Source organism: Pongo pygmaeus, chromosome 1 (genome assembly GCF_028885625.2).
Source record: "Pongo pygmaeus isolate AG05252 chromosome 1, NHGRI_mPonPyg2-v2.0_pri, whole genome shotgun sequence".
NCBI classification, from domain to species: Eukaryota; Metazoa; Chordata; class Mammalia; order Primates; family Hominidae; genus Pongo; species Pongo pygmaeus.
In genome coordinates, this window is record NC_072373.2 from 130,797,015 (window position 1) to 130,869,103 (window position 72,089).

Sequence of the window (72,089 nt, forward strand, 5' to 3'; positions counted from 1 at the left end):
TTGTCTTTTACCTGCCGGGAGAGGATTTGCTGAAATTAAGTACATATCTTGAGTTAGGACCAGGTGAGCTGGGAAACCAAAACCATAAGTCAGAGAAGGAAATCTAAACTGTTCAACAAAAGTAATGTTAGAATGAGGAAATCAGAAGGCCAGCAATAAATAAGTGAGATACCTAAAGTTTGGATCTAGGCAAATATCAGTGGTGGCCAAGGTTGGCTTTTGAGTATTTTCTATCGATTGATATGTGGGAGGGACAACCCATGCAAAAGCTGGTAGCAAGAAAGAGGACTTTAACCGTGAAAAATAAGCTACATTTTTAAATAAGAAAATCACTTTTTATAGAAGAATACAAAATTAAAGTTCATAGGGCAGGAACACCTCTAGTAATAAGAAACATGTTACTTTTTGAAGAAATCTATTCATTGTTGAACATGTCGAATTTTAAAAACTATCTGCCTTGTATTGCACCGAACTTACCATCACCAAATGGACTGCTAAAAGTGCCTTCCACATGACAGATCTTTAATATTTGATGACAGCTAGAGTGGTTCAATTTTAAATCTCTCCTAAATGCTAAATCTCTTCGTCTCGTCAAGTGTTTCTTGTGTAATGTCAACTCTTTTTCTGGAATCGTTCAGAATGTCAGTATTTTTTCAAATGGTCAATTTACGCTACAGCATACAACAAGCCTTTTCCACCTTGGTCTGAATATCACATAACACACAAAAGTCAGCATAGCAAGCCAGTAGATACTAGATTCAGAATCTGAAAGACAGCTCAGGCACATATTAGATGCGTGTCCTTAAAAAAGGAAATTAACCTTTCTTAGCCACTCTTTCCTAATCTGCAAACTGTTGATATCTCTGTGTAGTTATAAGAATTGAATAAACAGTAGTGCTACAAACTAAAAAAAAAAAAAAAAAAGAATTGAATGACCTAATATTTACATCTAAGTAAGTGCTATTATTAATAATAATCCAAAGTATTTTTATCAATTTAATACTATTATCTTGTATTGGCTTTATGTCTACCCGAAGCCCAACATTTTTCATGTGAATTGCTCTTAAGCTAGATTGCTCACATGTTGCACTTTTGCAATTAATGGCTAAAAACAGGAATTTACAAGTTTCCCAATTCTATTTTGTTTTTGACAGTTAAGCCCACATTTACAATGTATTGAAAAGTTTATGAATACTGATCTGCCATCTTCTGAATTGGCTACCTCTAAAACCATTATGAAATATTCAGATTTCTTTCTTTCAATGGACATTTATGGAGTTCCTTCCATGTGTCAAAATGGGCATAAGAGACAGCAGAATCAAAACACATGCAATTTGATGAATATTATAAGTCAGCTGTGGATTCAACATATATTAATTAATATCTTTATTCTGAGCCTATACTTGTGTTAAAGGTATAAAAGTATTATCTCATTTAATCTTCACCTTACCCTATGAGGTAGATACTATTATTATCCGTTTTAAAGATGAAAAAGCTGAGCCTGTATGCCTAACTCTAAAACTTTCTTACTCATGAAATCCTAAAAGGAGAAGTTAATTGCCACTGTTCTGTGAAAGATGGATGGTATATGTAGCATGTGCTTGGAGTACTAACCTCATTTCTGGCTTAAACTTTTCTTACTTTTCTTTAATTGTTTTCTTTTTCTAAATGCTGTTTTCATGTTTTAGTATAAATATCATTAAAAGCTATGCTAAATTTCTTTTTGGAACAGGAGTGAAAATAAATAGAGTGTTTGATAACAATCATTTCTATATTTTCAAGCCAAGGCCAAGAAGAAAAACTAATAGACATGACTGATTTCTTTAGGTGACATAAATCAGTTTTCTTGCATATCATTATTTAATGAACTACTTACTCACATAATACTTGTTCTTATTCTCCATCATGATATCACAAAAGACCATCCAGTGCTTTTTTGAAATCTAGAAACATATTAATTTCTCCAGCATTCTCCTCGTCTACTACTGAGATCATCTCTTAGAGAAGAAAAGAAAGATTAGTAGTGCTGGATTGCTTTTTAGTAATTCCACAACGAAAACAAGCTACCATTCTTTGCATTTCTAAGACACACAAACCATCTGTTTATGTCTTAGGGTTTCTTTCTGAAGCATCCACTTGTAAAGTGATATTCTTATTTTCAGAATATATGGTATTTTGTGCTGCTTTGAATACAATAAACTAGATTATTTTTCCTGGTGAACTTCTCTTGAGGACCTCTCCAGCCAAAAACAAAAACAAAAAACAAAACACTTTGGGCAGCTCCACTTACTCTCAAGACCTATTAGGGCACCACTTTTGAAACTGTTTCTAAGATGCTTAGGAATAAAGAGCTTTAATGACTTACAATAATAGTTTACAAAATGGTACCTCAGTGATTCGGGAGAGTTTAATGTGCAGGCAGGGCAGAATTTACCTACCAGCTCACTATCAAGGAGTCAAGCTTCATGATTTCTAGGCTAGGCTTTGTCATTAACTGATTGTGTGACTGTGGCAAATCATTAACCTTTCTAGTTCTCAGTTTCTGCATCTGAAAAGTAGGAGAGTTGGGTCACATTATCCCCAAGAGTTGCTGCCTGCTCCCCAAAGTCATGATTTACAAGAAGAGATTCAACCTTAATATCCAGCAAAACCAAAGGATTATATGGCGATGCTGTGAGTATATATGTTTACATAATGCATAGATCACAATAAATTAAGTACCATAATTAGTGGCATAATAAAGCTTAATTTATTATTTGAGACAGACCCTCTGAAAGATATTCTTCTTTCACCATGTATTACACAATGTTCCTCTACAGGTCTGTTTTCTCCTTCTTGTTTATTTAAAATTGTTTTTATTAAAATCTCACCTTTTGACTGCAACAGTGAAACAACTACCCCTAGAAAGCACTTGCATAGACTCTCTAAAAGAAGAAAAGTTGCTTTTTTAAAATTACAGATTAATTTACTACATGACTTATTGATCAAAGATTTGGGAGTGACAAGGTCAGAAGAGATTTGAGACTCATAAGATCGATGTAATGTATGTTAAAAAGTCTAACGGTTAATAAGTAATAGTTAAATTTTAATCTAGGAAGTAACTTGAGCTTCTTAGGTTCTGAGGACCTCAGGTTAAAGTCTCAAAAAGATGGTCCACCCTAAATTTTACTGGCATAATAGTTTTTCTGAGACTACAACAAGGAAGTTGCTTGTGATAGAGCTTAAATCAATCCTTAAATCTCTATTCACAAGCTCCATCATTGGCCTTCCATGACTATATGTGTAATGCATTGGTTTCTAGAGCTGCTGTAATACAACTGTCTTTCCCTAGATGAGTGCCCAGTAATACCAGCTCCGCCAGCAAATTGGAAATTGTGGAAGCACTCTTAGCACTATTTTGTGTCCTGCAGGTTGCCAGAGGTATTTTGCAGAAAAACTAGATTTTTATATTTTTCTAACATTTCATCACTGGGTTAGGGCTTCTGAGAATGCACCAACCAGAGGCTGCTACAAAACCCCTCTTCCTCGAGGGAATACCTCAAGGGTTGAGTCAATTAGGGCTTTGCAGAGATTGGCTTACATTTTGTGAAAACTTTTAGACAATAATTCCAGTACACAAAAGTGTTTATACCATGCACCATGAAAAGCATCAGCAATCACTCCGGCAGTATTTACCATAGGAACACAATAATGGTTCCACTCTTTAAATTGTTACTTGCGTTTTCAGATTACTGTTATCATCATTGTTGTTATTTTTAATATTGAAGGGGAAGGTGCTAAAAGTATTTTGTATCAACCATAGATGAGAATTTAACATTGAAGTTAAAATTATATACTTTCCTGGGAAAAGAAGGTAAATACTGGATTCTTTTCAAACCTTGCTTCACAGAACAATGCATCCCTTGCAAATGCATTAAATATAAAGTAATTTCTTACCCTTTCATTTACAATTTTGTATTTAAAATGTGAGAGAAGGTGCTATACAAGGAGAGAAGAATTTTAACAGGAGGGCTGCAGAAAAATACAACTTTGGATGAAATCTATGGTGCAGTGTGAGCCTTTATACCAATAGCATTCACCGGTAAATTTCAACAAGTGCACCTGCAGCAGAATTCTACTAACTTGCCCAATTGTCATGTGAAGCTGAAGTTTTGCAAAGTAATGATAATATTGTTTTGTTCTTAGTAGTAGAAAATACAAGAAGGTACAAGTTAATCAAAACTAGCATCCTGAGAATCCTGATTCAATGTCAGTAGCTTAGCTTTCATTGTAATAAAAGTTACCAACCATTGTATTTGCTGGCAGTGAGTTAATTGCGTAATGGCATTGGCTATGATACAGTTTAAGGGAAATTGTGGAGTAGAATCTGTCAGCACAAATCTTGAGTAGGACTAAATATTTTGTAGCACACTGTGTGCTTCCATGTCCATCTGGTGTTCTGAAATAAGAAAAGCCAGGGAGGTCTACAAAATGTGCTTGATGGTACATTTGAGAAAGAGAAATTCAGAGAGTGATACATATTCATATTTTTGTTTTATTACAATACCTATTAGCAAAGGACACTGGACTGGACTGGCTATAGCTTTATTTGCCTAAAATAAATTTTAGAGAGACTCCACCTCACAATGAAGACAAGCATGTTTTTTACCTGCCTTTTAATTTGTTAACAATAAAAATTTATAAAGAAAATTTTGACTCTAAAAGTGTCAGAGGTCCAGTTTCCAGACCAAAATGGAGACATATGCTTCTCCAGTGCACAATGCCAACTTTGCATTGTTTAATTTTATCAAATTATATATGTATGTAACATTTTGATATAAAATCCTCAAAGCAACAACAAAAACAACTTGAAAACACAGAAAATGATAGAGGAAAAACTCCTTTACTCCTATTGCCAAAAGATGATCGCTTTAAACATTTTGATAAGAGCCCTTCCAGTATCACACATATTTACACATTCAAATTATATATGCATTTCCCTCCAAAATGTTGCTTACATATTACTTTGTTGCCTATTCTATTCATTTATAATAGTAATATAGCATAGACATTTCCACAGAACTGTAAATCTTTACCTATAGTTTTTATACCACTTATGTTTAGAAATTAGCTTTCTAACTAGATTCTAACTTGATGTTCATCTAGTTGTTTTTGAAAAATAATCTGCTTCTTTGCTGGTTGCAACACCACTGCTTGCTCATTGTGGTTGGAATAAAGAGATAAAACTTCAGGGACACCTGCCACATGGCACCTGATGCACTCAGAGAGCCTTCTTCCTCATTGTGTACCCACTGGTTAACCGATGGGCAGCATGGGGCAAAACTTTCATCAGGTGCTATTTCCTGGGACAGGATCCAGAATGGTTGGGATGCACCCAGCATTAGAGAAGGACATTTCATATTTCAACTGAAATAGTGTGTTGGAGCTCTGTTCATGTGAGGGTTATTAGTGATCAAGCGACAGCAGCCAGAAGTGGATGGTAAAAGGCCAGCTCATCTGATAGAGTGGGATTTTGCTTGGAAAAAGATGATGTTTTAATCTCCTAAACACCTCTTCTATATTCTGAATGTCTCTCATAAATTCATATGTTGAAGTCCTAACCCCACAGGTTAAAATTAGAAAATAGGAAGTGATTACGTCATGAAATCAGAGCCCTTGTGGATGGGATAGTGCTCTTATAAAAGAGGCCCTGGAGAGACCCTTGCCCTTCCCATCACGTGAGGACATGGTGAGAAGGCACTGTTTATAAACCAGGAAACAGGCCATCACCAGAGAACGAATATGCCAGCATGTTGATCTGGGACTTCTGAGCTTCAGAACTGTGAAAAATAAATTTCTATTGTTTATAAGCTACCAAGTATATAATATTTTGTTATAACAGCCCAAACAGACTAAGATAATCTGACTACTAGAAATGGCTATCATTAAAAAATGCTGTTGCCAAACAACTTAGCAGCACCCACATTTTCTGTTTCAAAGCTTTTGCCCCTATTTTGGTGTCTATTCCCTTCATCCTCCAGGCCCAAATTCCAAATGTGGTCCAGTTGCCCTAGACTCTCCAGCCACTAGACACAACCATTTCCTATCTTGACTCCTACTAAAGTATTGTCAGAATACATATGTTGTCTTTCTCAAGCACATTTTAAGTCTCAGCTTAATAATTATCTCTATCAAATATTTTCAATTCTCCACTTCACTCTGTCCCCTGAGATTTTTTATTCCTAGTGTCACATACAGTGCCTGGCTCACAATAGCATGTCAAGAAATATTGTGGAACTAATGACTAAATGAATGAAAGAGTGATGTTTAAAAAAAAACCATAAACATGTATTTCTAGTGATGCGATGGAAGGCTTCTTGGTTCAAGCCTCTCTCAAATCTCTCAAATCTAAGGCAGAGTCTTGTGCTTTTTTATAAAATCAGACCTGAGTAGGCAGCACAGGGTTTTGCAATATCCTAACGTTGACACAAGACCTCCATTTAGTAGCTGGAGCTACTTTATTGCTGCTGAAGGCTTAAGAAAATCAACTTTATTCTGATGTTTTCTAAACTCAGGAATTAAATAAAGCCTAAGGCCATTGTATTGGTGTTGTCTGTCTCATTTTCTTCTAGGTAAGATAAAGCTCCTGTTTGTCTACCAGATAGGCTTTCTCAGAGGCTGAAGAACATAGAAACAGCTCCAGGTTTTCGATTTCCACGAAGCAATGCAAGGGAATGCTAGAGACAATAGTAATACCCTCTGCCTTCTCTGATTAACCCTTCCCCCAAATTCTGGCTCCAGTGGCGTTAGAAGTATATATTCTATTTGATGGGTATGATGTGCCCAAAGCAGTCCACTCTCTTTCATTTACTACCCATTGATTGTATTATGCCTAGTATCTTGCTTATATTTGCACAGTGTCTCACCTTTTCTACTGATACAAACAAACTAAGCAGCTAGGACTATGTCTTATTCCGTATTATTTCACCTGCTCCTAGAAAAGTACCTAGTATATAAAGTGACTTAAATCATTTCCTTTCCTAAATGCTTTGCAGTCTATCTGCTACTTCCTACATAGATGATAGCAACTCTAGGACACATTTATTTTAAAAAAATAGTTGTTTTTCCTTTGTTAGGTTATTTCTCATTGGAAAAAGAAATTATTCCTGATGTTACAATAATTGGTTTTCTTTTTAAATAGTTATTAATCTGTTTTAAGGAAATAATAATTGTGACCTTTTATTTTTTTATTTTTTTTTTTTATTTTTTTATTATTATTATTATTATTATACTTTAGGTTTTATGGTACATGTGCGCAATGTGCAGGTAAGTTACATATGTATACATGTGCCATGCTGGTGCGCTGCACCCACCAACCCGTCATCTAGCATTAGGTATATCTCCCAATGCTATCCCTCCCCCCTCCCCCCACCCCACAACAGTCCTTTTAATAAAAAATATCCAGTCTGTGGTTTTTGTAAGAGTGACAGCACTATGGGTATAGATTAACCTAACCTCTTTACCAGGAAAATTTAGTCATCCTTTATCTCTTCTTCTTTTCCAACTCATCCATCCATCTGTGAAAGTTTTTTTAAGATCCCTGCCTATTGATCAATCCCAGCAAGGCCTCAGCTGAAGACAAGAGAAGCCAGAAAGGTCAGTGGCTGGAAGGGTCGCAGAGTAAGTAGATAAAGGCCAGAAAGCTCAAACAGCAGAAAGTATTTTGTAAGATTCGGAGAAAGCATCCTAGGTAGAAAATTGAAAGAGAGAGAAATTTCTTGTTCAACTCAACTCTATTCTCAGAGAAAAGAATGCATGAGAAGAAGAAAAAGTTACCAGAATATCCATGTTAATATGGATTAATCTAGTCCCTATAGTGATCATTATCCATTTCTTAAATAAGTCCTTCAAATTTTAGGTATCAGAGATAAAAATGTATAAAGAAGCCAAACGGATTGAATCCCTGGGTGGGGAAATATGACTTTTACTTACTCTCAGATCTTGTCATTGAAAACAATAGTTTTGAGTTAACTAGATGTTCTTTAACTTGAAATTTTTCAGCAAATAATATGGGTAAGATCTTAGCAAACGTCTCAAAAATGATAAGAGCATATGAACAATTCTTTATCTGATGACAATATTCATTTGCCATTAGCATTCATTTGAGTTAATTATACCTTTTAATAAAAAAGCTCATTATTTTTTATCTTGGTTTGGTGAAAAAATGTTTTTGCCCTCCTAGATTTCAAGTCTGTTCTTACATTGGAGAAGAAAATGGTATTTTTTTAATTCTCAAAATGCTGCTATTTTACCTGAAGAGTTATACAATTAAAAACTCATAATGAAAACATTTTAAGTGTAAAAGACCACAGGGGATATTTTCTAATTTAAAGGCAACATCCAAATGATACAATAACAAGAAGCTTTCTGTGCAAATTTTTTTGTCAAGGAATCTATTCAAGCTAATTAGAGAGGATTTTATATAAAACTTGGAGGGTTTTCATAACAAAGCATTTATTTTAAATAACATAATTTTGAGAAAATTCTTTTCTTCTTGACAGTACTGGTTCCTCAAATGTTTCCTTAGAGGAAAGGTTTCTGATGAATAGATAGAAAAACTGAACTTTAAAAAAATCCTTCAAGTGGATATAATCTCTTTAATGTAGCCATTGACTTTACAGTTTTTTTAACCTAATGTATCTTATGTGAAGAGGTTTCCTCCACGGTTAACACTATGTACTTATGGCTTCCTATTTTGCTTAGAGAATAAATTAAAAATTAATGTTGATTCTATAAAGTTATATTTGCTATAAGGAGATACAAATGAGCAGAGTATTTTGAAATGATTTGAAAATTCAGAAACTGTGGCTAGGAACAAGTCAGTGGTAGATAAAATCTCTCCTTTTAGTTGATTTCAGATGCTAGCAATACATAAATATGAACCAAGCCAAAACCATTATAATTTTGAACCCCAGATGGAAGTTGTTTATGAACAACTAGAGAACATCCAGTTTATTTATAGTACAGAAATCATTAACACTTGAAAAACAAAAAAAAAAAGCAATTACTGTATCTCCAACCGTATAATGACCATGTTAGACAGAAGAATCACAAATTTAACTGCATCATTTTTAAATCAAAAGCCGGACTCTGGAGATTATGACTACATTTGGAAAATGAGAGAAAAATAACACTTTCAATATTATAACACACAAAAAAGACAATTAAGTTGCTGCCATTATTCCTCAAGACAATAAAGTTCCACTTTGGGAAAGACATAGAAGAATAAAAGTCATTAGAGAAATATTAAAATAAAATTAATTAGATGACAATAATTAGATGACGAACATTCTTCCATGTTTCACTCTCTCTTCTATGTTATGTATCTTCTTATATCCTTTCTTATTCAATTTCCCTTTTTTTGAGAGTCACAACTTTTACATCCCTTTTAAATATTTATTTTTTTCTTTTACATTCTTTCCAGTTATCGTGTGATGTTCCACCATAATATCCCTCTTTCCCTTCCTTTCTATTTGTTTCTTTTCTATTCTCCCCTTTGTCCCTGCAGAAGAGAGAAGAGTTCCAGTGGAAGGAAGCTCTAAGGAAACAGTTTTCTACTCAGAAGAATGAAGAACTTTTGGAAATCTGAGCATTATCTGAAATCGACACAAACAACTTTTCTGGGAGTGACCCCCTTGCTTTAAGAGATGTCCAAGAAGAAGATGGAGAGTTAATTATCAGAAAAGTTGTGGAGAAAGCTTACATTAAGTAAGAGATTGAATTAAATGACCTCTAAATTTCATTTCAGTGCTACATAATATGCTTCTATAACTGTCTCTTGAGCAAAGCAGACAGAGAAACTTCCCATGATGCTGTATCATTCAGCACTATTTACAGAGGTAAATGATCATTCATATCTGTTTTCCCCTCTGACTAGGAAAGTGAAAAAATCTTCCAGCAAGACTATACTAAACAAGTATTTGGTTATGCTCAGGTTAGATAAATCTTTTTTTCTGTTCTGCTTTTCTATTTTCATTTTATCATCCATTTTTTTCTTCTTTCTCTTGCTTCTCTTTTTCTTGCCATATACCCATCTCCGCAGTTTCCCTCTTTCTTCATCTCATTCTCTTCTCTTTTCCATCTTTTTCCTTTAATCCTCATCCTATTCTTTCCCCCTTCCTTTTTGTACTCCTGTTCTTAGCTGAGGGCTTGCTTTAGGCATTACCATTCAGTCCCAGAGCTCAGAGCAATTAGTTATTAGAGAAGGAAAGGAGATACTCTCCGGCCTGTTTCTGAAAAGATTACTTCTCATCCCTCCCCTCCCTTGACACCCCCTCCTACCACGCCCACTTTCCCTTTTAAATATTGATAGTATCACGCTAGCTTCTTCCTAATGTAACGTGGCTGGCACTCTGCAGAGGCAAGGGGAGCTGCAGGTTCTGTAGCAGGTAAGTGACTTGTACATGTTTTCCTTCCATTACTTGCTCTTCTGTAGTCTCTGGGCTTCAAGCTTGCCAAGGGCAGAAAAACCCATGTGTGTGTCAATAGATTTACTACCCAGGGAGAAGCTCCACTTCTCGTGCAAGCTATAAATTTTTCTGATACTTATCAGAAAGTGCAGAGGCTACTCTCCCAGCAGGAGGAAAGGTCGGCTTCTGTTCATCAGAGGAACAACTGCTCAGTCAAGATTCTAGGCATTGATGTCTTGGTGCTTCTGAGTTGAAGAAAGAAAACCCATTAGATATGGGGCTCTCTGCTTCCAAATATTGCTTATTCACAATGCATCCTGCTGAACTATATCTGTGCCTACCTCTCTCGTTGATTTGAGTGTGCCCAGAATAAGGGCAGTGTATTTTCTGAATTTCAGTGCAGCAGCAGCAGGTCCTGGAGAATTACGAAACAGCTGAGTGCTTAAATGTGTATCACTTAATTATGTGCCACATGTAATTTCAGAGCAGTTCTATTTATAGTGAAACTTTATTTTTAAAAAGCTTGTATTTCAAAGTGGGAGGCAATACAAATCATTTTAGACTCTGTAATGAGCTTTAAAATGTGACTCACCGAAGTTATAAAATTGGGCAGCCCATCTAATGGGTCACATTTAGATCAAGATGGCAAAGAATACATTAGTGGCATAAAACCAAGCCCGAGGGCTGAAAATTTGAGACTTTTCTTGATGAGTGTATGTGTGTGTGTCTATGCCTGTTTGCATTTTGCTGTGTGTGTTTCGGTATGTGTGTGTGCTTGTGTTTTGCAAAGAGGTGATTATTGCTCAGTAGTAAAGATAGAGATGAAGTCAAAGGAAATTCAGGACATCTAACAGAAACTGGGAATTCATATAAATATCAAACAAGGTCAGATTGAGTCTGATGCATATTCAAGATGAATTACTAATGAGGAAGACATAGGTGAGAGGTAAGTATGTGACAGTGGGCAGGAGGAGCAGAGCTCAGAGAGCTGAAGTAAAGGAGAGCCCTGTCTGGGTTTTTGGTCATGAACCAGTAGCCAGGAGAGAGGGGAGATCCTGTGCCTTCTCCTCCACTAAGGCAAAAATGTGTGTGTATGTATGTCAGTGTGTGTGTGTGTGTGTGTGTGTGTGTGTGTCCATGTGTTGAGGAGAGGGGAAATAGCTAGCTTATTAGAGGGCCCTCCATCTCTTGTAGGCAGATAGATTTCTATCTTTTCCTGCTTTGGCTATGGTATAAAGTATGACTAAAAAAAGAGATCCATTTTTTCTTCACTAAGTGAAGGCAGGAATGACTGAGGACTGTAAATCATTTGGGTGGACCTAGAGGGATACTCAAAAATACATTGATCTGTTCTACAAGTGACTGTAGCCCTTCATCACCTAATAAGGAATAGCTGTTTGTCTTTTCTCCTCCTCTGTCCCCATCCATCCCACATTCTACCCATGGAGATTGGTCTCAATCTCTTAACAATTCAGCTAGAAAGGCAGACAGTGTGCTTAGCTTTAGAGGTGGCACAACATCCAGGTCTGTGGGGGAAGTCGTGATAAAGAAAATCAGTGAAAACAATTTCAGAAGCATTATCATCAGTTGATTGAATGTTTCTATTTTCTGGGACTGACTGGCATAGGGGAGATAGAGCTGCATATTTCTCACTGGTCTTAGCAGCTCTCTCTTATACTTCCTACTCACTTGCGCATCTACATTCAGCCTGAAATTTTACACCTACTTTTAGGCACAATCTCTAACCAAATTTGAATTATAATTCCAACATCCCATCCGCAATGCTTCTCCTTTCACCATGAATCTTAGCTCAGTGCCCACACACTTAGGTTTGCCAAAGCAAACTCATGCCAGTATCGGTTTTAAAAAGCAATCAAACAATAGCCAAGAGATTAAATGCATCTTCAAGATCTAGCACAATACACATTATGGAAGTAAGAATGAGAAGACTGGATTTAATCCAAGGATCCGCAGCAAAATATCACTTCTTCAATTTTTTTTTTAAAAAGCCAGTCTCTTTTTTTTTTTCTTTTTATTATTATTATTATTATTCTTATTATTATTATACTTTAGGCTCTATGGTACATGTGCACAACGTGCAGGTAAGTTACATATGTATACATGTGCCATGCTGGTGCGCTGCAAAAGCCAGTCTCTTTAGATATGGCTTCAAGGCCTAGAGTAGTACTCTGAAAAGATCAAATTATATCTTGTGGAATGTTACTAATTAGTTTTCTGTGGTTTGATTTTTTTAATATTAATAAGAAGAAGTATGAATCTGAATATTAGCTCATAAATTAGAGTATTGTCATAAATATCACTATTAACAACTGATAATATTATGGCAGTAATAAAAATTACTAGTAATAAAAATATAGCATTATACTTATTTAGAGATTATAAATTCTGTGTTATGTTCAATGAGTGCTTAGTATTTATAGAATGCTAATATTTTTCGCATATATGCTTTTCTCGTTCTTTTAACAATTCGGGAGTCTTTTCTCATTCACATCTAAGTCTTTCACATGCCTAGTACTGCAACTGGTGATACGGACTGCAGGCAGGGAAATACTAGGTAGAAGAAGGCAGGGTCCTTGGCGAGGACTCCATCCTCAAGCCTGGACCCGTGGCCCAAAGTGCAAACTCTCCCTGTTTTCTTGCCCGAATGTTGCCTTTTGGCTCACCTCGCCCCCTATCCTGTGCCTGTAAGAACCCCAAACCCCAGACTCAGCACACACACACACACACACAAGAAAAGAAGCAGCTGGACATCAGAGATTATGGTCAGAGAGGAGCTCAGCCAGGGAGGACTGAACTCCAGGGGAAGTTTATCTTCCCACTTCGCCCCCTTTCCAGCTCCCCTTCCCACTGAGAGCCACTTCCATTGCTCAGTAAAGTCTTTCACATTCGCCACCTTTCAATGTATTTGTGTGACCTAATTCTTCCTGGACGCTGGACAAGAACTTGGATACCAAAGGGAAGGATATAAAAGGCTGTCACCCTGACCCTCCACTGAGCTGGTTAACACTTAGCTGTCCATGGACAGCAAATGCTAAAAGAGCACTGATTGTAACACACACCCTCTTGCAATCTGGGGCGGGGGGTGGGTGTCACAGACACTCCCTACTGGACAGCAGAGCTAAAAGAGCATCATAACCCACCTGGATGCTGCCACAAGGCCCACACGGAGTCTTCTCCCCACTAGAGAGGAGTAACTGGCCAGTTACAGCTTTTGTTCACTCTGGTTCCCACACCCGTCCACTCATGGGCTCCCTCTCATAAAGGACTGAGCATGGCAGCTGAGTAAATGAGCCACCCCATTTGTGTGTCCTACAAAGAGGTCAAGGGAATTCTCCCCTCTCACTGGTACATAGTTGACAAGTAGCAAATATTTGTTGGCTGAGGATGAGCAGTGCAGGCTTAATGTTTGCTTTGTGAATTCAGGACATATATCTATGACTTGGCCATCATCTGACTTACCACAACCTTCTACAAGAGCAGACATTATCAATTCCTACTGTTCACAGATATCAGGTCATATATTTTATAATAAATGTATGCAAACTGTGATTCCATGCCAATTTTAGAAGTTGCCATTACTGAATCTTCATCTGGAGATTGCCGGAAAGGTAAAGTTTTCTCGTATTCATATATTTATGGATCATTGAGATTGGAGCAGCAACTGTTGGCTACCAAGAGGAATGCTTCCCAAAAATGACATTTTACAAATTTGGCTTTCACACTTGGAATGGCTATGCAATCTTGCCACTGATTACTGGGACACTGCTCCAGGTTTCTGAGGATATTTGCTTAAATAAAGAGCTCCAAATAGATTTGAAGTTATCTAAAATATTGTTGATAAACATTCTGTTATTCTTAAAAAAATTACCAGGGGAGATGATGGTGCCCTTGTAGGAGCAGTGACAAAGACAGACACCTGGGGGGTTGCTATGTGAGTAAGCACTTTGAGCCCTAGTGTCTTCATCCCACCTCAGATGTAATTGTGAAGACACTGAAACCACATCAGAAACTAGAAACCACTATATAAATGTTAGTTGCTATCATATCTGTGAAATAGAGGTCACAATAGTACATGTGTCTTAAAAAGTTGGTTGGAGAATCAAATGAGATAATGTGGAAAGAGATTTTGAGGACAAGAGGCTTTTCTATTCCCTAATAAAACTAATACTAAAACATCCTCTTGAAGGACATCAATATCTTTTTCTGATGACTAAAATTAGCACAGATCTTCCTACAGAGTTCCATGGCAGCGGCACAGATTGAGTAACTGTTGCCATTACATGCTTATTGATTGAGTGCTACACTATCAGCTGCTTCTTCAACACCAATTCTCTGTGATTCAATGGGCACAGTATTAAAAAATGCCATCAAAATTATAAAACCCATATGCCAAATAAGTTACCCGTTTCTTCAGCATCCACTTGTGCTCTTTAAAGAGCTGATAACTTCAAAAGGTGCCTCCTTGGTCAAGCGTGGTGGCTCACACCTGTAATCCCAGCACTTTGGGAGGCTGAGGCGGGAGGATCACCTGAGGTCAGGAGATCGAGACCAGCATGGCCAATGCAGTAAAACCCTGTTTCTACTAAAAATATGAACCTGGGAGGCGGAGGTTGCAGCGAGCTGAGATCACGCCATTGCACTCCAGCCTGGGCAACAAGAGCAAAACTCCATCTCAAAAAAAAAAAAAAATTGCCTCCTTAGAACATAAATCATTGTAATTGGAACTTTGGAAGTAATAAAGTAACTAGAATGATGAATAAAGCACAGTTGGGGAGTTTCAAGTATGAGAGTTTATATTTCCTTTAACGCCTGTCGTATGAGAAATTGGGAAGTCAAACAATATCTGTAGCAAACACATGTCATATGAAATCCAATTGACTATTAATTATTCTTTTTAGCAGCTACAAAGTCCTTTCATGAATAGATTTCAATTTGCCCCAAACAGAAAGAACAGACATTGGTTGGATTGTATAGCATTTACCTTCGTAACTTCCTAAGTCAGAGTAATCCTCCAATTTTCAGAGGCAGATATGCTACACTATTTAAGTAAAGCATCCATCATGCTCATTGGTTCTTTTGCTCCTCAAGGTCTTTGGAAGGGGCAATTAAAAAGTTAGAACCAGTTTTGTTTGCCACATTTAGGGGACAGGAAGGAGTAAGAGAAAAGAAGAAATGATGTTTCTGACTGCATTTGTGGTTCCCATGTTGCCTTCTCTCTTACAATGTCCCTTGCTTACCAGACTTGGCAATAGGAGAACTGCCTTTCATACTCTCTTCCCCACTCACTCAGTTCTAGGTTAACAATAAACTATCAGTTTAAGAGGACAGAAACTATAAACATAAATATGGCATAATAGATAATGAGGTCAAGTGTCTGAAAACACTTTTCTGTAATAGAGAGTGGGTACCTCTGCCACCAGTCTCTTCTAGAAACATCATTCAGGGGACTGAGAACACTTGGCCCCTTTGGATCTGAGGAACATGACCCCAATTCTCATTTTCAGTGGCTTCCAGGAACCAGCACAATCTGAAATAATTTTATAATGTATATAAAATATTTTTTAATTCAATATAGATTCTTTGTGCATAAACTGCAGAGAAGCAGGCAAATTTTTGATTGGCCATGTAATTGGAGTTAATGTTTCTATGTAAAGTTGATTTTTTTTTTCTTGAACTTGGACTTTACTCTGTTGGATAATATCTGTCTCTTCTTCTCTTTAGGACCCTGTCTGAATTAGCTAGAGGGATATCTCCAAGTTCAAGGAAATGGTACATATCATAATCTACCCATAACACCTAAAATTAGCGGCTCTTACCTTTGAATCCTTGTTCCAGAGTCCCCTCAAAAATCTTAATTTCCTACAGGCATTTCATTTGTTTGAGCTCCCTAAATTTTATTAACCCTTCCTCTTTCTAAGAGTCCGTATATTTCCCAGATTCTTTATTTCCCAGTCCTTTCTTTATCACTTTTCTCCACTGTGCCTCTTCAGGCTCTCTATTCCACATCAAGCCTACCCACTTAACCTGCTTCATCCCATCTAGAGATTTTTAAAAAATCCATTTATTTGTAAAGTTATTGGTTCAGCATGTAGGTTAACCTAGTCAGAGCTAACCAGTCTAAGTATACATTTAAAGACCTGCAATAGGCACCACTCAGAAAAGAGGAAATTCCTTTTCTTTTATTTTTGTCTTCTTTAATTTTTTTAATTCTTAATTTTTATGGGTACATAACAGTTTTATGTATTTAGGAGTACATGTGATGTTTGATACAAGCATACAATATGCAATAATAAAACCAGGGTAATTGGGATATTCATTACCTCAAACACTTTTCATTTCATTCTGTTGGGAACATTCCAAATCCACTCCTGTAGTTATTTTGAAATCTACAAAAAATTTTCTTTCAGCAATGTTTGATAGTTTTCAGTGTACAAGTCTTTCACCTACTTGGTTAAGTTTATTCCTAAGTATTTTATTCTTTTGATGCTCTTGTAAATGGATTTTGTTTTAAATTTCCATTTTGAATTGCTCATTGTTGGTGTATAAAAACAGAATTGATTTCTGTTATGTTGATTTTGTAGCCTGCAGCTTTCCTGAATTTATCACGTCTAATAGATTTCTGAAATCTTTAGAATTTCTACTTAAAAGATCATGTCATCTGTGAATAGAGATAATTTTACTGCTTCCTTTCTAATTTAGATGCCTTTTATTTCTTTTCCTTGCCTAATTTTTCTGCCTAGGGCTTCTAGTATTATGCTAAATAGAAGTGGAGAGAGTGGTCATCTTCATTTTGTTCCTGGTCCTAGAGGAAAAGTATTCAGTTTTTTTACCATTAAATATGATGTTAGCTGTTGACTTTTCATATACGACCTTTATTATGGTGAGATATTTTCTTTCCATTCCCAGTTTGCTTAGTGTTTTTATCACAAGAGTTTGAATTTTGTCAAATGCTTTTTCTGCATGGATTGAGATGATCATGTGATTTTTAATATCTTCATTCTCTCAGTGTGGTGTGTCAAATTTTCATGTGTTAAATCATCCTTATATCCCAGGGATAAATCCCCCTTGATCTTGGTGTATGATCCTTTTAATGTGCTGTTGAAGTCAGTTTGCTAATGTTTTGTTGAGTATTATTTTTGTATCTATATTCATCAAGGATATTAGTTTGTAGTTTCATTTCCTTTCAGTGTCTTTGGCTTTGGTATCAGGATAATGGTGGCATCATAGAAAGAATTTGGTAGTTTTTGTTGCTTCTTTTTGATCTTTTGGAAGTGTTTGAGTATCCAAAGTAATCTATAGACTTAAATGCAATCTTTGTCAAAACCTCAATTGAAATTTTTTTAGAAGTAGATAAAACAAATGTAAAATTGATACAAAACCACAAAAGGCCATGAATAGCCAGAACAATTTTGAGAAAGGAGAGCAAAGTTGGAGGCTTCATACTTCCTGATTTCAAAACATATTACAAAGCTACAGGAATCAAAACAGTCTGGTACTGGCATAAAGACAGATATACAGAAAAATGGAACAGAATAGAGAGCCATACCTTTAGTCACCTGACGTTTGACAATGATGCCAAGACTACACAAGGGGGAAAGAACAGTTTCTTTAACAATTGGTGTTGGGGAAACTGAATGTTTACATGCAAAATGAACCCTTATCTTACACCATGCATAAAAATCAACTCAAAGGAGATTAAAAACTTAAATGTAAGATCTAAGCTATAAACCCCCTAGAAGAAAACATAGGGGGAAAGCCTTATAACTTTGGTCTTAGTAATGATTTCTTGGATATGACACAAAAAGCACAGGTAACAATAGCAAAAATAGGTAAATGGGACTACACCAAACTAAAAAGTTTCTGTGTAGCAAAGGAAGGAATCAACAGAATAAAAAGGCAATCAACAGAATGGGGGAAGATATTAACAAATCACACATATAATAATGGGTTAATATCCAAAATACATGAGGAGCTTTTAAAACTAAATAGCAAAAAAAGAAAAAACCAATTAGAAAACAGGCAAAGGACTTGAATAGACATTCTTCAAAGAAGACATACAAGTAGTAAATATGCAAAAAGATGCTCAATTTCACTAATAATTGGGGAAATGCAAGTCAATATCACAATTATGTTTTACCTCCTACCTGCTAGGATGCCCATTATTTTAAAAATATAGAAATAGCAAGATTTGGTGAGAATATGGAGAAATTGGAATCCTTGTATACTGTTGGTGGGAATATGAAAATGATACAGCTGCTATGAACAACAGTATGGAAGTTCCTAAAAAAATTAAAAATAGGACTGCCCTATGATCCAGCAATCCCACTTCTTGATAATCATTCAAAAGTATTGAAGAGATGATCTTGATTAGATATTTGCACTCTCATTTTCATTGCAGCATTATTCACAATAGCCGAGCAGTGGAAACAATTTAAATATCCATTGATGGATGGATGGGTAAAGAAAATGTGGTTTATACATAACGATGGAACATTATTCAATCTTAAAGAAGGAAGTCCTGTAATATATTACAATATGAATAAACTTTAAAGATACTATGCTAAGTGAAATAAGCCAGTCATAGAAGAACAAGTACCATATGATTCCACTGACATGAAGCATATAAAGTAGTCAAACTCATAGAAACAGAAAGTAGAATGTTGGTTGCTGGGAGCTGGAAAGAGGAAGAAGTGAAAGTTACTGTTCAATGGATATAGTTTCAGTCACACAAGATGAAAAATTCTAGAGATCTGCTGTACAGCAATGTGCATATCATAAACAGTCCTGCACTGTACACTTAAAATTTTGTTAAGAGAATAGATCTTGTATTACATGGGTTTTCATTTGACTGGAAGGAAAGACCCAAGCCTGGTTGGTGGTGGTAGCAGGGGAAGTTGGGGTGGTAATGTTTGTTGCCATAATTGTTGTTTTGATTAAAGATTTAGGGTATTATAATGTATCAAAACCAAAAACTCTATTTACACAAAACATTTTTGAACCTTAGCAAAGTTTCACTTCAATTGTTTCCGCTCATAAATGACTCTGACAAAGCCAACATACAAAAAGCTACCATGGCTATTGTCTAAAGGCATCGTGGAGGTCACTGAGTATTTGCACATCTCCAGAACAAGAGGAACTGCTTAAAATCTCCCCTACTCTAGGGTGGGGGCAGAAGGGGGTGAGTTTCAAATAGATGAATAAATAAGTATCTAGCTCTATTATCATGACCGATGGCTCCCAGGCAGAAACTTAGGGCTCCCTAAGTGGTCAACTGGACTCTGCCTGTGTTGGGAAAATGTACTAAAAAATAAAATCTTCTCTCAACCTACAAATCCTTTCTATAAAGGTAGTAGAGAAAAAAAAACTTACTATTAAGCATTAAACCAGCATGTGATACTCATCATCAGCAATCTGCATAAGAGATTGTAAAGGCAGAAAACAAATCTCACTCTTTTCTGTAGCTAAGCAGATACAACCCATTACATCCACGTTTTCAAGATAAACAATAACTAGTCCTCAAATAACAAGGCTTGACAACAGCTTTGGTCACACATAGTTGATCCCTACTTTATCTGATTAGGTAATTGAGGTGACCATCTGTGTTATCTAATTGGCTTACAATTAGGTAAAACAAACGTCTCATGTTTTTATGACAGTAGGTGGTTTTGCAACTTGGAGCAGGTTGCCTGCCCACTGAAGTTAGACTCCTACATTCCCACAGAAACTGGAAACTAGGGGTGCTATCTTTTTAACGTTTACATTTCAAAGAGATGGATCCCTGGTCCCTGAAAAATACATTCTTAGGTCATAAAGCTGACAAAAGGCCTATCTCATCTTTAAAGAATTTATATACACTTCAAAGAGAAGAGAAAGTATTTACAATGACAAGTTTTCTAATGTAAATATTCTGAATAAGAGGAGAGGGAAATCTCTTCTTCTATTTTCAACTGCCAGAATTAAGCCTCTTATTTTTAATGCCTATTTGTCCTTATGCTCTAGCTGACAGCTTGGCGCTTCCAAGGCAACCCGAGTGCATGAGGGGTGTGTTTTGGGGACTTGAGGAGCCTCAGATTTTGGGAGGGCCCACGTGCCTGACAGCAAAGGGCGAGAGCCAGCACTATCTTCCCACTTCAGCCACAGGAGAGCCAAACTGGGCTCTGGGTTAAGGGTTGAAAGGTGAGGACAGGGAGTTTCACAACCTCAGCAGACCCTACCTCTCTGAGAAAGCATTTTGGAACCTCATGTACTGTCAGGTGCCAAGGCCTAGCTATGCTCAGCTTTTACTTAAATTATAATAGTTATTGGATATTTGTGGGGGAGAGGGAGGAGAGAGAGATTTTTTTAATGGGGGAAAACTGGGTCCTTTCTATCAACTTTTTGATGAATGTGTATTTTAACATGACTTGTATTTCAAAAGGACTAGATTTGAATCCTGTGTGAAGCTGTTTTTTTTTCAAAAGTTAAATTTCTTCTATTAATTGTTTCTCTCTAAGCTCAATTTAATTGAGCAGCTGAGTCCTAGCCAGTAGGTTTTAAAATCACTTGTTAGACCAGAATCCATTCTTTTGTTCAGTGAGTTTGTGAGAATAAACCTAGCTGTCATTTGAAATGAGGGCATATAACACCTTTTCTGCAGTCCCAACTTTCTCGTTACCCGACACTACACCACCGGATCGGTTGCTCGGTTAAAGCATTTAACCCAGACCAAGTGATAGTAGCAGGTGGTTGTATCATAAGGCAAGATCAAGTTACATCACCCTCATCTATACAAACTCTGCTTTACTTTGGCTATTGCCCGTATTAGTTCTTGATTTTCCACAGATAAACCGCTGTGTTGGAATTACAATATAAACTGCAACATGCAAAGCCCCAGCTGAACGGAAGACGATTTTAGGGGGACAGCCATTATGAAGTTCTACTCTGAAGTGGTTTGAATTTCTTAGTATGAAATAAATATATGTTAGCACAAAAGTTGCCTTAGCTACTTTGTGCTGTCCTGTATCAAGTTCATTCAGCAAAAGCTTCAAGCAGTGAGCAGATATTTAGTTACCAATGACTTAAGGACAGTATTAAATTTCTAAATTGTTTTATGTTGGGCATCAGACAATGTAATTATATTCTTTACATTATTTCTGATTGTTAATCACTTTCATTCTTATTCATTTATAAAGTACACTCAAAATTTATTCACATTTGCTCCCTTTCCAAATGATAATTCTCTCTCCTCAATACTACTGAGCCTTCTACTTCTTAAATCATTGACAAGTTTTAGCAAATTATAGCCTTCATTCACAACCCTACCTAACATTTGATTCCCCCACCTAACAAAAGGTAATAATTTCCAAGCAATGAAATGGTAATATGGTAATTCTCAAACAAGAAATAAAATGAGAAATATGTCTGATAGTATAGTTACTTCTCTATATTTTGTATCTCCACATAGATTTTAAGTTTCCTAAGAAAGAGGCCATGTTTTCCACATCTGTCTCTCACAGTGACTAGTAAAGTGTCTAAAACATTGCTTTGTACAGTTAGATGCTCAATAAATGTCATATTGACTGGAAGAAGAAATGCACCAGAAACAGATCCCCTTCATGATAAAGAAGACGTCTCTGAATATCAAGGAAGTTGTGGTGACAATTTTCAAGATATTGAATTCATTAAAATGACTAATATTCTCGTGTCCTTTGAGGACAGAATTCATTCAGTTTTTAGATAAGAATTTGATTTTGTATTTGTTTGGGGGACTTATTTAAAAGTTCTAAGTGATCTTTTAATTTTAAGGAAGGGTTGAATGATACAGTCAACTATGTATTACAAGTTAACACAGAGTCAAAGTAAAAATAAACTGAATTAAATTAAAATAAGCCTGAAGTAAGTAATTAAAGGCTATTCTTTTTCTTTTCCTTTCCTTCCCAGAAAGCTAAACAATAGATGTGTTTGCTGAATATATTATATCTGTAACAGAAAGCATTGACAAGTTGTCTTACAAGCTTATTTAATTCATTAAAAATTAATTATTTTTAAAAAGTGATATCTTTACTGTATCATTAGTATAACAGATAAGCTAGTTTCTTCTTCCACATCCCTCCACTAAAGGAATTATTCTTACTATGTATATGTGACATTTTTCTTAATCAGAGAGCGGAAATGAATCTGCAAGCCTTTCTGGCTCTTGTGAACTTAGGAAAATTGGCATAACTGGTTTAAGAGACATTAAATGAAAAATGATTTTTCTAATGCCCCTTTAAAGTCAATCATATTGAACCATAATTTTGCTTCCCATATTATTATCCCATTACTCTAATAAATAAAGGATTGTTCAATATTTCCAATTCTTCACAATATATTATATGACGTTAATATGGATTTCATCACTGGTGAAACTAAAAAACTGTATGTATTGTTGAATTATTTTTTCTCACTTCTTAGTATGGAAAAAGCAGGGGCTAGTGTACTGGGTCAAAAAACACCAAATAAGCAGTTCAGAAAACAAGGAAGGTGAAGAGCACTAGTATTTATTAGGTGTCTCTAGCATATTCAACCCATTACCTCATTTAATCTTCAAAATAAACTCTATTGACTCTAGTTTAGAAAGAGGAAACTGGGCCTCTGTAATTGTGTCTAAGGCTTATAGCCAGACAAAAGTGGGAGACCTAAGATTAGAATCTAGATTTCTCTAGCTCCCAAATAGTTGTACTAAACTATGACAGCACAAAGATGAGTCAGCTGTGAAAAATAAGACATAGAATGGGAATGGAATAACTTAGCATGCAAAAGTGAATGGATGGGGGAACATTCATGTTTTAACTACACCAAGAATAGTTGCGCAGAGGGTGAGAAAAAGATCTCCAAGAGAAGCTAGGAGAACGTTAAAATGGAGCATGAGGGATTTGAGTTAGATTTGTGAAAGAAGTCTTGCCTATGAGGGCTGTAAGATGTTGTAGGAGATTATTAAAGGCAGGGGCTGCCCTTTTGAAAGTCTCTGTACAGAATAGATTCTCACCTATTTGTGAAGATATGGTTAGAGACTGGGGGAGATTACACTAAATGGGTGTCAAGGGTGCTTATTTGCCCTGAGTTCCAGTTTGTGGTGTCTGATTCTCATCCCTGCCTCAGTTGACTTGTTAGTTGAAATAAAGGAAAAGGACTTGAAATCTGGCACAAAAGTAGAGTCTGTCGCTGGTGAAAGGTTAACAGACTAGCTGAAAAACATATGTGAGAATATAGATTTGGTACTCCCAAAACAGCCTTAATGTTCCCCACAGCTTGAACAAACATTAGGCAGGCTTCTTCCTGACTCCAGGCTCCTGACCTCCCTTTTCTTAGAGCATTTGCTTTAGAAAACATAATTTTAGATTCTTTCCCTGCCCCTCTGAGATGTAAATTTTTTAAAAAAATCCTTTTGCCAGAATTCATTCCTCCTAACTGCACATTTGTACTCATTGACCAACTGTAGTTAACAATATTGTATAGTATATTTCAAAATAGCTAGAAGATTTTGAATTTTGTCACCACAAAGAAATAATCATTAATGTTTGAGGTGATGGATATGCAAATTACCCTGATTTAATTATTACACAATGTATGCATGTATCAAAACATTATATGGTGTCCCATAAATATGTACAATTATGTGTCAATTAAAAACAAAAACAAAATAAAACTTTGACAATCCTTTTGCCAGTTTTACATCCCAGGACTATCTTTCATAAGGGTCTGAGAGTCATGCCTTTGAAGTATAATCACCAAGGAAGATAGCATTCCTATTTCCCAGTTTCTGTGGGAGGGTGGGCGCCAAACTTCAGTGGATGCCTTGCTCCAAGTTGCAAAACTACTTACTGTCATAAGTTCAGAGAAAATTCACTTGTCCTTTAGGTAAAGCCAATTAGCAAACACATCTGACCTATGATTCCCTCTTCTCAACTCTTAAAAACTTCCCAGGCCTTTGTTTCAACAGAATTGAGCTGAGACTGAGCTCTGGCGTCATTCCCCTATGGCAATAGCCACGAATAACATCTCCCTTGCTTGTTTAACTTTGTCCAGTGGATCTTTCGCTTTGATGGGTATTATAATACATCCTCAGTTACATATGATGAATTTATAAAAATTTGAAAGAAGTAGCAATTTAAGACAGAAAGTATAGTAATTTTCAGTTGTGCCAAAAACAGAATGAAAAATGCTTATGTAATTTTACAGGAAGACTTCATAGAGAAATTGTTTCCTTCATTGCCTGTATTTTATTTTTCATTTAGGTTTTAATTAATTAAGTTGATGTGCATCTTAGAAATATTAACATATCATTTCATGCTGGTTTTATGCTGAAAAGGCACACAATCCCCTTATGTTTAAAGTGGAGTTTTTGAGAAATGATAATTATTTTGCTTGTTCTCATGCTTTTAAATTTCTTATGAAGTAAACTTTTTATTTTGGGGGAGAAAAATTATCCTGGTAGTTAAGCTCATTGATAAAACTAAAATTAATTGATCATCAATCTTTTATATAATTTATTAAGGTAGACATGATGTTTTTGAAAATCTCATTTGAGTTTTACTCTTTAACATGCATTCTATTTCCTATCAGGTTTTATCTTCATGCAAGAAATCATAATACATTTAAAAATTCGTTTATAAATACATTTAAAAATTCCTTTATAAAATTCTTTTATAATACATATAAAAATTCCTTTATAAAACACCTTTATAAAGGTGTACACATTACTGTAATATTATCAAGCCAAATGTCTCAAGTTAAATGACACTCAGATTATTATTAGGTTCCCTTGGCTTCTTTTCACTTGGGCTTCTAAGAATTACTGCATAGTAGTATTATGATAATATTTTGGATCATCCTTGGTTTCCTAAGCAGATATGTGAGATTTGAATTCTTAGAGTTGAGTCCAAAGTATACTAGATCTAGAAGTCAGGTGTTCTTGAGTAATCTTTTGGGCCACAACTGAGTCTTCAGTGAGTCTTTGGAAACAAGCATTAGCTTAGCTAGCCCATATTCCCCACTACCTTGTATTCTATTTCATCAATTACAGCTAAGAAGATTTGCCTCTATCCAATAGAATTTTATGTGTAGAACTAGTTTTGATTTCAGACTTAGCCCCCAGGTTTCTTCTGGTAGGCAACTCTTTTCAGATGATTCCATGTAAGTTTAGACAAACACAATGACTTCTGGTCACTTTTGAGATAACAAACTCAGTCTCAAGTGATTTAGATTGTCATCTCTGAACTTGTGTTTCCTTCCTCTGGGTGAATTCTAAAACCGTAAGGATTTTAAGAACACTATTCAGGCATCTTGGGGCTGAGGTGGTGTCCAGTTTCAACCACCATGTCATGAAGCCACATAAGGTGTCCTGTGAAGAGGTCCACATGCCAAGAAACTGAGGCCTCTTGGCAACAGCCATTTGAGTGAACCATCAGGGAAGTGGATCCTCCAGCCAAGACTTCTGATGAGTGCTGCCCAGCTAACATGATGACTACAAAACTTTTAAGGACCACTGAGCCAAAACCACCCAGCTATGCTGAATTTCTGATTCATAGAAACTGTGAGATAACACATACTTGTTATTTCAAGCTGCTAATTTTAGGGATAATGGTTTTGCAACAATAAATAACTAATACAGAGTCAAAGATGTGTGTGTGTGTGTGTGTGTGTGTGGTGTGTGTGTGTGTGTTTCTTTCCTATGGTGGGCTGTATTCACTATATTGGGGTATTAACAGTTAACTACTGGGTTTGCGTAGGGCCTGAGTTTGGGAGAGGGGAATGGGAGTAGAGATAGTCAAAAGGAATATGTTGAAACACATTTTATTATCATATTGTCACAGAAAATAATATCTCTGAATAGATGGAGGTAATGTCTTAAATTTAATAGTAATGACACCCTCAAATCCATTTTCCACATTGCAACCAGGAAGCTCTTACTGAAGGGTAAATCAACTATATAATTCCACTGCTTAAATTGCTTAAAAAGTCAAAGCCAGTACTCCATAAATGGTTCACAAGACCTCTGTTAACCCGCGCTATGCTTATCTCTTTAGCCATGATTCACCAACAACTCCAGTCTCCAATCTCTGGTCTTAGGCTTTTTCCTCTGCATGGAATTCCAAACTCTTGCCCTGACCTTTTTGGACTCCAAGTTATCTAGCCAAGTTTAGGTCTCCTTCAAGACTTTCTTGACACCCTAAACACAGTTAGATGCTTTTTCTCTAGGCTGCCGTAGTATCCTTGCTTACATCTGAAATGTCCTTTATTGATGAATATTAATATTACCCTCCTGATATCTATCTTTCCCAGTATAGTATAAGAAATTTGAGGGCAAGGATTGTGTCTGTTTTATTTTGTAACTTCAGTGCACATTTGGGAAAATAATTATTATTCAGTGAAGACCTAATAAATTGAAGAATAAATAAACACAAACTTATTCCAAGCCAAACTGGTATAATGCACACAAACTTTCCAAAAAATAAATGATAGTTTCTATTTCATTTTTTAAACATATAGCATTACAAATGCTTGTAAACTTTGGGAGTTATTTCATTAGCAGAAAAGTCAAGATTGCATTTTTTGAGCATCACTAAATCTTTTAAAGAAATGTGATATTTTCCTTTGGGGTTATTTTAACTTGATTATTAATGATATCCTTTGTAAAATGCATGAAAGGTTTTGTGACATTACAAATGTCCATTTCATAAGCCTTATCATTAATCAGAGCAGGTAGATATGGGCAAAAATTGCATTATAGCAAAGAGAATGGAATGTTCCCTATAAATTCAATGGTTTAAGGCCTTTTCTTCTTAACATAATTCTCACTGAAGCAGTTATGCTCTACTTATACACCATAGTCTCACTGGTTGTCAGAAAACATTATTAATCCCATTCCAAACTTGGACCTACTGTTATGATTCTGTATCCAGAAGGAAATAAAATATTTCTTGCTTTGTCATTGTCTTAGTTCAGGCTGCTATAACAAGAATACCACATACTGGGTGGCTTAAACAGCAAATATGTATTTCTCATCATTCTGGAGGCTGGAAAGTCCAAGAGCAGGGTGCCACTGTGGCCAGGTTCTGGCAAGGGCTTTCTTCCTGGTTTCCTCATATGGTGGAGAGAGACATTTGGGGGTCTCTTCATCCCTGTATAAGGGCACCAATCTCATCATGGGAACTTCACCACCATGACCTCATCCGAATTCAGTTACATCCCAAAGGTCTCACCTCCCAACCCTAACACATTGGGAATCAGGGTTTCAGTATATGAATTTTGGAAAAACAGAAACAGCCCATAGCAGATATTGACCCATGTTAGATTGTAAACTGGTATAAAGGGGAAGATTTTTTTTTCCTGTCATCACAATACATTGGTTCTGGCTCTGCACTGTTGGGTCTTTGGCTTTAAGCCAGGAATCTAACCTCTCTGAACCTCAGTTTTTTATGATAAAATGGGTGTAATAATTTCCATATCACCAGATCACTATGCGAATTAAATAAGATTATATGTCTTTTCTATTATGTAAAATGATATACAACTATAAGATGTTAAAGTATAGTTGTGTACCACATAAAGACTTTTGGTCAGTGATGGACCATATATGACCACAGTCCCATAAGATTATAATGGAGCTGAAAAATTCCTATCACCTAGTCACACTGCAGCAGTTGTAAAGTCACAAACACATATTACTCGTGTGTTTGTGGTAATGCTGGTGTCAACAAACCTACTGCACTGCCAGTAGTATAAAAGTATAGTGGATACATTTATGTACAGTACATAATAGTTGATAATGATAGTAAATGACTATGTATTTACTATACTACACTTTTAATTTTTATTTTAGAGTGTGCTCTTTCTACTTATAGATTAAAAAGTTAACTGTAAAACAGCCCCAGGAAAGTCCTTCAGGAGGTATTTCAGAAGAAGGCATTGCTATTATAAGAGATAACAGCTTCTTGTGTATTATTGCCCCTGAAGACCTTCTAGTGGGACCAAATGTGGAAGAGGAAGACAGTGATATTGATGATCCTGAACTCGTGTAGGCCTAGGCCAGTGCATGTGTTTGTGTCTTAGTTTTTAACCAAAAAGTTTAAAAAGTAAAGAAACAAAATTAAAAATAGAAGCAAGCTTATAGAGGAAATATATAAAGAAATTATTTTTCTATAGTTGTATAATGTGTTTGTGTTTTAATCCGTGTTATTACAAAGGAGTCAAAAGGTTTTTAAAAAAGTTTATAAAATAAAAAGTTACAGTAAGCTAAGGTTAATTTATTACTGAAAAACACTGTTTTGTAACTTTAGTATAGGCTAAGTATACAGTGTTTATAAAGTTTACAGTAGGGCTGGGTGCGGTGGCTCACGCCTGTAATCCCAGCACTTTGGGAGGCTGAGGTGGGCAGATCATGAGGTCAAGAGATCGAGGCCATCCTGGCCAACATGGTGAAACCCCATCTGTACTAAAAATACAAAAATTAGCTAGGCATGGTGGTCACGCACCTGTAGTCCCAACTACTCAGGAAGCTGAGGCAGGAGAATCGCTTGAACAGGGGAGGCGGAGGTTGCAGTGAGCCGAGATTACACCACTGCACTACAGCCTGGTGACGGAGTGAAACTGTCTAAAAAAAAAAAAGAAAAGAAAAGAAAAAAAAGTTTATAGTAGTGTATAGTAATATCCTAGGTCTTCACATTCACTCACATCTCCCCCACTTACCCAGGGAAACTACTTACAGTCCTGGAAGCTCCATTCAAGGAAGTGCCCTATACAGATGTACCATATTTTGTCTTTTATATATCTTTTTTACTGTACCTTTTCTATGTTCAGATATGTTTAGCTACACAAATACTTACATTGTGTTACAAGTGACTGAAGTATTCAGTACATAACATTCTGTACAGGTTTGTAGCCTAAGAACAATTGGCTCTATCACATCGCCTATATGTGCACTAGGCTATACTATTTAGGTTTGTGTTGGTATACTCTGATATTTTTATGACAACAACATTTCCTAAGGATGCATTTCCCAGAACATATCCCCATTATTAAGTGATACTTGAATGTAAATCTAATTTTTGGGTCCCAGGAGTAGCAAAAAGACAACAAAAACAATTATAAAAGCACAACTAGCATTTACATTTTATCCAGGTACTTTCCACATATTAACTCATTTACAACTAGCATTGAATTTTATCCAGGTACTTGCCACATATTAACTCATGTAATCCTCAAAACAACCGAGTGAGGTAAGTATTTTTATTTCCTGCTGTGGTTTGAATATGTTCCCTCCAAAATTTAGGTGTTGCCAATGTAATCGTATTAAGAGCTGGGGCTTTTAAGAGATGATTAGACTTATAAACAATCGCCATTCTGACTGGCGTGAGATGATATCTCATTGTGGTTTTGACTGGTATTTCTCTGATGATTGGTCATAATGAGCACTTTTTTCATATGTTCTTTGGCTGCTTGAATGTCTTTTGAGAAGTGTCTGTTGATGTCCTTTGCCCATTTTTTAATGGAGTTATATTTTTTCTTTGCTTGTTGATTTAAGTTCTTTATAGATTCTAGATTTTGGACCTTTGTCAAATGCATAGATTGCAAACATTTCCCTGCATTCTGTAGGTTATCTGTTTTACTCTGTTAATAATTTCCTGTGCTGTGCAGAAGCTCTTTAGTTTCATTCTCCCACTTGTCAATTTTTGTTTTTGCTGCAGTTGCTTTTGGGGACTTAACCAAAAATTCTTTGCCAAGGCAGATGTCAAGAAGAGTATTTCCTAGGTTTTATTCTAGGATTTTTATAGTTTGAAGTCTCACATGTAAATACTTAATCCATCTTGAGTTAATTTTTGTATATTGTGAAAGGTAAGTGTCTAGTTTCATTCTTCTACATATAGCTAGCCAGTTATTCCAGATGTTGGTGAGGCTATGGAGAAAAGGGAACGTTTATATGCTATTGATGGGAAGGAAAATTAGTTCAGCCACTTTGGAAAGCAGTTTGTACATTTCTCAAAAAACTTAAAATACAGCTACCATTCGACCCAGTAATTCCATTACTGGGTATATACTCAAAGGGAAATAGATCATTATAACAAAAAGACACATGCATTCATGTTTATCACCACACCATTCACAATGGCAAAGACATAGAATCAACCGAGGTGCCCATCAGTGGTGGATTGGATCAAGAAAATATGGTACATATATACTATGGAATACTGTGCAGCCATAAAAAGGAACAAAATAATGTCCCTTGCAGCAACATGGATGAAGCTGGAGACCATAATCCTAAGTGAGGTAACATAGGAACAGAAAACCACACATTCTCACTTATAAGTGTGGGCTAAACATTGAGTACATAACATGGACACAAACGTGGGAGCAACAGACACTGTGGACTACTAGAGGAGGGAGGGAGGGATGGGGCGTGGGATGAAAAACTACCTATTAAGTACTATGCTCACTACTTGGGTGCAATATACCTATGTAACAAACCTGCACATGTACCCCCTCTATCTAAAATAAAAAATCAAATTTGAAAAATAGAGAGAGAGATGATAGACCATGAAGGTTTCTTCCTCATGAATGCGGTTAAGGGCTTTATAAAAGAGGCTTCATGCACCATGCAGGGAGCTTGACCTTCTGCCTTCCGCCATATGTGGATGCAGCCAGACAGCTGGAACCTTGGTCCTGGACTTCCGAGCCTGCAGAATGATAAGAAAATCGATTTCTGTTCTTTATAAATTACTCAGTCTGTGGTATTCTGTTACAGTAGCACAAACAGACTTATAAATTCACCCCTTATAGAAACCGAGGAAAAGAGAAGTTATGAAAACGAGTAATGATTTTGTCTTGATTCTTACCTATCATTTTGATTTTTAGCAAAGGCAGATAATACATTTTAAAGACAGTTTTGCTTCAAATTTATTTAACGTTTGTTAATCAGAACTTTTACTCCTTGCTGACCGGCTATACTAACCCAATTCAAACTATATTTCTCAAATAAAGAAAATTTATTGGTTTAGATGACTGAAAAGTCTATTGTTAGATTTGAACTCTTTCCCTCAACTTCTTCACTTTGGCTTTCTCCTGGTTGGCTTCATTCTCAGGCATAGCTTGCCCACTGGCCACTGGAAGCTGGAAGCTAACAGTCTCAATAGCTCCAGAAGATGACCTGGGACCTAACATAGTACATGTGCCCTCCCTGAACCAACCACCATGGTCAGAGTTACCTACTAACCTCAAGTTTCTTGTCTTCCCTCTAATGAGAGGTGGGTCAGCATTACTCAAATTATAGGGAGTGGCTTTGGGTAGGGCAAACCCGAAAAGGAATATATACCCACCATAGTAGTATCTCACTGAACAATGCATCTCACAGAAAATACCACTCTTTAAAAAGAAATTCTTTATATTATTAACAGTGTTTTCTTTTTATAATGATACAGAAAAATATATACTAATGGTGGAAAACACAGAACACATACTATATAAAGTTTATGTTATACCTGTTGAAAACAGAATTATAAAAACTGGAGCGAAAATATAAAAAATGAAATTAACAAGGTCCAACTTATCAATCTTTTCTATCATGGATTGTGCTTTTGTGTTGTATTTAAAACTCCTCCCTGAATTCCAAATTCATGTAGATTCCTGTATTCTTTAGAAGTTTTAAAGTTTTTCATTTTACGTATAAGCCTTCAATACACTTTGATTTAATTTTTGTGAAAGATATAAGGTCTCTATCTAGGTTCAGGTTTTTGCATGTAGATGTTCAATTGTTCTCCTACCTTTTTTTTGTAAAGATTATCTCCTTTCCTTTGCAGCTTAGCCAAAGATCAGTTGACTATATTTGTGCAGGTCAACTTCTGAGCTCTCTCTTCTGCTCCATTGATCTGTATGTCTATTCTTTTGCCAGTACTCCATCTTGATTTTTACCTGATTTTTGTTACTTTATAGTAACACTTGAAATCAGGTGGTGTGAAACCTCCAAGTATGTTCTCTCTAGGTATTGTTTTGTCTATACTGTTCTTTGCCTTTTCATATAAATTTTAACATTAGTTTGCCATAGCTCCTAAACAGTTACTGGTATTTTGTTTGGGATTGTATTGAATCTACAGAACAAGTTGGAAAGAGTTGACATTTTAACAGTAGTGAGTCTTTCAATTCATGAACACAACTATCTCATTTATTTACATATTATTTAATTTTACTCAGCTTTATTTTTTAGTAATTAGGTAAATACTCAGTGAAAAACTAAAGAAATGTGAGTAAAGTATTAATTATACTTAATGACTTAAATATCAGTATTAGTTTATTAATTGTGACAAATATTATATTGTAAGATGTATTAAAGTGTTTTCTAAATGATCCTCCAACCGGGGTTCAGGCCTGAGGGCCTGAACCAATGCCTGGGTTGATGAAAAGTATGGGCATCCAAATTATCCTCTCACTAAGAGTTTAGAAGCTAATTCTGCTCTTTTAAAAAATACACATGGTCTTCCAATTTCATATGCTCAGAAAATTCTTATGGTGACTGCCTTCATAGTACAGAAAAGCAAGTTTACAAAATGTTGTATATCACCCATAAAGCAAGTTTTAGGCAATCCTAAAATACATTTGATACTTATATATATTATGGCTGTTTCTCAGGCTCAGTCTTGAATAAGAGTTTTAAAACTCAAGTTCTAATCTAGATCCTGCCATGGCTTACTGTGCTACCTTGGATGACTTACTTAACCTGAGTTACTTTCCTCCTCTGGCAAATTGGATAGTAATATTTTTCAACCCTAAGGTTATTGAAAAGATCAAATCAGAAAATTATGTGTTAATGTGTTTTGCAAGGCATAAACATCTATAAACATATAAACAAAGAATAGAATTTTTACTTGTCACTTGAAAAACTCGGAGAAAAACATTTCTCTGAGATGGGAAGAGGATCCAACATTTAAAAATATTTTATTCTCAGGAAAGTAAAGTAACTTGTATTAGAGAGCTATTTTGTGATAGAGTATTTGCACAATTTATTTCTTTTCAGTGCTATCCCTGTGCCAGGCACTGGGCTAGGCACCAGGAATTCAACAACAATCAAACTACGTGATCCCTCATTTATCCCTTATGAATACCTTTCTTTTTTTAAGAGAGGCAGAGTCTTGCTCTGTCACTTAGATTTTCACATCGGGCTCACTGTATCATTGGACTCCCAGGCTCAACTGATCCCCCTGCCTTATCCTCCTGAGTAGCTGGGACTACAGGCGTGTGCCACCAGGCCCAGCTTTTTTTTTTTTTTTCTTTTTTGTAAAGACAGGGTCTCACCATGTTGCCTAGGCTGGTCTCAAACTCCTGGCCTCAAGTGATTCTTCCACTTTGGCCTCCCAGAGTGCTGAGATTATAGGTGTGAACCACTGTGCCTGGCCTACAAATACCATTTTGAGCAGGCAGCTTAAATTAGTCCAGGTTATTCAAGAAGCAAATGCCAAGAGGGGATTAAATGTGCAAGTTTGTTATCTGGGAGACTGCCTACCTTACCATACCTGATTAAAACACATCCTGAGCACCCTTAAAGCATTTTATTTCCTTCCACACAGGTGTTCTCCCAGGGCCAGGTACCAGATAATGAAGGACAACCTTTAAACCCTACATCCCACTGAAATTATTCAATCAAGCCAATCCTACACCTGCTCACCCTGACTCACTCATTCCTTCCCACAGAAACTACAGTAAAGGCTTATGCCCACAGTTTTCTTTTTTAAGTTTATTTTTTATTTTTTTATGAAGTATTTATTGACCATTCTTGGGTGTTTCTCGGAGAGGGGGATATGGGAGGGTCCTAGGATAATAGTGGAGAGAAGGTCAGGAGATAAACACATGAACGAAGGTCTCTGGTTTCCCTAGGCAGAGGTCCCTGCGGCCTTCTGCAGAGTTTGTGTCCCTGGGTACTTGAGATTAGGGAGTGGTGATGACTCTTAAAGAGCATGCTGCCTTCAAGCATCTGCTTAACAAAGCACATCTTGCACCGCCCTTAATCCATTTAATCCTGAGTTGTCACAGCACATGTTTCAGAGAGCACGGGGCTGGGGGAAAGGCCATAGATCAACAGCATCCCAAGGCAGAAGAATTTCTCCTCCCAGACAGGGCGGCGGGGCAGAGGAGCTCCTCAGTTCCCACACGGGGCGGCCGGGCAGAGGCGCGCCTCACTTCCCAGAGGATGGGTGGCCGGGTAGAGGCCCTCCTCACTTCCCAGACGGGGCGGCCGGGCAGAGGCGCTCCTCACTTCCTCCCAGACAGGGTGGCAGTCAGGCAGAGGCGCTCCTCACCTCCCAGACGGGGCGGCCGGGCAGAGGCGCTCCTCACTTCCTCCCAGACAGGGTGGCAGCCAGGCAGAGGCGCTCCTCACCTCCCAGACAGGGCGGCCGGGCAGAGGCGCTCCTCACCTCCCAGACGGGGCGGCCGGCCAGAGGCGCTCCTCACTTCCTCCCAGACAGAGTGGCAACCAGGCAGAAGCGCTCCTCATCTCCCAGACAGGGCGGCCAGGCAGAGGCGCTCCTCACTTCCCAGACGGGGCGGCCGGGCAGAGGCGCTCCTCACTTCCCAGACGGGGCGGCCGGGCAGAGGCGCTCCTCACATCCCAGACGGGGCGGCCGGGCAGAGGCGCTCCTCACTTCCCAGACGGGGCGGCCGGGCAGAGGCGCTCCTCACTTCCCAGACGGGGCGGCAGGGCAGAGGCGCTCCTCACTTCCTCCCAGACGGGGTGGCGGCCAGGCAGAGGCGCTCCTCATCTCCCAGACAGGGCGGCCGGGCAGAGGCGCTCCTCACTTCCCAGACGGGGCGGCCGATGCCCACAGTTTTCTATGCTCGCTCTGTCTCCTACCACAACCTGGCCCAACCCTGTAGGGTCCTGGGCAGTGTGACATGCCTCCTGATTCCAAGAAACTGTAAGTATCATTTCCATATGTTCTTACCAGGTAAGCACCAGGTTGGGTTGGGAGACAGAGGGAGCAGAGGAAAATGTGGGCAAAACCCTTTATTGTGGTTTCTGCTGGAAGCAATGGTTGAGGCAGGGTGAGCAGGCTGGTTTGTTTCAATAATGTCAGTGGGCTCTAGGCTAAAAGGGCTGTCTTTAGTTGTCTGGTACCTGGTCCTGAGGTGATTAGGGCAAGTGGATAGTGACCCAGAGTGCAAGAGCCAGATAAAGTAGGTGGTTGGGTGTAAGGGCTTTGCATTGGTAGGTTTGAATCTGAAAAGCATGCTAGTGTAGCAAGTCGTTGTATTATCTCTGGGAATCGGCTAACCCTGGGGGAAGAGGGCGGAATCCCTCCAGGTTTAGTGGACTCCAGATACCAAAGCATCAGAATACAGAAAATAAAAAGACATGGTTAATATAGAAAGGAGCCAACAGACTGCGACCTGAGTCTGATCCTGAGAGAAAGAAGGTTGTGTGGAAATGTTCTAGAGAACCAAGCAGCCTGAAGAAGCTTTGGCAAGGCACCTGGGGAATATTCAAGCTGAAGTTTGCCAGCAAAGGAATCTCGCATCTCCCAGGAACAGGACTGAGAATCCTTGTCACACTCAGTCGCTGGCTGAGGCATGGCCTCAGTGCAAACACAGCCAGTGTTTCAAGAAGCAGCAGCAGGAGCATGTGTACTTCCTGTACCAAATGGACTGGCAAGCACAGTTTCAAGACCTCCACTGAGCATCATCTTTATTTCACAGGAGGGAAAACTGCATTTCAGAAAGTTTGAGAAACGTTCCCGGAGTTACAATGCTAACAAATGGAAGAGATGGAGTTCGGCATCAAAAACCTTTGCTCATACCCCATGCAATATGTCACTCTAGTAACAGACAAGCTACTTACCAGGTGGGGCACGTGCATCAATGTTTCAAGTACTTAAAAAAAACCTTTTGGAGGTATGGCCCTTCTGGGTAGCTTCCGCCAATTTCCTTTATCAGTGTGAGTAATCCTTCTGCTATCAGTCGGAAGTGAGTGAGTTCATCAAGAAGCTGATGAAAAGAACACAAAGTTGAATGATGATTTTCATTTTTCAGACATTTAGAATTAAGGTGTTCAGCAGAGTCTAGATCACTTTAACATAGTAAGTTTAGGAAATAATTTCCTAAAGGGAAAATAAGCAGTGTTCTTTATCATTTCCACATGTTTATTCCTTGATATTAGTGGCCACTGACATAGACACCTACAGTCACTATGTTACTCACGCGTTGTTAACCTTAGGATCAAGTACCCCATTGGTTGGGGTTAAAGAGGTCAAGGTCATTGGCTTAACCATCTTGAGGTTCACGTTGGCTTTATCCAGTCTTAAGGTCACAGACATTATTATTATTATTATTATTATTGTTATTATTTTTAGTAAAGTCAGCTATATTGCAAAGGCGTATACACAAGAACACCAGCATGTATTAACATCCTGTTAGGATGGATTCACCATTCCTTTACTGCCCACTTTTAGGCATAGGCCATGAGCATTGGCCATATTCACAGGGTTAAATCTAGTCCAGAGGATGGATTTCACACATTCCCATTATGTCTACTCATCTTTGTCATCAGACTCTGGTGTGGTAGGCTTTGTCTATAACTTTGAAAAATGTAAATTACTATACAAGTATACATTACTAATGTTGAATAACTATAATCGTGCGAGATTAACGTATGTCTTATAATTCAGCAAGTATTAGTTTGTGTGGTAGGCAGCCTTTAAAAAGATCCCCAGTAATCTCTGTCTTCTGGTATTCACATCCTTGTGTAATCATTTCTCCTAAGCATGGGCTGGATCTAGTGACTCAATTTAAAATAATAGGGCAAAGTCCCTACACCTTATACAAAAATTAATTCAAGATGGATTAAAGACTTAAATGTTGGACCTAAAACCATGAAAACCCTAGAAGAAAACCTAGGCAATATCATTCAGGACATAGGCATGGGCAAGGACTTCATGACTAAAACACCAAAAGCAATGGCAACAAATGCCAAAATTGACAAATGGATCTAATTAAACTAAAGAGCTTCTTCATGGCAAAAGAAACTACCATCAGAGTGAACAGGCAACCTACAGAATGGGAAAAGATTTTTGCAATCTATCCTTCTGACAAAGGGCTAATAACCAGAATCTACAAAGAACTAAAACAAATTTACAAGAAAAAAAACAAACAACCCCATCAAAAAGTGGGCAAAGGATATGAACAGACACTTCTCAAAAGAAGACATTTATGCAGCCAACAGACATATGACAAAATGCTCATCATCACTGGTCATCAGAGAAATGCAAATCAAAGCCACAATGAGATAACATCTCACGCCAGTTAGAATGGCGATCATTAAAAAGTCAGGAAACAACGGATGCTGGAGAGGATTGTGGAGAAATAGAGACCCTTTTACACTGTTGATAGGGGTGTAAATTAGTTTTCAACCATTGTGGAAGACAGTGTGCTGATTCTTCAAGGATCTAGAACTAGAAATACCTTTTGACCTGGCGATCACATTACAGGGTATATAACCAAAGGATTATAAATCATGCTACTATAAAGACACATGCACACGTATGTTTATTGTGGTACTATTCACAATAGCAAAGACTTGGAACCAACCCAAATGTCCATCAATGATACAGTGGATTAAGAAAATGTGGCACATATACACCATGGAATACTATGCAACCATAAAAAAGAATGAGTTCATGTCCTTTGCAGGGACATGGATGACGCTGGAAACCATCATTCTCAGCAAACAATCACAAGGACAGAAAACCAAACACTGCATGTTCTCACTCATAAGTGGGAATTGAACAATGAGAACACTTGGACACAGGGCGGGGAACATCACACACCGGGGCCTGTTGGGGGTTGGAGTGCAGGGGAGGGATAGCATTAAAAGAAATACCTAATATAAATGACGAGTTGATGGGTGCAGCAAACCAACATGGCACATGTATACCTATGTAACATACCTGCACGTTGTGCACATGTACCCTAAAACTTAAAGTATAATTAAAAAAATAAAAAAAGAATAAGGCAAAGTGATGAGATGTGACTTCAGACATTAGATTACAAAAAGACTATAGCTTCCATCTTGCCCACCATTCCTCATCCTCTCCTGCTTGGATACCTTGATTTGGAAGAAGCAAGCTGTCCTGGTTGGGGGAAACCCACGTAGGAAGAAAATGAAGTTTCCATCTAATAGCCAGTAAGGATACAAGCCCTGCCGGTAGCCATGTGAGTGCGCTTGGAAGTGAATGGATCCTCTGAGGCTTGCCAACAGCCCTGTGATTGAACTCAGAAGCAGATCCATTCTGGGTCAAGCCTCGAGATGACTGCAGCCCTGGCTGACACTTAGATTGCCACCTTGTGTGAGACCCTGAGCCAGAGAATCTCATTAGCCGTACCCAAATTCCTAACCCACAGAGACTATGACATCATAAATGCTGATTTGAGACTTAAGACTTTGGAGAAATTTGTTATGCAGAAGCAGATACCTAATACACCTAGGAAAGCACATTAAACATTTGGGATATGAAAATTTGCTGCAGATTCATAAAGGACTCGCTTGAATTTTCAATGCTACTTCCCTCCCTCAGTGCCTCCAAAGGACTTGCAACAGCAGAAGAAGTGGGAGGAGGTGTTTTTCCTCCTTTTAATTTTAAAAGTATTCATTAGGTATTCTCTGAACATTTCATATTAAACAATTTCCATTATTAGGTAATCATCTACTGCTTATCTCAGGATAAATTGGAAAGAGCAGAATTTTGTAATATACTTATGCTCCTATTCAAATCAGAAGAAACCCACAAACCTCTATTTTAGAATCACCAGTGAAAGTATAAGAATACTTTGGAGTTTCAGTTGCCACTGGTGTGTTCAATAAGTATATTTCAGAGGCATACATTTATTTGTTCTGTCCCAAAGTATGGCATAGCATAGTGCTTTACAAATACCGAACATAGCACCTTATAAAAAGCCGTTAGGGGAATATTAGCTCAAAATTCATTGATCTGAGCATAAATCAATTTGAAGATTTTATGACCTGTACCACATCATTTAGGCTCAGCAAAAATAGTTTCCATATTGTTATGAAAGCCTAGGAAAATTGTGAACAGTTTTCCTTCAGCAAAGAGGTGCTACAATATAACAAAAACACCATGGAATCAAACAGATATAAATTTGAAGCCTGACTCTTGCATTTTATGAGCTGTGTGACACTGGGCAAGTCACTTCCCCTCTCTGAGTGGTTTTCCTTGTCTGTAAAGCAGTGATAATTAATCTCCTGGTATTGTCAAGAAAATAGAATGAGACATTCTTTGTGAAGCAATGTGCTATGCACATTGCAAGTGGACAAGAAACAGAAGCTACTGTAATTGCTCAAAAACCTTTTCACATTATGAAAACTCTTTTAAAAAGCTTTCAAACATAGCAGATCAATCACCCCTGAATTTACACTGATCTCCCATTTTACCTCTGCTTATCTACCATTTTTTGTCCACAATTTTAGCTCCTTCTTTATGTTTTACTTCTTGCCAAACACGAAGTGAAGGGATTATAAATTGCCCAGGCTTAAAATCTCCACACTGGTCCATCCTTTCCTGGGGAAAGCTATGGAAGACAGAGGAGAAATGTATTAATAGGATAATCCCTACACACAGTTTTAGAGTAAGATTTATGTAGCATTATAATTTATGAGACATTTACTAATGCACATATAAGTGTGATCATTTGGATTTCAACCTCATATCACTAATTAACTCGAGTGATGTGTTATATGTTCACATTCATTTTATTAATGAGAAAGACAGAAATTTTTAAAAGCTAAATCATATTTGATGTAACTATGACATACATAATATTTTAAAATAATTTTGAGAGTGAAATGTACAATTGGAATGTGTCATTTGAGACATATTTTAAAAGCTATACCCAGGTAATAAAGTTAACATGTTAAGTTTCAGCCATGGTTTTTTAAAGTATTTCCTTATCATGGAGATAGGTCAGACAAAAATATGAGTCTCCTATGGCCCCCTCCCCCCAAAATCTAAATTAGCCTTCACTGTCATTCTCTGCAATTATTATCTGTTTATCTTCACAGCTCAGAGTTATGGGTTTACTTGATGATTTATATTTTTAATGTTCCTACTAAACTGTTAGCTTTAGGAGGACAGGGATTGGAAATATTTGTTCACTATGCAATACTCAGCCCAGCCCTTAGAACGGGGCTCAACAATTACAGAGTTAATGTACGTGTTATGGGCTAGTTTCAGCTGATTACTTTTGTGCATGTTTGGAACACTGATGAGCATTCAGAAACATTTACTGACCATAGGTTCTGACAACTATATATAACTGTGTATGTATGAAAAACTGTACATGTAAGTACATATATACAACTACAACTATAATTCTTTATATATATATTCCAATTTATTGGAGAGGAATTATATCTTGATCCAAAATTCGAAAAACTTGCATCTTAAGATTGCAGTCTTTAAAAGGTAAATCATTAAGAATTCCACACTCAACCTTGAAGAATGATAGCAGTTAGTAGAGGTCTTCTTAAAGTCTTAGTACCAATAAAGGGAATGATTTTGAGACTTCTCATTCTACCATACAGTCAATCTCTAGATACCACACAAGATGATTCTGATTGTTATAGCTAGATGGAAACTTTGTCTTGTTTGCCGCTGTATCCCCAAGACATACAACAAGACTAAGCATATAGGAGGCACTCACTAAACAACCGTTTACTATACTGCCCAGTCAGTGTAGATGATTTGCTAAACCAAGCAAATTAATAGGCTCTTCCTGTGTTGTCTTAATTTAACAAGTACAATTTTGTGTCGCCTAACGATGGGGACATGCTCTGAGAAATGGGTCATTGGGCAATTTCATTGCTGTACAAACATCATAGAGTGTACTTACACAACCTGTATGGTAGAGCCTACTACACACCCAGGCGATATGGTGTAGCCTGTTGCTCCTAGACTACAAACCTTTATAGCATGTTACTGTACAGAATGCTACAGGTAGTTGTAACATGATGGTAAGCATGATGTAGCTACACATATCTGAACATAGAAAAGGTACAGTAAAAAGATGACGTAAAAGATTTTAAAAGGTGGTACACCTGTGTAGTGCACTTACCATGAATGAAACTTACGGGACTGTAAGCTTCCGCAGATGAGTAAGTAGTGAGTGGTGGGGCCTAGGGCATTACTGTACACTACCGAAGACTTTATAAACACTGTACACTTAGGCTACCCCAAATTTATAAAATGATATTTTTCAATATTAAATTAACCTTAGCTTACTGAAATTTTTACTTTATAAACTTTTTAATTTTTACAAGCTTTTTGACTTTTTTTTTTTTTTTTTTTAAGATGGGGTCTCGCTCTGTCACCAGGCTGGAGTGCAGTGGTGCAATGTCCACTCACTGCAACCTCCGCCTCCTGGGTTCAAGCGATTATCCTGCCTCAGCCTCCTGAGTAGCTGGGACTACAGGTGTGTGCCACCATGCCCAGCTAATTTTTGTATTTTTAGTAGAGACGGGGTTTTGCCACGTTGGCCAGGATGGTCTCGATCTCTTGACCTTGTGATCTGCCTGCCTCGGCCTCCCAAAGTGCTGGGATTACAGGTGTGAGCCACCACACCCAGCCAACTTTTTGGCTTTTATGTAATAACACTTAGCTTAAAACACAAACACATTGTACAACTGTACAAAAATATTTTATTTCTTATATCATTATTCTATAAGCATTTTTTTCCTATTTTTTAAATGTTTTAAACTTTTTAATTCAAAACTAAGACACAAACACACACATCAGCCTAGACCTACACAGTGTCGGGATCATCAGTATCACTGTCTTTCACCCCCACATCTGGTCCCACTGGAAGGTCTTCAGGGGCAATAATATGTATGGAGCTGTCATTTCCTATGATAAAAATGCCCTCTTCTAGAATACATCCTAAAGAACCTGCCTGAAGCTGTTTTAGTTATTTGTTTAATATGTAGAAGGAGTGCACTGTAAAATAACAATAAAAATATAGTATGGTAAATACATCGCTAGTAACATAGTTGTGTATTATTATCAAGTACTACGTACTGTACCTAATTGTATGTGCTATACTTTTATATGACTGGAAGCACAGTGGGTTTGTTAACTCCAGAATCACCACAAATACATGAATAATGCGTTGCACTACATGATGTCACCAGGCGATAGAATTTTTCAGCTCCATCGTAATCTTATGGGACTACTCGTGTATAGGTGATCCGTCACTGACCGAAACATCGTTGTGCTGTGCGTCACCGTAATTTTGATGATGTGTTTTGATAGCAGTAAAGTGATCTCTGGATTCAAAAGTAACATATGCCAATAAATAATCTTAGAGAAGATATGTTTAGAACACCTTATTATTAGTTTCCTAGATGTTTGGCAGAAATACATATGCATCAATAGCTTCTAGTTATTCAGTTTGGAAACAACAGAAAGACATTTCTTCATTATGACAGGTTTTAAATGCCAATAGAAAGGGAAGATATTTAAAGAGAGTGCTCATCGGGTACAGAGAATAGTCCAGAGGATAATATCAGTTTAAAAAATACAAATGGTTTTAGACGATGTGTTTGCTTTAGAAAAGAGAAAGGTCAGTCATGTGCTTTAATTCACCTTGAAGTGACATAATTTTGATAAGGCCATTTTGAAGCATCCAAGTCAAAGTAGTCCTACCAAAATGTAAGAATTTTATTACCAAATCATATTTACAACACGCATCTCAAGTTTATTCTCCTTTTGTACTATACCCCCTTTCCACCCTCCACTTCCCAAATAGGGAAGACTTTCCCTTTTCACCTTAGTGTACCTTACTGTCTGTGTTGTTGGAAGTTTTAATAAGTATATGTTGATTTTACAATGAGATATTTTTATGTAAACCTGTTTTTAAGTCTTTAAGAGCTAACATTTATCAGAGCTTTTCACTTGTTTCCCATGATTGTCAAATAATTTAATGACATTAGGCTTTTTTGTTGTTGTTGTTCGTAGCTATTATACATGGGATTTTTAAAATTGTCTTTTTTGGATACTATGTTGTTAGTGTGTGGAAACACTACTGATGCTTGTGTGTTCATTTTGTATCCTGCAGTTTACTGTATTTGTTTATTAGTTCTAACAGTGGTGTGTGTGTGTGTGTGTGTGTGTGTATTGTGTCATCTTTAGAGTTTACCGTATATAAAATCATCACGTTGTCTGCAAACAGGGACAATTTAACTTCTTCCTTTCCAATTTGGATGCCTTTATATCTTTCTCTTGCTGAATTGCTCTGGCCAGGATTTCCATTACTATGTTAAATATAATGCTTCTCTTATTGATAACTGAGATACTATTAGATCTTAAAAATTATTTTAATTAGATAAATGAGGCCTAAATATACTTATGTTAAAAACAAACAAAAGAATTCTGCTGTGGTTACAACTCATGATTTACTCGTTCCCCACTTCCAGTTGCATCATTATCCATAGGTAGTGATGATTATCAGTGTGGTGGGGATCCTTTGGTATTTTGGATTTCCTTTTATATAAACTTTATGCTGTTATGTAATATGAAATAGGTATATAAAATTTATGCTATTACATATGCTATTACATACCTGTTACACATGTTTCCACATTTCCATTTTTAAATTTCAGTGCCCTTTGCAAATTTTCCATGTTAGTACTTATAGATGAAATACTAGAAATATAATTGAGGATTTCCTCTGCAATTTGTACTAAGAAAAACATATTTTTTGTCCAAATAGTCTTTCTTATCCTATCAATTTCTAAGACACAACTAATCACATAAGATTACCAAAATCAGGAAACCTAAAAAAGGCCCTAAAGGTAATTTTGCTGTATAAATGTTAAGTATGTCAAGCTGGAAATTCATCACTGCAATGCTTTTAGTTATCCAGCGTTTCACACTGGAAAGCCACCTTCTTTTCTACAATTCCATGGCATATTTAGAAATGTTTATAGAAAATTTATGCCTCCAAAACAGCAAAAAACCCTTTGAATCCTAACTTTAGAATTCATCATTTTTTATACATTCATTTACACCTTCATTTAATATTACCAAGCTAAAGCTATGTACAAGGCACTCTGCTAGGAGCTAAGAATGGGAAAATAAATACCTAATCCAAAGGAGCTTGTAGTTTACTACATAAAACACTTAAATAACAAGTTCAGTGGAGTGTTATAAATGCTGTGATAGAAGTGTAAACAGTGCTATGGGTGCACTGAGGATAGAAGACTATTTCAGACCATCAATTAACCAATATTTATTGGCCAACAATATGAGCTAAGCACTGTGCTAGGTGCTGTCATTACACAGAACTTTTTTTCTTTTGTAAAAATAAAGTATTTAAATGTCTTCTAGTCTTATTGCTTTTCTGAATATGTTGGCAAAATATAGTTCAGTGATTAAGAGCAAAGATGCTGGTGCTAAGCTGCTTGGGTTCAAATCCTTGCTCTGCTCTTTTCTAATTGAGGGATCTTGAATGTAACATCACAGTTTCATCACTTACAAAATATGGACATTAATGATTTCTGATCCATAAAACTGTGGTAAGATTAATACATTTGAAGCACTTAGTACACTGTCTGATATTGATTAATTACTCTAAATATATTAATTTCTATTTTGTCATTTTTCGTGGCATTTTAAAAGACCTCCTTAGACATTTTCTCTTTATCTTCAGTTTCAGATGCTCAACATTTTCTCCTAGGTTAAATTTTCATGGACTGCCATAAAGATTGTCATATGTACTCACTTATTAGTGACTTAGAGAAAGACAGATTTAATCTAGATATCTCCATGATGACGGCAAATAGTCACTCTGAAAATAGTTTCAAACCAGTTATACTTAATAAGCATTGAATTTGTTTCTGGGATGTACTATCAAATACAATATTTCTTTTAGAAAGAAAATAAATGAAGATACTTCAAAATAAAATATGCCATGCACCTGTGCATGAGCGCATGTGCACACACACACACACACACACAGACACATTTTTTTTAAATTTTTATTTGAGGTTTGGCGGTACATGTGAAGGTTTGTTATATAGATGAACTTATGTCACGTGGGCTTGTCATACAGATTATTTCATCAACCAGGTATTAAGCCTAGTGCCCACTTATTTTTTCTGCTTCTCTCCCTCCTCCCACCCTCTACCCTCAAGTAGACCCTAGTGTTTGTTGTTCCCTTCTTTGTGTTCATGAGTTCTCATCATTTAGCTCCCACCGATAAGTGAGAACATGTGGTATTTAGTTTTCTGTTCCTGTGTTAGTTTGCTAAGGATAATAGCTTCCAGCTCCATCCATGTTCCTGCAAAAGACATAATCACATTCTTTTTTATGGCTGCATAGTATTCCGTGGTGTTTATATATACCACATTTTCTTTATCAAATCGATCATTGATAGACTTTTAGGTTGATCCCATGTCTTTGCTATCACACACACTTCTGACCCAAATCTTGTTTGAGTAGTTCTTAAGAAACTTCATGGTACAGACATTATAAATACAACATTTGAAAAGATCTAGCACTTTAATCTCTCTCAGCTTGTGCAATGCTGCTCCTTGGCAAAATTGACTATAGGCCATCTCCATCATGGGACAGGTAATAGAGTTGCCAGATTCAGCAAATGAAAACACAAGGCACTCGGTTAAATTTTAATTTCAGAGAGATAATGAGTACTTTTTTAGCTTAAGTGTATTCTATGTAATATTTGGAATGTACTTATATGGAAAAACTTACATAGTGTTTACCTGAAATTCAAATTTCACGAGGCATCATATATTTCACTTGGTAATCTTAGAGAGGACACATCAAATCTGTTTCTAGGAATGCTTTCTCATGCTGTTAGATTCTCTTGACTTTACTTCCCTCCCACCATTCCTGTTCCAGCTCTTTAGAAATATCTCTTAAAAGCCTTCATAAATAATCACATTTTTAACATTTAAATTTACTGAAGCAAATGGTATAGCCATCCCCACAATCAAATACTATCACATATATCATTTTCTTCTGTCCCTTCACTTTATTTTCTCCTCAATTCACCTCCATTTTGTTTTCCATTTTGATTCCTTTTGGCCTATGTCCTTTCTTTCTTTTCTTTCTCTCTCTCTCTCTGTTTCTTTATTTCTCTTTTTTTTTTTTTTTTTTTTTTTTTTTTTGTTACAGAGTCTCACTCTGTCACCCAGGATGGAGTGCAGTGGCACGATCTCAGCTCACTGCAACCTCTGCCTCCCAAGTTCAAGTGATTCTTCTGCCTCAGCCTCCTGAGTAGCTGTGATTACAGGCACGTGCCACCATGCCCAGCTAATTTTTGTATTTTTAGTAGAGACGGGGTTTCTCCGTGTTGGCCAGGATGATCTCGAACTCCTGACCTTGTGATCGGTGCGACTCAGCCTCCCAAAGTGCTGGGATTATATGTCTTTCTTTCAGTGATTACATTTCTTCCTTGGACAACATTACTTCTCATCTGTTAAGATGAGGTGTTGGAGAAAAAGGATGGAAACAAATATTTTTAAAAACCCTATTGAGCCTAGATATAATGTCTCCCTTTATTTCACTCATTCTTTGCTCTTGTCCTCATCTCCATTAATTATTTCTTCTTCCATTGTCCCTGACTGATTCAATATGAATACTGGACCAATCCAAATGTACTCTTTTTTTTCCCCTGGAATCTGAGCATTATAATGGGAACTGCCGATTGATGCCACTATAAATTGATAGTTTCTAACTAAAGATGTGTATTAAGGTCTGCACAGAAATATCCTATTGTTTTATGATTTTTTTCTCACTGGCTGTCTTCTCATTGTCCAGATTGGCTATTTCAATTTTTTTATTCATTTCAAAACTTTCTAATTCCAGGCTTCACCCTTTGCTCTTAGGAAATAACTTATTCTTCAATTTTGCATGGAAAATATAAAATAGAAACCATCACACAGGATTTTCTTCAGCTTCCTTAAATCACATATACAATTTGCCTGAACTCATTCTTCCCTGATGCTTGTGTTTGCAATGGAAGAGGTGCCATTTCCCATGTCTAAAGTTGAGAATTCTAAACCTGCCTGTTTCCTGTGTTTTACACTCTTTTACTTGTATTGCTAACATTTTTCTCCTTGATATTTCAATTGCTTAAGAAGACTGAAACACCTGATAGTCTAATCTTTTTTTTTTTTTACCTTAAGGAAGTGAACAAGACCCTTAAGGTAACCCTACAAATCAGTTTAACCAGAGAGCTACTTCTTTTTTCTCTTCAAACTCAAGCATTTTGAAAGAAAAGGGGTATCTAGAACTGCCATTAAATGAGGTAAAGTCCTCATTTAACCATTTACCATCTGGGACACTAAAATTTGCTTTTTATCTTTCAAATTGAACTGTTTTCACAAAGATTCTCATTGCCATACTTGTAGCCTTATCTAATACAAATCTTTTAGTCTCTATTTTATTGATCTTTCTTCAGCATGCGATGGCCTAGATCACCTTTGGAAATGTTTTTCTCTTGAATTCTGTGATGCCACATCTTCCATCTTATTCTTCTTCCTCCTTCCATTATGCCTATGACTCCCAAATCCGTCTACCTAAACTACCTGCTTTAATTTCTTATGGTTGTTGCAACAAATTACCATACACTGGGAGGTTTGAAACAACAGAAATTTACTCTCTCACAGTTCTGGAGACTAGAAATCTGAAGGTAATGGGGTCATCGGAACCACACTCCCTCCTGAAGCCCTATGGAAGCATCGATTCCTTATCTCTTCTTGCTTCTGGGGGCTGTTGGCATTTCTTGGTATGATGGTTAGTTTTCTGTGTAAAGTTGGTGAGGTTATAGTAACCACTGATTTAACCAAACACTTAACTGAGGTGTTGCTGTGAAGGTATATTGTAGATATGATTAATATTTACAATCAATTGGCCTTAAGTAAAGAGGATTATTAGACTAGCTAGTATAATACTATGATTTTCAATTAGAAAAATATATTGTTAATGTCAATGGAGCTTGCGAAGAAAGATTCTAAATTCCTAGGTGAGTCTAATTTTCCTGGGGCTCACCCATACCTCTCAGCTCTGGCCTCCTCTGTGTCCTGAGGGCTCTTCTCCAGCCTGGCTCATCACCATGCTTTCCAACTGTAGAGGGTCAGTGCCAGCAAGATGTGAGCACTGGAAACTACAAAATACTGCTTAGAGAAATCATAGAAGGGCCAAATAGATGAAAATATGTACATGTTCATAACTGACACACATACTCTTGCAACCTCAATAAAAATTCAACCAGGGTTTTTTGCATAAACTAACAAGTTGATTTTGAGATTTACATGAAATAGTCAAAGATATAAAAGAAACAGTACAATCTTGAAGGAGCAAAAAAAGTTGGGGACTATCAGTAAAGATGCAGCTAATAAGACAATATAGTATAGGAACAAGGATGGACAAAGAGATCAATGGAACAGTATAGAAAATCCAGTGGTAGCCTCATACATATCTGGTCACTTGCTCTAAAACGAAAACATCAATATATTCAGTGGGTAAAAGGGTTGTCTTTTGAAAAAGTAATGTTGGCCAACTGGATATCTATATGGGGAGAATGTGAACTTTGATCTCTACTTCATATACCACACTTGAAAATTAGTTTTGAGAGAAAGTAGGTACCTAAAGGTAAAAGGTAAAGTTTCTGTTAATCAAAAACTACCATAAAGTAAAGGAAACATTATGCCACAGAATAGAAGAAAATACTTGCACACCTATATCTAAAACATGTCCAGAATATATAAAGAAACCCTTTGAATCAATAAGCAAAAGACAAGCATAACAAATTTTAAAATTATAAATGAGTTAAAGAGGGATTTAGCCCAGGAGGATATCTAAATAATCAGTAAGTATATGAATAGGTAAGGAACATCATTACTCATCACGGAAATGCAAATTAACATAACGAGTGGTAATATTTCCCCTGACACCAAATAGTTAAAATTTATAAAGATTGACTACGTCAATGCTGGTGAAGATGAGCAACTAGAACTCTCATATTTTGCTTTTGGGGAATATGAAATGATATAAGTTCTTTAGAAAATTAGCTGTTTTTGATAAATCTAAACATAAACCTGTCCTATGACCCAGCAATTCAATCTGGAGCATACACTCAGAAGAAATGAGTGCATACATTTACACTCTCTCATACACACACTAAAGATAAAAATGTTTCTAGTAACTTTATTTATAGTAGCTGAAAATTAGAAACTACTCTGATGCCCATCAATAGAATGAAGAAATAAATTGTGATATGTTCATATAATGAATTCTACATAGCAGTTAAAAAAGTGAACTAATGGTACATGTAACAATATGGTTGAATCTCAGAGACGTTATGCTGCATGAAAGAAGTCAATTATAAGAGAGTGTGTATTGTATAATTCAATTTATAAACTTTAAGAATAGGCAAAACAAATCAATAATGGTAACAGTCAGAATATTCTTTATTTTCTGAGATGGGGTAAACTGGGCAGAGGACAAACAGAAACTTTTGTTTTGTATCTTGATCTAAGTGGTGGTTGCATGGGGACATACTTACATAAAAATTATTCAGGTTTTAATTTAAGCATATATACTTTTTATCTATGTTATGCCTCAGTTAAAAATGTAAATAACAACTATAAAAAATACTCAGGTTACAATTACGTGAAGTCAAATTCAAGATTCTAAACTGTATTATAATATGATTCCTTATATATAGGAAAAAGTGCTAGAAAATTAAAATAAAAGTGGTTACTTCCTGGACAAAACTGTTTTGGTCTAATGTGTATATTTGTGAAGAAATAATGCATTTTTTTATTATTATACTTTAAGTTCTGGGATACATGTGCAGAAAGTGCAGGTTTGTTACATAGGTATACACGTGCCATGGTGGTTTGCTGCACCCATCAACCCGTCATCTCTATTAGGTATTTCTCCTAATACTTTCCCTCCCCTAGCCCCCTACCCCCGATAGGCTCCAGTGTGTGATGTTCCTCTTTCTGTGTCCATGTGTTCTCACTGTTCAACTCCCACTTATGAATGAGAACATGTGGTGTCTGGTTTTCTGTTCCTGTGTTAGTTTGCTGAGAATGATGATTTCCAGCTACACACATGTCCCTGCAAAGGACATAAACTCATCTTTTTTATGGCTGCATAGTATTCCATGGTGTATATGTGCCACATTTTCTTTAACCAGTCTACCATTGATGGGCATTTGGGTTGGTTCCAAGTCTTTGCTATTGTGAACAGTGCTACAATAAACATACGTGTGCATGTATTTATAGTAGAATGATTTATAATCCTTTGAGTATATACCCAGTAATGAGATTGCTGGGTCAAATGGTATTTCTGGTTCTAGATCCTTGAGAAATCACCACACTGTCTTCCATAATGGTTGAACTCATTTACACTCCCACCAACAGCATAAAAGCATTCCTATTTCTCCACATCCTCTCCAGCATCTGTTATTTCCTGACTTTTTAATGATTGCCATTCTAACTGGCAGATTGACCATTAAGAAGCATGATTTGCGGGTGAGAATTTCGGGCAAGATGCTTTTTGGTCTTTTGTTTTGTTTTAGAAGCTGGTGGAAGAGTGACCTGTGTGCCCTTGAATGGGTATTATAAGCAATCGGCTATTTGACAAGGCTTTAATATAGCCATCAAGAAGCACACCCACCTAAAATGGCCAATAAACAATTGGAAATCATTTAGTTGCATTATATACTCACCTCAGGAAAAGATAACTGTGTCTTACTTTAATGGGGGACCAAGTAGGATTCATATGTTTTTAGAAAAAAAAATGTAAATAAGTATATATACTATGTGCCCACAGAAATTAAAAATCAAAAAAGAAAAAAATCATAAGTAAGTAGGTGCAAAAGTGGACAACTTTTGGACTTAGACTTGAAATCAGAACATCGGGCTTGAATTCCAGATCTAACTCATAATGGGCATGTAATTTTCAATAATATAATTTACGACTAATTTTCTTATATATTTAAATATCTTGTAAAGATAAAAATGAGGCAAGTAAGATGTTTTTGAACTGGAAAGCATTCAAACAAAGCATATTGTTGTATGTTATTATAATAATATATAGTTGTGTGTGTGTGTGCGGGGAGATATTGTAGAGACTTCCACTCAGAGCAAGTCTTGTATATGTTTTATACACTCCTACACACACCATTTCTTAAACCCTTCTGCATTGAAAAGCCTCCTTCTTAGGGACATTATCTCCTTCCTCTCCCAATGTGATTTCAGGGAAAGTTGGTATATTACCTGTCCCTGCCTCCTAACAACAAGTGATTGGTCCAGTCCTTGGAAACTGACCCAAGTCTGGACAAACAGAATATTCCTTAAAAATTTATGAACTAGATTAAGAAATAGACATAGTTTTTCTTTGATGGTAGAAATATGAAAATGTATAATATAATACCTACATTTCTCATCCAGTAGAAGTAGCCCATCCACAGTGAGAGAATAGACCAGGTAGGCAAAGAGAAGCTGGATTACAGAAAGAGCAAGTGAAAGAGAAGAGAGCATAAGAGAATGAGAGGACATGAGAGAGTGATCTGGCAGTCTTCACTCTGTCATTTTAGTTGTTTCTAAGCTGGGTTGCATCTCTGCTCTGTCCACTCTTCGTAGTTCAACCTGAGATAGCCCAGTATCCTTGTGATGAATTTCTCCCTTTGCTTTAAGCTAGTTTGGTTTTGACCATTTGCAAGCTAAGGGATTGACACAGGCTGAGTTCCTTAGGAAGCAAACTCTGAGATGATGATTGGCATGCAGAACATTTGCTCAGGTGTGTTCTTGGGATCAACTTCTGTGAAGGGAAGGGAAGACAGCAGGATTGGATAGAAGGAGAAGTTGAGATGTAATGCAATCTCAATGAAGACCTCAGCTGACCTGAAAGACAGCCTGGAAGCTGGAATGGCCTTAGAGGTCTGTTCTAATTTGGGGCAGGGGATGTTTTCCCCTGACATTCAGCAGTCATTAAATGTAAGCCATGCTAGAAAGAGTGTGTAACTTATGGTGAGACATTTTTCTGCAACAAAGGCAATCCCTGAAGTGGCGTGGCAGTTGAGGGTCATTCCCTGGCCATACTCCCAGCAGCTGGGGGAGTAAACTTTCCCTTCCTGAACTGGGGATCTGGGTGGCCCATTACAGAATCCCCATAGTCCAACTCACATCCTTTCTATCTGCATGGGTTTCAGGTCTACAGATAAAAACACAAGTTCACCTGCAGGACTTGTGAATGTATCTTTAAAGTTAACTTAAACTACTCCAAAAGTAGTTACTAAAATTGAATGCTTCTTGAATTCTATGTTATTTCGTCATCATATAAGCTGTTTAATTTTCTTCATTGAATTTCAAAGCAGAGTTTTCAAGTCTTCAAGTCTTGTTCTGGATCAGAATACTCTGTGGAGCTTGTTAAAAATACAGACATATGGGCTGCACTTTGGAGTGACTGAAACAGAAGTTCCTGAGTAGAGCCCGGGAAATCATATTTTTAAAAGCATATAAATGGCACAGGCCTTTTGAAAGGCAAGATCAACTCCTAGATATTAGTTGTAAGCTCCAGCTTCCATTGGTTCATTATTCTTTAAACTACTTAAAAAGAAACAAGCTATTCAAATGTACAGCTTATTACAATGCAATTAGTGACTAAAATAGGCACCAAATTCAATGTCAACAAGTAACCTACAATTCACTGGCCCTTGCACTGACATGATAAACTAGGACCCTGTGTCTCCCAAGCTCTCAGAATAATCCTAGGAGCAATTGTGCTTTTGGCCATGTTTTTCTCCTTCCTGCCTTCTGTTTTCTTGGCCTTTCCACTGGGCAGTTGCTTTAGTTGGCAACTGTCACATATTGCTTTCACTTCCATGAGGTGTCATTTACAATAGGCATGATAACCATTTCTACTCTTGAGGACAACAGTCTTCTCCAAACTTTGCCATTGCAAAGGGGCACCACTACTGCTGGCTTTCCTGGAAATCAGCAGGGCCATCTCAGCTAAACACTATCGCCTATTCCACTGGGTGCTGCTGGTGATGCACTGGGCAAAAGCAGGGCAAATAGATTCTGGCACTCTACAATAAATTGGGGGAAAAAGGTACTCTCATTTTTTTCCATTAAAGATAAAATCAGGTATATCTGAGTGAAATATATCTTTTACTTTTGACTTTCTGCCTTCTCCTAGAATTCAAACAAGGACAGTATCAGAAACAATTCTGAGTGACAGTATGTTGTGCTCAAAAATCTTCCCCTACTCAAATTCAGAAATCTGTTACTAGATGTGTGTGTCTACCTGTCTTGTGTTTTAGAATTAGCTTCTCTTGGAAGTTCCTTAGTCCTTTAAATAGTTAGGTTTCCAAAGGTCTGTTTGATAAGTTGACCAAATATACATGTTGATATGGTTTGGCTGTCTCCCCACCCGAACCTCATCTTAAATTGTAGCTCCCATAATTTCCACGTGTCATGGGAGGGACCAAGTGGGAGATAATGGAATCACGGGGACAGGTTTTTCCCATGCTGTTCTCATGATAGTGAATACATCTCATGAGATCTGATAGTTTTATAAAGGGGAGTTCCCCTGCACATGCTCTCTTTCTTACCACCACGTAAGATGTGACTTTGCTCCTCATTCTCCTTTGCCATAATTGTGAGGCCTCCCCAACCATGTGGAACTGTGAATCAATTAAACCTCTTTCCTTTATAAATTTCTCATCCAAAATATATATAAAACTCAGGCCAGATGCAGTGGCTCATGCCTGTAATCCTAGCCTTTTGGGAGGTTGAGGTGGGCAGATCACTTGAGGTCAGGAGTTCAAAACCAGCCTGGCCAACATGGAGAAACCCCATGTCTACTAAAAATACAAAACTATTAGCCAGGTATGGTGGTGGGCATCTGTAATCTCAGCTACTTGGGAGGCTGAGGCAGGAGAATCGCTTGAACCTGGGAGGCGGAGTTTGCAGTGAGCTGAGATTGTGCCACTGCACTCCAGCCTGGGCAACAGAGTGAAACTCCATCAAAAACAAAACAAAACAAAACAAAACAAAACCCAAAAAACTCAATACACAACAGTAAGAAAACATAGAAATCAATTTTTAAAATGGGCAAAAGCTTGGACACTTACCAAGAAGGTTATAAGGATGGCAAAGAAGCATATTAAAAATGTTCAACAGCATTAGCCATAAATGAAATGCAAAGTTAAGCATTAATGAAATACCACTGCACACTTATTAGAATGCAGAAAATAAAAAATACTGACAACACCAAGTGCTGACGAGAATGTAGAGCAACTAAAACTCACATACATTGCTGGTGGTAGTGAAAAATGGTACAGCTATTACATAAAATGGTTTGACAGTTTCTCATCAAGTTAAACATGTAATTATGACTCAGCAACTCCGCTTTTTGGGAAATGAAAACTTGTGTTCAAACAAAAACCTCTACGCAGATGTTAATATAGTAGCTCTCTTCATAATATATTCCCAAAACTGGAGACAGTGCAAAAGTACTTCAATGAGTAACAGAGGAAGAAACTGTGATACCTCAATACAATGAAATACTACTCAGCAATAAAAAGAACAAACTATTGATTCAGATCAGAATTTGAATTAATTTCAAGTGCATTATGATGGGAAAAAGAAGTTAGTCTCAAAAGGTTGCATATCACATGATTCCATTTATATGAAATTCCCAAAAAGATAAAAGAAATGAACAGGAGATCAGTGGTTGCCAAAGATTAGGGGAATGGAGTGCTGTGATTATAAAGAAATGACACCAGGGAGTCTGAGGTGATAGAATGAACTCTTTTCATATCCTGATAATGGTGGTAGTTATTTGAATCTATAAAAGTATCAAAATTCAAAGACCTGTACAAGAAAGTCTGTGACTATATGATAATTTAAAAAGCAAAATTAATATTTTTTAAATCCCATGCTTACAACTTACAAAGATCTGGATGAGTTTGTCAGGTTATAGCTATAAGGAGCTTATACAATAACATTAGAGGTATTTTCTCTTGCTCGACCTTACAGTTAAAAATCTAACCAGGCCTCTATGTCTCCATGTGTTAAATCTATATGTTAAATATTGTTTGTGTAAGCTATATTTTCTTCCCTTTATCTGTGTTGGCTTCATTTTGAAAAGCTCTCCCTATAAGATGACAATAATTTCAGTTTTCTGCTTGCCCCACAAACAAAAAGAAATTATCTCTGGCCAGGTGTGGTGGCCCATGCGTGTAATCCCAGCACTTTGGGAGGCTGAGGCAGTTGGATCACCTGAGGTCAGGAGTTCGAGACCAACCTGGCCAACATGGTGAAACCTCATCTCTCCTAAAAATAAAAAATAAAAAATAAATAAAAAATTAGCCGGGTGTTGTGGCACGCTTCTGTAATCCCAGCTACTCGGGAGGCTGGGCTGAGGCAGGAGAATCACTTGAACCCGGGAGGCAGAGGTTGCAGTGAGCCGAGATTGCACCAATTGCACTCCAGGCCAGGCAACAGAGCAAGATTCAGTCAAAATAAATAAATAAATAAATAAATAAAAAGAAAGAAAAGAAAAGAAAAAGAAAAAAAGAAATTATCTCTTTCTCAATAGCTTCAGAGTTCTCTGGGAGGAAACAATTTTCTTTGGCAAAGCTATGTCCCATGCCCATTCCTCAATGTATCATTTGGCGAGAGATAGAGCTTTCTCTTTGTCTAGGCATCCGTTTTATGTCCACTGTTGAGCCAGCCCCATTCATTTCCAGGCAAGAATGAAGTAAATGCAGTTGACCAAAGGCATGCTGGACAGACATAAAACATATGTCATCTCTCTTGGACTTAGTGCTGGGGAAGACACTTAACTTTTCTTTGTCTCAATTTGACCACGCATAAAGGTAGTAATAATCATACTTGCTTCAAGCAATGACAACATCTATCCACAAATAAGCTGGATTGCAAACTGGCTGCTTTATTTCTCCCGGCCATCATCATAGGATGTTAGAGATGGTTAAAATGAATGAGGCAACAGTGCCATAGTATCTACATTTCATACCTATAAAAATCATAGGATGCTAGTAATGAAAGGGTTCATGAAGTCACCTGCCTCAGCCCTCTGATTTCAGGAAAAGTTATACTTGCACATTTCTAGGAAGAAGAAAAAAATATATGTTTATGATTTTCTTTTTTTTATTATTTTATTTTATTTTATTTTTTATTTATTTATTTTTTCTTTTTATTATTATTATTATTATTATTATACTTTAGGCTCTATGGTACATGTGCGCAACGTGCAGGTAAGTTACATATGTATACATGTGCCATGCTGGTGCGCTGCACCCACCTACTCGTCATCTAGCATTAGGTATATCTCCCAATGCTATCCCTCCCCCCTCCCCCCACCCCACAACAGTCCCCGAAGTGTGATGTTCCCCTTCCTGTGTCCATGTGTTCTCATTGTTCAATTCCCATCTATGAGTGAGAATATGCGGTGTTTGGCTTTTTGTCCTTGTGATAGTTTACTGAGAATGATGATTTCCAATTTCATCCATGTCCCTACAAAGGACATGAACTCATCATTTTTTATGGCTGCATAGTATTCCATGGTGTATATGTGCCACATTTTCTTAATCCAGTCTATCATTGTTGGACATTTGGGTTGGTTCCAAGTCTTTGCTATTGTGAATAATGCTGCAATAAACATACGTGTGCATGTGTCTTTATAGCAGCATGATTTATAGTCCTTTGGGTATATACCCAGTAATGGGATGGCTGGGTCAAATGGAATTTCTAGTTCTAGATCCCTGAGGAATCGCCACACTGACTTCCACAAGGGTTGAACTAGTTTACAGTCCCACCAACAGTGTAAAAGTGTTCCTATTTCTCCACATCCTCTCCAGCACCTGTTGTTTCCTGACTTTTTAATGATTGCCATTCTAACTGGTGTGAGATGGTATCTCATTGTGGTTTTGATTTGCATTTCTCTGATGGCCAGTGATGGTGAGCATTTTTTCATGTGTTTTTTGGCTGCATAAATGTCTTCTTTTGAGAAGTGTCTGTTCATGTCCTTCGCCCACTTTTTGATGGGGTTGTTTGTTTTTTTCTTGTAAATTTGTTGGAGTTCATTGTAGATTCTGGATATTAGCCCTTTGTCAGATGAGTAGGTTGCGAAAATTTTCTCCCATTTTGTAGGTTGCCTGTTCACTCTGATGGTAGTTTCCTTTGCTGTGCAGAAGCTCTTTAGTTTAATTAGATCCCATTTGTCAATTTTGGCTTTTGTTGCCATTGCTTTTGGTGTTTTAGACATGAAGTCCTTGCCCATGCCTATGTCCTGAATGGTAATGCCTAGGTTTTCTTCTAGGGTTTTTATGGTTTTAGGTCTAACATTTAAGTCTTTAATCCATCTTGAATTGATTTTTGTATAAGGTGTAAGGAAGGGATCCAGTTTCAGCTTTCTACATATGGCTAGCCAGTTTTCCCAGCACCATTTATTAAATAGGGAATCCTTTCCCCATTGCTTGTTTTTCTCAGGTTTGTCAAAGATCAGATAGTTGTAGATATGTGGCATTATTTCTGATGGCTCTGTTCTGTTCCATTGGTCTATATCTCTGTTTTGGTACCAGTACCATGCTGTTTTGGTTACTGTAGCCTTGTAGTATAGTTTGAAGTCAGGTAGTGTGATACCCCCAGCTTTGTTCTTTTGGCTTAGGATTGACCTGGCGATGCAGGCTCTTTTTTGGTTCCATATGGACTTTAAAGTAGTTTTTTCCAATTCTGTGAAGAAAGTCATTGGTAACTTGATGGGGATGGCATTGAATCTGTAAATTACCTTGGGAAGGATGGCCATTTTCATGATATTGATTTTTCCTACCCATGAGCATGGAATGTTCTTCCATTTGTTTGTATCCTCTTTTATTTCCTTGAGCAGTGGTTTGTAGTTCTCCTTGAAGAGGTCCTTCACATCCCTTGTAAGTTGGATTCCTAGGTATTTTATTCTCTTTGAAGCAATTGTGAATGGGAGTTCACTCATGATTTGGCTCTCTGTTTGTCTGTTATTCATGTATAAGAATGCTTGTGATTTTTGTACATTGATTTTGTATCCTGAGACTTTGCTGAAGTTGCTTATCAGCTGAAGGAGATTTTGGGCTGAGACACTGGGGTTTTCTAGATATACTATCATGTCATCTGCAAACAGGGACAATTTGACTTCCTCTTTTCCTAATTGAATACCCTTGATTTCCTTCTCTTGCCTAATTGCCCTGGCCAGAACTTCCAACACTATGTTGAATAGGAGTGGTGAGAGAGGGCATCCCTGTCTTGTGCCAGTTTTCAAAGGGAATGCTTCCAGTTTTTGCCCATTCAATATGATATTGGCTGTGGGTTTGTCATAAATAGCTCTTATTATTTTGAGATACGTCCCATCAATACCTAATTTATTGAGAGTTTTTAGCATGAAGGGTTGTTGAATTTTGTCAAAGGCCTTTTCTGCATCTATTGAGATAATCATGTGGTTTTTGTCTTTGGTTCTGTTTATATGCTGGATTACATTTATTGATTTGCGTATATTGAACCAGCCTTGCATCCCAGGGATGAAGCCCACTTGAACATGGTGGATAAGCTTTTTGATGTGCTGCTGGATTCTGTTTGCCAGTATTTTATTGAGGATTTTTGCATCAATGTTCATCAAGGATATTGGTCTAAAATTCTCTTTTTTTGTTGTGTCTCTGCCAGGCTTTGGTATCAGGATGATGCTGGCCTCATAAAATGAGTTAGGGAGGATTCCCTCTTTTTCTATTGATTGGAATAGTTTCAGAAGGAATGGTACCAGTTCCTCCTTGTACCTCTGGTAGAATTCGGCTGTGAACCCATCTGGTCCTGGACTTTTTTTGGTTGGTAAGCTATTGATTATTGCCACAATTTCAGCTCCTGTTATTGGTCTATTCAGAGATTCAACTTCTTCCTGGTTTAGTCTTGGGAGGGTGTATGTGTTGAGGAATTTATCCATTTCTTCTAGATTTTCTAGTTTATTTGCGTAGAGGTGTTTGTAATATTCTCTGATGGTAGTTTGTATTTCTGTGGGATCGGTGGTGATATCCCCTTTATCATTTTTTATTGCATCTATTTGATTGTTCTCTATTTTTTTCTTTATTAATCTTGCTAGCGGTCTATCAATTTTGTTGATCCTTTCAAAAAACCAGCTCCTGGATTCATTGATTTTTTGAAGGGTTTTTTGTGTCTCTATTTCCTTCAGTTCTGCTCGGATTTTAGTTATTTCTTGCCTTCTGCTAGCTTTTGAATGTGTTTGCTCTTGCTTTTCTAGTTCTTTTAATTGTGATGTTAGGGTGTCAATTTTGGATCTTTCCTGCTTTCTCTTGTTGGCATTTAGTGCTATAAATTTCCCTCTACACACTGCTTTGAATGCACCCCAGAGATTCTGGTATGTTGTGTCTTGGTTCTCGTTGGTTTCAAAGAACATCTTTATTTCTGCCTTCATTTCGTGATGTACCCAGTAGTCATTCAGGAGCAGGTTGTTCAGTTTCCACGTAGTTGAGCGGTTTTGAGTGAGATTCTTAATCCTGAGTTCTAGCTTGATTGCACTGTGATCTGAGAGATAGTTTGTTATAATTTCTGTTCTTTTACATTTATTGAGGAGAGCTTTACTTCCAAGTATATGGTCAATTTTGGAATAGGTGTGGTGTGGTGCTGAAAAAAATGTATATTCTGTTGATTTGGGGTGGAGAGTTCTGTAGATGTCTATTAGGTCCGCTTGGTGCAGAGCTGAGTTCAATTCCTGGGTATCCTTGTTGACTTTCTGTCTCGTTGATCTGTCTAATGTTGACAGTGGGGTGTTAAAGTCTCCCATTATTAATGTGTGGGAGTCTAAGTCTCCTTGTAGGTCACTCAGGACTTGCGTTATGAATCTGGGTGCTCCTGTATTGGGTGCATATATATTTAGGATAGTTAGCTCTTCTTGTTGAATTAATCCCTTTACCATTATGTAATGGCCTTCTTTGTCTCTTTTGATCTTTGTTGGTTTAAAGTCTGTTTTATCAGAGACTAGGATTGCAACCCCTGCCTTTTTTTGTTTTCCATTTGCTTGGTAGATCTTCCTCCATCCTTTTATTCTGAGCCTATGTGTGTCTCTGCACGTGAGATGGGTTTCCTGAATACAGCACACTGATGGGTCTTGAGTCTTTATCCAATTTGCCAGTCTGTGTCTCTTAATTGGAGCATTTAGTCCATTTACATTTAAAGTTAATATTGTTATGTGTGAATCTGATCCTGTCATTATGATGTTAGCTGGTTATTTTGCTTGTTAGTTGATGCAGTCTCTTCCTAGTCTCTATGGTCTTTACATTTTGGCATGATTTTGCAGTGGCTGGTACCGGTTGTGCCTTTCCATGTTTAGCGCTTCCTTCAGGAGCTCTTTTAGGGCAGGCCTGGTGGTGACAAAATCTCTCAGCATTTGCTTGTCTGTAAAGGATTTTATTTCTCCTTCACTTATGAAGCTTAGTTTGGCAGGATATGAAATTCTGGGTTGAAAATTCTTTTCTTTAAGAATGTTGAATATTGGCCCCCACTCTCTTCTGGCTTGTAGGGTTTCTGCCGAGAGATCCGCTGTTAGTCTGATGGGCTTCCCTTTGATGGTAACCCGACCTTTCTGTCTGGCTGCCCTTAACATTTTTTCCTTCATTTCAACTTTGGTGAATCTGACAATTATGTGTCTTGGAGTTGCTCTTCTCGAGGAGTATCTTTGTGGCGTTCTCTGTATTTCCTGAATCTGAATGTTGGCCTGCCTTGCTAGATTGGGGAAGTTCTCCTGGATAATATCCTGCAGAGTGTTTTCCAACTTGTTTCCATTCTCCCCGTCACTTTCAGGTACACCAATCAGACGTAGATTTGGTCTTTTCACATAGTCCCACATTTCTTGAAGGCTTTGCTCGTTTCTTTTTATTCTTTTTTCTCCAAACTTCCCTTCTCGCTTCATTTCATTCATTTCATCTTCCAGGGCTGATACCCTTTCTTCCATTTGATCGCATCGGCTCCTGAGGCTTCTGCATTCTTCATGTAGTTCTCGAGCCTTGGTTTTCAGCTCCATCAGCTCCTTTAAGCACTTCTCTGTATTGGTTATTCTAGTTATATATTCTTCTAAATTTTTTTCAAAGTTTTCAACTTCTTTGCCTTTGGTTTGAATATCCTCCCGTAGCTCGGAGTAATTTGATCGTCTGAAGCCTTCTTCTCTCAGCTCGTCAAAGTCATTCTCCGTCCAGCTTTGTTCCGTTGCTGGTGAGGAACTGCGTTCCTTTGGAGGAGGAGAGGTACTCTGCTTTTTAGAGTTTCCAGTTTTTCTGCTCTGTTTTTTCCCCATCTTTGTGGTTTTATCTACTTTTGGTCTTTGATGATGGTGATGTACAGATGGGTTTTTGGTGTGGATGTCCTTTCTGTTAGTTTTCCTTCTAACAGACAGGACCCTCAGCTGCAGGTCTGTTGGAGTATGTGGCCGGCCGTGTGAGGTGTCAATCTGCCCCTGCTGGGGGGTGCCTTCCAGTTAGGCTGCTCGGGGGTCAGGGGTCAGGGACCCACTTGAGGAGGCAGTCAACCCGTTCTCAGATCTCCAGCTGCGTGCTGGGAGAACCACTGCTCTCCTCAAAGCTGTCAGACAGGGACATTTAAGTCTGCAGAGGTTACAGCTGTCTTTTTGTTTGTCTGTGCCCTGCCCCCAGAGGTGGAGCCTACAGAGGCAGGCAGGCCTCCTTGAGCTGTGGTGGGCTCCACCCAGTTCAAGCTTCCAGGCTGCTTTGTTTACCTAAGCGAGCCTGGGCAATGGCGGGCGTCCCTCCCCCAGCCTCACTGCCGACTTGCTGTTTGATCTCAGACTGCTGTGCTAGCAATCAGGGAGACTCCGTGGGCGTAGGACCCTCTGAGCCAGGTGCAGGCTATACTCTCCTGGGGCACCGTTTGCTAAGCCCGTTGGAAAAGCACAGTATTCGGGTGGGAGTGGCCCGATTTTCCAGGTGCTGTCTGTCACCCCTGGAAAGGGAACTCCCTGACCCCTTGCACTTCCTGAGTGAGGCAATGCCTCGCCCCTGCTTCGGCTGGCGCAGGGTGCACTCACCCACTGACCTGTGCCCACTGTCTGGCACTCCCTAGTGAGATGAACACGGTACCTCAGATGGAAATGCAGAAATCACCCGTCTTCTGCGTCGCTCGTGCTGGGAGCTGTAGACCGGAGCTGTTCCTATTCGGCCATCTTGGCTCCTCCCCCCATGTTTATGATTTTCATGGCATAGTATTCTATGATAACTCTTGGTAATGTATTACCACCTTGATTCCATTCTTAGGAATCTCAGAAATGTCTTAATTTCAACTAGTCTTTCATGTTATTGCTTATATGAAATAACATGAAAACTCATGTCCCATTTTTCTATCTTTATTAATTTTTTAAAAAGGAAAAATATAGCTGGTTACTCTATTTTTAAATACCTTCATATATATGGTACTTGAAAATGTTATTAAGTCATAAATTCCTCCACCAATCATTTGTTCTCCATACGCTAAACCCTTGATCCACTAAATTTTATTTACAAGTTGCATTTTTTAACACTTTGAATATATATATTTGAACTCTTCAAAATTTCTGAACAATCTCTTTCAGGGCAGCAGAAATCTGAGCTCTACCCATTTTTTCAGTAACAACGAAAAACTCCAGAAATGTCTTCAGAAGACGAAAAGAAGCATGTGTCTGGAGAAAAGGTTATTCCAGGATTCTGAGGGAGTCCCAACACTTTCCAGACCATCTGGCTGAAATCTAATTGCTAATGAAATGAACAGATTTTTTTTTTATCCACAAGTATAGCCTAAAGGGGAATTAAGCCAGGATTTTCGAGAATGCCTGGCACAAAAGAGCTGTTGTCAAAGAAAGCTAAAAAGGATAGTGATAATGATAGTACATTAAACCACACAAAATATATATTTTCATTTGCTTTTGGAGAAGAGAGTTAGGGCTGCTTGTGTAATGAATTATTATTACCCACTAAGTCAGCTGCACTAATTAGAATCAATTTAATTTCTCAAATCTATTATAAAAAATGAATACTTGCCAGGACTCAGATTTTTTTTTTCCTGAAAAAAACTAATACTGTAGCTTTAATTGTGCATGGAACTGAAAAGGTTGTCATGGAGATGGGAATCTGTGATAGGCCTGCTCCACTTCGCTGGCCTTGTTCTGAGCCTGAAGTGGAAGGTTCTATTGTTAGAGTAGGTTTTCAATTTCTTGCAATAAAACCTGTGTTTAGATTTTTTTCAGGGCAATTTTGTTCCTGTTGCTATCTTTTGTTTCATGAAAACAGTGAGAGTGCTTATAATGACAATAATGAGACCGTTTTAGAATATTCTATTTATGATTGCTGGAGAGCACACAAAATGGTGTCCAACAAACTCTGATAGTCACTGCAGGCTCCTGCAATAGTTTGGAAACGTTTGCCACCTAGTGGCGGCAATTGAGAAATGCTGAGAGATAGTAAACATTGTTACCTTTTGGCTAGTAGGAAGCAGAAAGAAAAGAGAATAACTACCTCTATAAAGAGATTCTTCATTTCTTTTTTTCTTAAGATATAGAAAAATTCTGATTTCCCATCCTTATTTCATTATTTTTAAAAATAATATTTTAATGGTATTTGCTTATTTCATTTAAATATTGAAATTACGGACATAACATTGTTTATATCTTTCTATTATATTTTAACAATTATAGAATCTAAAGTAATATCCTGGCTTTTATTTCTGACTTTTCTGACTTCTCATTTTTTCTTGACCTTGGGGTTTATAAATTGTGTTTTATTTTTGAAGGACCAACTTTTGGTCTTCCTTATTAATTTTATGTTTGTTTTCTCTTCATCGGGCTTCTGCCTGTGTCATTATCTTTTTCTTCAACTTTCGTTGGATTAATTTGCTTTTCTCATAGCTTCTTCAGATAGATATGTAGAGTGTTGATATTCAATACTCTTTTCTAACATATGCACATAAGCCTGCACATTTTACCTATGCATAACTTTAGTTATATATTTTGATATGCCAACCATGTTATCATTTATTTCCAAACGTTTTCTAATTTTCATTGTGATTACTTGTTTTCACAACCATGTTTTAACACCTATATACATGATAGCAATTATCAAGGGTTTTTTTCTGTTTATCTTTTTGTTACTGCTTTCTAGTTTAATTCTACTTTCTGCAGAGAATAGAACCTCCTCTGAGATTTAAAATAAATAAACAGATCCATCAAACAAATTATTATTTAATAGACTTCTGGCCACTGTTTACACCTGGTGCTTCTCTTCATGCTGTTGCTTGGAATACCTGTAAAGATTAGCTAGCGTGTCAATTACCCAATAAAATATTGGCCAATCCCTTCTTTTGATATTTCCTTAATCACAATTAATTTCTCCTTCTATTGTGCTCCCACAGCCTTTTGTTCTTACTGTTATTACAATACCGCTTCCATTGCATTATATCTAGAGGTAAGCGTGTGTGTGCGTTTAGCCATCTTTTGCCAGATTAAGAATTTCCTTGAGAGAAAAATGCTTTATTACTTTTTTATTCCTGTGTACCTACATTACTAGCAGGGATGTGGTAGGCTTCCCATAAATATTTACAAAATTAATGAATTGTCTGCCTTTTACTTTTCAGCCCCTCCTGAACCATTCTGCTTCCCGTTACCTTTGTTCTTTTATTCCTCCTCATTAGGATGGTGTCCTGTGCTACAGGGCCTTTGCAAATGGTTTCGTGTGCCTGAAATAACATTCTTTCCTCCCTTTTGTCAACTGGTTAACACCGACTCATCCTCTGCTTCTCAGTTCAGATATCTCCCTTTGAAGGAAGCTTTAACCCAGTCCCTGAGAAGGTAATTCTCCTTATTATACACTTTCATTGTGTAATATTGTTATTCTTAGTGCTCATAACATTTTTAAAATTTTCCACAAAAATAATTATAAAAGGGAAGTTATAAAATCAATCTGAAAAAATTTTAACCTTATTAAAAAAAAAAACACAGACCAAAACTATTTGAAGGGAACAATCCTCGTTTGAATACCTGAGTTTATTGCAAAAAGAATCTCCCCTTAGCCCATATATATATTGAAAATACTCCGTTATATCTCTTGGTGGAATTTCCACAGTCTCTCTTCAGTCAGTAAATGCACAAACAAACCTGAGCATGTGTATGGGTCATTATAGTGAAGAAAACACAGGCTTCAGATTCAGATCTGGTTTCCAATAGTATGGCTATTTCTAACCGTGAGATCTTGATCTTAGAATTTTGATTTCTTCATCTGTTAAATGGGTTTAACAAAAATCATTTTATAGGACAGTTGGAAATATTAGCACACCCTAATTTTTTTTAAATCATCCTTGTTAATTCTTGCTAACCAAAATGTGCTGGGAAAGCAAAAATAAATAAGATATTGTCCTGGAACTCAAGTAGACTCGTGACGGCGTTCAATACATAAATCAATGATTACTACGATGCGAGATAATACTGAGAGGTACGGATAATCCAGGACCATGGACAGGTGGGCAGTATGGTCAAGCAGGGGTGAGTCCCCCAGTGCTGTCAGTGGGGGTAGGAACAAGCAGATGGTGTTGCCAATCTTCTCTTATATTAGAGGCATATTGGCTAGTCCATGTTCTAGCACACTGGTTGGGCAAAACCTTGTATCTTTCCAGACACTGGGCGCACGATTTAGGGCATATCTTTTAATCTCTATGTGTCTCAGTTTTGTCCTCTGTGATGATAGTAGTAGCTAAAACTTACAAAGTACTTACTAGGTGCCAGACACTCTTCTAATTGCTTTATGTATCTTAATTCCCTTAATCCTTACAACAACCGCATTTTACAGAAAAGGAACCAAGGACTGATAAAGTTAAATACCAAGTATCTTGCCCAAAGTCAAAGAAATAATACAAATGGCAGAGCTGGGATTCAAACTCAGGCAATCTTATCTCCAAAGTTTCATGTTGAACCATAACTGACTCTCTATAGTACAATGAATAATAATAATAGCTACATTTCCAGCACTAACCACATGGCCTGCACACAGGAAGCATTCAATCAATTTTAGCTTTGATTACTATTAGTTAACTCTTTAATTTAAAATATTTTTTAAAATTTTAATTATCCAGGAAATATTTCAAAATCTTGTTTCTCTGGTTTTTACCAATAGATGTAAGCAGATTACTAATCATGGGCAATATTTTTGACTTTCAAGAGCCCTCTTGTGGAAAAGTATAATAATCCAGGATAGCATTTTTATTTGTCTAAGGATTGTCATATATGTGAAAAGAAATCCTAAATATAAAGAAAATTCATTATTTTTTCAATCTGGCATCACACTTGGTTTCACTGAATGTGGGAAATATATTATTGATGACTCACATTATGAAATTAAGTAGGTAAAACATTGCAGTGCTGTAAAAAATTAAAAGCAATTCCACAGAAAAATGGAAATCCATTTTGTTAAGTAACAGCAGAGCAAACTGCATGGCTTAACAAATAGTTCCTATTGACTTTTAAAATTGTCAGAAAAATTCTAAGTCAAAACATTACAGGTAAAAATCTACTTATCTAAAGAAAATAATTACAACATTAGCATTTAGTATGAAGCGATAATATTCTTTTTTTGTGTCATTTATTCATTTTAAAACAAGTTTGACTAAGGAATTAAACTTGAATAAATAATAACCCTGAATATGTTTAAATATGCTATAGTGTTTAAAAGGTTCTTAGAGCAATTGAAGATATGAATTGATTAAATATTAGTGTCTAGATGAATCATTTATTAGCTGACTCTATTGTGAGAATTAATGCATGCCTTTTACCCAGGAGAAAATATTCCCCTGGCAATGAGTATTTATTTGTCTCTAATGTTCCCTGGTTTGTTATTGCAGAAATGTGTATCACAGTGACTTTATCTCTGCTTTCATTTATAAAATGATGCTGCTATCTGCTCTGAAAGCAGGGAGACAGCTGCACTTTCTAACTCATGTTTCTGAATCATAATGAGTGGTCCTAGCCATGTGCTTTTTTCTTGTGTTTTTTTTCCTTCTCATCTCCACTCTAAAAATAGAGATGATATGAAAAACCTGCAGTTCTTTCCAAATGAAATTTTATGTGGTCAAACGATCTTTTAAATACAAGCTTACTATTTAAGTAATTTTCAAACCTCGTCAATTTAATTTATTAGGAAGAGCTCAATGTTAACTTCTAATTTTCTTCCAACAAAGATATTTACTGAGCATCTATATTGTTATTCAGGTAATGTACTAATGTTTTATGGCCATTATCTCTTATTATCTTTACAATAAAAAGACACCGTCAATCAGGGTAATTAAGTTTCTCAAGTTCCTAGAAAAAGTAAATGCAAAGCTGAGACTGGAACCCACACCTGTCTGACTTCGTGGTTTCCCAGCTATTTGTCAATGGCTTTCTTGATGCCTTAGAGACCAGGAAGCATCTCGGATGCTTCCAAGTTTTGGGGAAGGATCTGAGAAGTGTCTGAGCAGGTATAACTTGGGTTTTCAGCATGTTTCAGATCAATTTTTTAATGTTTCACATTTTGAGGTTCTCTGAAATATTTTATTTGCAGAAGAGTAAAAGAGTTCTGCAACTAAAAACAAGATAAATACCACTCTAACTACATATACTTCTCTCTTAATTTCTATTTCTCTGAATAGGGAAGGTTAGAAGTTCCCTTCAGTGACTTTATTTCCTATCACCACCATCCCCCTTTTCCATCTTCCTGGCTTTCACTATAGGTTTTCTCTTGAGTTCTGATTTAGCTTGCTTTAGTATAACATATCCAAGTATATTACAGCTCCGAAGCTCTACCCATGTTTCTCTTCCAGCTAAACTTGAGATGCAAGCTAGAGAATGAAGAGGTAGGGCCTAATAGGAAAAGGAACCCACACTTGGGTTCCAAGACCAGGTGGAATATCCAGCTAATATTAACCTGTTAGTTATCTCTCAGAAATCTATTTCCCCATCTATAAAATGGGGATAATAGCATTCATGTTATTTTGAGGATTAAATGGACTACCCCATGAAATTCATATATTAAAGTGCTAAATGAAAGTTAAAATATTAATGTTCTTTCTTTGTGTGTGTGTGTGTGTGTGTGTGTGTTTTCTGAGACAGGGTCTCGCTCTGTTGCCCAGGCTAGAGTACAGTGGCACGATCATAGCTCACTGCAGCTTCAAACTCCCTGGCTCAAGCAATCCTCCTGCCTCAGCCTCCAGAGTAGCTGGATTATAGGTGTGCAACACCATGCCTGACTAATTATTATTTTTTTGTAGAGACCCTGACTGAAAATAAAATATTAAAATAAATAAGTAAAATTACTGGTGGGAAAGTCTTGGGGCTACAAGTAAGCATGGGTTGGAGAAGCACCTTAAATGAGACTGGCAGAGAGGCAGAATCCTGGTGACCAAGTTAAATAATCTGGATCTTATCCTAAGCATCTCTCAAGTATCATTTTTTCAGGTCCTTTCATCTTGATTTAGTTCTGATGGAACTAAAAGAGTATAGAAACCTTCTGTTCCTAAGAAGAAGAAAAATCCTAAATTCAACTACTCCATAAGGGAGAATAGTAATTCAAGGAGGGGCTAAATGACTTGTTCAGTGCTCTCCTCTGAACCACCAGTATTGCTGAGTGTTTCCCATGAGCCCCCTAAGTTCTTTTCTAGTGCTCTAGTTTACAGAATATGATTCCATGGCTAAGTGTCCGATTAGGCTCATAGAGAAACCCCATAGAGGCATAGTTCAATACTGCACTAAATGCAGTGACAATAAATTTACTTAGGAAATTCATTTTATTTCTCTTTAGTAAAGGGAATAGTTGCTTTTGCTATCAGAAGCCTGTCACTTTCTTCTAATATTCTAGTTCCCGATACATCTTCAAGTAGAATTTCTTTTAAAGAAGACTTGTACATGGCAGTTTTATTGCTTGGAAGCTCAATTTGTTAAAGGGATAAACCCTGAGTAAAACAAATGGTATGTTTTCTGAAAAGCCTCACAGCTATAGTTTTTCTTCCTGTGTATGTCAAAAGAGATGAAGCTAGAGAAATAAGCAGGAAGACAACCTGGTTAAGATGGCTTGGAAATCTCAACATTTAATGTCATTTACCATTAGCAATGGAACTAAATATACCCAGAAATTATGTTAAGAAGGTAAATTGAATTAAAAAGTGAGGTAGTAGGAAGAGAGAGAGAAAAAAAAAAAAAGAAAGGAAAGAAAGAAAGGGAAAAGGAAGAAACTCAGTTTTTACATAACTACATCAAAAGACAAAGCATCCTACCCTAGATTAGTATAGTGCATGAGAAGCTTTGAAATTACAAAAACAGATATTAATATAGCTCTCACTATTAACTACTAGGTGACCAGGTACTTAAGAGTATTATCTCTGATCTTCACAACAACCTTTCAAGATAATTATTATTGTTTATTTATTTATTCATTTATTTATTTTTGAGATGGAGTTTTGCTCTTGTTGCCAGGCTGGAGTGCAATGGTGCGATCTTGGCTCACCGCAACCTCCACCTCCCGGGTTCAAATGATTCTCCTGCCTCAGCCTCCCAAGTAGCTGGGATTACAGGCATGCACCACTGCACCTGGCTAATTTTTTGTATTTTTAGTAGAGACGGGGTTTCTCCATGGTGGTCAGGCTGATCTTGAACTCCCAACCTCAGGTGATACGCCCGTCTTGGCCTCCTAAAGTGCTGGGATTACAGGCATGAGCCACCACACCCTGCTTCTAGTTAATTATTATCTCTGTTTTATAGATAAGACTACTGAGACTTCAGGCCAAGTAACTTTCTCATAGTCACAGAGCTAACAGGTATTGATAATGAGAGTCAATCCTCTTCTCCATTTTATGATAGAGCCCACATTTTTTTCTTCTGCTGTGGAACCTCTAAAAAAGGCCTCAAATGTGACTACTACTGTTAAAATCAGCCGCAGGAATTTGTGTTTTGAGTACTACATTAAACAAACAAATAATCAGATACACCCACTTCCCATCTCCAGTAGATGTCTCTATCCAGGTTATTTTGTGTGATCTCTGCCTCTATCCCTTAGGAACATCCATTATCACAGCTACCATCAGGAAGTGTAACATGGAATCTTGAGTTTAAGATCACTTTCGACCCCTTAACTAGTAACTGTCTTTCATAGGTAGAAACACATTTGTTGTGAGCCATTATGAGGAAATGTAACTGACTCCCAGGTTGCCAGAGATAGACAACCAGGTAGAAAGTGATAGCAAGAGAACTACAACTTCAAATCCTAATCACTTTCATTCATAGCAGATGTAAGTTTCAGGACGGCAGCCTGCAAGATTCTTTTGGGTAGTAAAGATAAAATCACCCACATAAACCATGGATTTGCCATCTGGAGTGTATTCTTTGGAACTGGTATATCTGAGTTAAAAAAATTCCTTGGCAAAATATTGCTATCCTGTTGCCATAGACATAGTTACATTTTTTTTTTCCATTTTATCATGTGTGTGCTTTTTTTTTTCCTTGACCTATTTCTGGGATGTATTTTAAAAATGGAAAGAAAATTCAAGTTGATGTGATAACAGCATCTGGTTTCCCAAATTAAAAAGTTACCTTTATTACCTTTATATTTCCACCTTATTTTCCTTTAAATTATTAGTAATAGAAGTCTTTTGGTATATGTTTGGATTTTAAAATTTAGGTGAATATATTTTGAATCACATTTCTAAAATCAAGTTGATATTCCTAAAGTAATTTATCCATTGAAGTTGCTGAGTATGATTCTATTTCTGATATCAGAAGTAAAAAAGATATAGAAAATGATATCTAAATATTTTAATTAGACAAATATTTATAAAAAGATTTAGCAAAAATATTTGTGAAACCTGTTTTCAGTGGTTTTAATTTTTGCTTCAAGGAACTTTTAAAACATTGAGATCATTTTGTTATTTTTGTCAGATAAGAAATACTTAAATTTCCCAAACTGTACTGTGAGTGGGTATATGAGTTAACATGTATCCCTTAGAATTTGTTTAAGTTTTGTTATTGGTCAAACTGTTAAAAAGCCCTGCTCGATAAAGAAGAAATTAGAAATTGATGTAGATAATAATATGTTAAAGATTTCCTTGTCAATGATGTAAGAAAAAAAATCTTGTTTTATACAAACATGCATAGATACACATATGTATGTATACACACACGTAAATGTATATGTATTTACCACTATATCCATGTATTTCTAACTTCTAAACAAATAAAAATTGACTCAATTGCATCCAAAGTGTGACTAAAATATAATAAAATTCTCAGTAATTAAATAAAAAATTAGATGGAGCTGAAGGCCATTATTCTTAGCAAAGTACCTTGGGAGCAGAAAACCAGATCCCACGTTCTCACTTATAAGTAGGAGCTAAATGGTGAGAACACCTGAACACATAGAGGAGAACGACTCACACTGGGGCCCATCAGAGGGTAAGGGGTGGGAGGAGGGAGTGAACAAATAATCTGTACAACACATCCCCATGACACATGTTTACTT